This window comes from Marmota flaviventris, chromosome 19 (assembly GCF_047511675.1).
Source record: "Marmota flaviventris isolate mMarFla1 chromosome 19, mMarFla1.hap1, whole genome shotgun sequence".
NCBI classification, from domain to species: Eukaryota; Metazoa; Chordata; class Mammalia; order Rodentia; family Sciuridae; genus Marmota; species Marmota flaviventris.
Window position 1 is genome coordinate 11,688,131 of NC_092516.1, and position 68,843 is coordinate 11,756,973.

Genomic DNA, 68,843 nt, shown 5'->3' on the forward strand with positions numbered 1-68,843 from the left:
CCACCCAGATTTGCATTTGGGTAAAAAAATCAAAACCCTCTGCACCCTCTCGCTGCTTGGCTGTTTCTGGGGGTCTTATCCTCATCTTTTTCTCTGGCCTCACCTTCTCCTGGGCCTCCACAGTATGGGTTCCCACAGCCTCATTTCCGCCTGTCTCTTTGATTCTCCCCAATCCAGTCTGGGGTCCAGGAAGTTGGGGTCCTCTTGCTCATGTCCTCTGGAAGACCAGGTCATAATGAACCCAGGGTTTGTTTTGAAGCTGAAGGGGCAGGTCTGCTGTTTGCTTTCACATCTTGTCTGTTTATTTGAGCTGCTTTGTTTGTAGAGTTTGAAGGAAATTAGGGGGAAGCTAAAGCCCGCTTTCCCTGCAGGCTGCTAACCCCCACCCAGCTGGCTTAGCCGCAGTCCTATTTCTTTGTATGTTTGAAGATGAATTTAAGGCATGGTCAGGGAGTCAGAAGAACACGGGGGAAATCGGGGGATGAACCAAGAAAATGACGTGGGGAATCCTAATACCTACTCTTCAGCTCTCAGAACCGCCTGTGGCTGCATGCAGAGCAGTCTAGATAAGTCCTTTCCCCCTGGCTTCCCATTCTGTGTAGGAAGAGAAGTTCCCAGGGGCCCACACTTCCTAAATGGTGGTTTTCAAACCCCTGGTGATTTGCTAAGATAAACCAGGGCTTCATGGTAGGGAGGGTAAATACATCAGCCTTATAGTGGTTCTGAATAACAAACCCCACTGAAAAAATTAATTATTTAAACAGTTCCTATGACTGAGTAGTTGAGAATCTCACTGTGTTTTTAGTGGGAATGCAGAGGGGAGAGACGGAATCAGATGCACCCACCATGGCAGCCTGCTGTAAGGCCTCATCCTCTGTAGCCACTGGGAAGGTTTTGATGACCATATAGTCTAATCTCTTAGTTATATATTGTTTAAGTTTTAGCCACAATGGTGATAATGGCAGTGGGAAATCTCTTATTTCATCATTTAGAAACAAAATGTTAAAAACTACCAAAATAAAACACTTTTTTTCTTAAAGGAGCAAAATGGAAAAACTTCAAATATTAGGTTAGAAAGCAGTGTTTGTCCATTTTGGTGGATAACTTTGTAGTTAAATTCTGCCTACACATGTTATGTATTCAGTCTTTTGAAAAAATACAACATGCTGATATTTGAACTACTTTTAGACAAAACATTTCATCTTGGAGAATGAATCCGAAGTAAACCACATGTGGACCTCAATCTTTTAAGAGAGAGAGAGAGGGGAAAAAAAAAAGCCTCTTGAGATCTGTTTCTATGCAGATAATAGAACAGGGAATAAAATAAATTTCAAATAATACCTTCTTTAATATTATGCTGAACCTAATATGTTTTGGTTTAAAACTTACTAATCATTTATCATAGAAAATGCACCAACTTGCAGATTTCTAACGGGCTTATTGAGAGTGCGTAACACTTGTGAAATATTGAGTTAATTAGATTTGGGAAAGCTGTTGGATACCTCGATCCACAGTTTCTTTTCTTTTTCCAGCTGTGATATTGAACCGGAGGTAGAATTCAGCTCCTGAACCCAGAGGAGCACCTGCCAGAGGGCGCGCGGGGTCCTCCAGGCCTCCAGGGGGCAGAGGAGGACGCGTTTCCTTGCTGAGCATGCGCCGTGGGTCTGTTCTGTGGGCGTGGTCTCGCAGTGCGCCTGCGCGACGGTGGGGCGGGGTCTGGGCTGTCAGCCGGCGAAGAGGAAGGAGCCGGCAGCGTGCGGAGTGAGGGGCGGGACCCGGGCGGCCTGCGGAGGGTCGGCGAGGGCGGCCGGGCCATGTGGGCGGGCCGGGGCGCGGGGCCGCCGGGGCCCGTGGGGGTCGCCGCCGCCGTGCTGCTGCTGCTGCTGTGCGGCGTGGGGCCGGCGTGCGGCTCCGAGGACATCGTGGTGGGCTGCGGGGGCTTCGTCAAGTCGGACGTGGAGATCAACTACTCGCTCATCGAGGTGAGCGCCCGCCCCGCGCGCCGCCGGCCTCGCGCTGTGACCCCGGGCCGGTCGCTCAGCCTCTCTGGGCCGCCACGGCCTGGCGCCCGGCCCCGCGCGGCGTCCGCAAGCCGACGTATGGCTGCGGGTTCGGGCGCGGGGCCGCGGCGCCCCGGATCCAGACCGCAGCCCCTGGAGCCCTGACCCCGTTTCTCCAAAAGCTGGACCGCAGATCTCCCCAGACCTGCAGACCACGATTCTTACCCACCAGCGCCACAACCCGGAATCCCCCGCCCCGCAAGGTCCAGTCCAGTGCTCCCCAGGTGCTTTTAAAAGAGCACCCCGGAGACCCACCCCCGGTAGAGCCGTGCTGGAAACTCCGCGGGGGGCGGCTGCGTCTTTACCCCCGCCCCCAGCTCCTTTTCCTCTGAAAGGGGAGCGTTGCCAGCTGTCCTGATGGGTGTCCCGGGTGGTCACCGGAATCACACTAGAGATCCGTGTAGAAGTTTTCTTTAGGGAAAAAAAAAAAATTAAATTGTAAGGGTCTGTGAAGTGATTGTCATCCCAGTGGGATTGTGGCCCAGATAGCTTCTGAAAAGAGGACGCTGGAGGGACACGTGGAGGTAGGCTTCCAGGACACCTGTCAAGGTGGGTGAGGAAGAGCCACCGGGAGGGCTGGGCCTCATTTCCAACCGCGGACTGTAAATGGGACAGGGGGATGGAGGGGAGTGGAAGAGGCACACACCAGATGCCTGGGATGAGGTTTGAGAGAAAACAAAGGAAGGGGCGAGGAGATGCCAAAGAGACTGGGAAGGGACAGAGGCTGCCCCAGAGAAGGCAGAGTGGAACAGCAGGATTGTACAGAACAGGTCGCCAAGGATTGTGGGAGGGGCGGGAAATGGATTCGCAACACTTTCACCTGGCTTTGCTCCAAGTCCGGTTTCTTACCTGTAGGATGGTGTTGGGAGAGAAGCAGATGCTCCTACAGAGGAGGCTGGGTTGTCAGCCTCAGGGCCCCTCTGTCCGCTGTTCCTCTACCCTTTTAGTCCTAAGGGCTGGCAGGAGCTGCTGGGAACATGTGGGGTCCCCATGCCACCTTCTGGGTTTGCAGGCACATGGCATTTGAGAAGCTGTCTTCAAAGCACCCAGAGCAAAACAGGACACTGTTGCAGGCAGTTTGTAGTTTCCCGGGGCTCTGGGAGGAAGGGAAAGGCTGTTAGGGCACCCCCACCCCCAGTACTAATAGTGGGCTCTGGACAGAGAAGTGTATCTCTTGAGCCCTAGGGCTGCCCGTCCCCCGCTTGTTCTTTTGTATTGGACGCTCCTTCTTTCCTAATTACTGGTGATGAAATCAGACATTTCGTATGAGTAACCTCACTGTAGATTAGGTTGCCATTCAACGTCCTCATCTGTGCTTTATGAAAGAAAAGTCGGTATTTCATGGTTGTTTCTTGATGGTGCTCTCTGTGTCCCAACCTGGCTACCTTCCCCCTCTCTAGCCTTCTTCCCTCTGGGTGCTTTTGCATCCTGTTCAGTCAACAACAACTTATTGCGCTGCTGCATGTCCTGCAGCGTGGCCCAGGTGGGGAAGTGAACACACCAGAGGAAAGTCCCTACTCAGGGCATTGACGTTTCTGTTCTTTACCTGTGGCCTGAGCTGTTAAAAAGAAGAATCATACTGGTTGCTGACACTTTAACAATTAAGAAATTTCACCTTAGAAACTGAATTCCTGATTTCTCTGGAAATCGCCTTGTCTTTGGGCCGCAGAGGTTGGCTCAGGTTGTGTAGTGCTCCGTGCCCCATTAGAGTAATGCCCCTTGACCTTGCCTCTGTGCCCCTCTAGGCTGCTGGATTTCCAATCCATGCTTTTAATTGTATGCATCTGAATTTCTTTATGGTTGGAATGAATTCATTTTTTATTTATTGAGGACCTAGTACCTAGGACACTGTCCCAGGCTCTGTGGTGTGTAAGCCATGGTTACTGCCCGTGGAGAACTCAGTCTACTTGTTCTTTCACACTGGGCCTTTCCCACTTGCAACACTGTGCAAGTTGCAAGTTTGTTGCCGTATACATCTTCTTAGTTGGTTGACTCTGTCATCTCTGTATCTTGGTCATGGATCATTCACATTTTAGAGGTGAGGCTCCTAGATGCCATCAGTCCCAGATGCTTCCTTTTACATATGTAAAGACTGAGGGTCAGAGTGGTTCAGCCATTCAGGTAAGTTTAGGCAACTTTCCTAGAACTCAGTCTATGCCCTGCTGATTACACACGTTGTGTTGTTTTTCAGGTATTAAATAGTAATTCATTTGAGCCTGTGCTTCGTGTCAGATGCTTAATATACAGTGATGTAAATTCATTGTCTCTACCCATGAAGAAACAGCCTCTAGAGGTTAAAGGACTAGCCCAAGGTCACCCAGTATGTGGAAGATGTAGATACTGCTTGTGCCTCTTATTGGGTGAATAGTTTGTGCCTGCTAGTATTGAAGACACAAAGTTTTAGAGTCCTTGAGGAGAGGACATAACAGTAAATGTCTTTGATCTGTTTTTGTTCTGAAAATGAAAGAGAATTAAGCTTATAGGTGAATGTCCCTTTAGTTTATAGAGTCATTTGGACCTAATGATGCTGGTCCCCAGACCTCATCCCAGACCTAGTGGAGGAAATGAGGTGGGGCTCAGGGATCTGTGTTTTAACAAGCAGATTGGTTTCACTAACAGAGAATTTGATTTAGACCCAGAAACGTACATGAATAAAATAGAGACAGCCATTTAAGTCAATGGAAAGGCATTGAAAAGCAAGACTTTGGGGTGGTTTTAGATAGTCTCTAACCTGAGAACCATCAGATCCCACGACTGGGGTGGCTTCATCTTATTTTCTTGTTCCAGAGGCCTGATGTTCATTGCTGGCGTGTAGTGGGTCTGCAGCGAGCACATGCTTATTGCCTGATACGTTCAGGCATGATGTGGGCGATTCTCAGAGGCGATATCATGACTTGCATTTCCTTTCCCCTCTTTCCAGATAAAGTTGTACACCAAGCACGGGACTTTGAAATACCAGACAGACTGTGCCCCTAACAACGGCTACTTCATGATTCCCTTGTATGATAAGGTAAGGAGGGTGCCGGCCTTGGCTGCTTGTCTTTTATGATGGGAAGTAATTAGTGTGGCCTTTGGGCTGCGCCAAAAGGAAAGTGGCCTTTCCCACATGAGTAGATGCTCCCTGACTTTGTAAATGATTAGAGGAACATGGCAGTGCTAGTCCAATTCCAAGGGAGGTAACTTATTTATTCTTTTATGTTTATATTTATTAGTGCAGTGTAGTTGTACATAATAGTGGAGTTCATCCTGACGTATTCATAAGTGCATATAACATAGTTGGTCCAGTACTCCCCCTTTCCCTCCCCTCTTCCCTTCCTGTGGTCCTCTTACTCTGCTGGTCTTCCTTCTATTTACTTTTTATTTATTTAAATTGGTGCATCATTGTTCTCTATGAAGTTGGGACGCCCTGTGATGCATCTGTACCTGCGCTCAGCATAGCTGCTCAGCTCATTCCCATGAGGGAGATGACTTCTCAGCTGGTCTGATGGCACCCGAGGTCTCCAGGCTCCATGTTCATGTGACTGGAGACCTGGTTACAGCCCTGGAGGGGGCTCTGGTTACTCAGAGAGCAGAGGCTGGGGATGAAACTAACCCTAGCGCAGTGCTGCCCGGGACGCCCAGAGTGCCAGTGTGGAAAACTGACTTAATAAAACCCTTAAAGTACTGTTTAAAAAAGATTCCAGAAGTTCCATGCATTTTCATGGGCTTTGTGAAAAAAAAAAAAAAAATAAGATCTTTTGGGCTGTATGAAGTAAATTTGTACCCTTTGCCCCCTAATTCTGTCACCTCCCCCGTATAGCAGTGACCTTTGACAAAGGTTCTTGTGTGCTTCCTAACAGAGTGCGCTCTCTGCTTACAGTTGGAAGATACACATGCCACCTAGATGTGCCTTTGCACACTTCTTACACAGCCCCAGCCTCCTCCACGTACTTGGAGATATAAATTCACAGGATGTTGTAAAAATAGTCAGCATTCATAGTTTTTTTTGTTTATTTATTTGCTTAAGTACCAAGAATTGAAGTCCTGGGTGCTCTACCACAGAACTACATCCCCAAGTCTTCTTATTTCTTATTTTGAGACAGTTTCACTAAGTTGCTGAGGCTGGCCTTGAACTTGTAATCCTCCTTCCTCACCTTCCTGAGTTGTGGGATCACACGTGTGTGCCACTACACCCAGCTGTATATATATACTTTTAATTTTGCCTTTTTTAATACAGATGGAATTGCACAGTTGGAGTTATTTGGCCATTTGATTTTTTTTCCCCTCAATGTAATGGAAAGCTTTGCCGTGGGGAGGTGGTTTTCCCCGCCTGCTTGAGCAGCAGCATGCATGTGGGCCTGCTGCTGTCTTTTTAAAGGTTGTATCAAATGCCAGTCAGCCCCACACTGTAATCTATTTAACCACGCTCAGTGGATGGGCATGCAGTCTTGTCCCAATTTCAAAATTATTATTAGCAACACAGTAATCAGTAGTCTTGAATTTACATCTATGCACAACATATGAGTTGATTTCTAGAGGTGAATTAGCAGGGTCTTGAAATCTGTTTTTTTTTTTTTTTTTCCTTAACTATTAATGTCAATCTTCAGGGTTGATAGGTAAAATCTAGTGTTAAATAGTGATTTTAGTTCCCAAGGATGCGAGCAAACCTTGTAGCCCTAGGCATGCGAGGAGTTAGTGGAAGACTTGGTTAATATTTGGTATAAAAAGACATGGGAGGTGCAATGTATTGTTTTTAGAATTCACAAATGGGCTCAATGGGACAGCTTCTGATTGCTTCAGTTTGCAGCCTCTGAAAGGAACCTAAGACTCATTCAGAAGAACACTGCTTATGCTCTGGATTTTCACTTCAGATGCACTAGTTTTAGATTACATTACACCAGTGTCATCAATTCTCGTTTCTTTAAATTTCATTTTTTTCTGTAGGGGGATTTCATTCTGAAGATCGAGCCTCCCCTAGGGTGGAGTTTTGGTAAGTTAGCCGAATAACCAGATGTACCTCGTCAGGGCCCCATTATGTGCAGACATTGGTTGGGATTGGCACAGTCAGTGCCTGTTGAAGAGTTAAGCATCCGCTTCTCTCGTGGAAGAGGGCTTTCGTGTTGTCCCCTTTCCCTTTTCCTGTCACTTTAGTTTGGGTCTATCTTCCATCTGCCCTATGGCTGCCGTCACCTTTCTCAAGTCGGGCATCTTCTCGTGGACTGTTCCTCTTTTTGGAAACGGGGCCTTCACGGTTTCACCCCACGTGGTATTGGAACAATATAGAAACCAAGAGTGGGGCTCGGTTCTTGTCCCAGTGCGGTTTCTTTTTCAGCACCTTAGTTTTTTTTTTTAGTTAATTGAACTGTTTAACCATTTAAATTTGACACTAAAGTCCAGATCTGTCTCTCGCTGCTGTGGGGATGGAACCCGGCCTGGCTTGTGCTGAGCTCCACCACTGAGCGCCAAACAGATCTGCTTCTTTAACGGGCAAGATCGGCCGCCTTGGGCCTCACCAGCCAGGTGACAGCCTTGGCGAGTCACTTCCCTTCCAGCCTCCGCCTCTCCTGTGGAGTCACAGTGGTTGCAGTCCGGCCTTGGGGGGGGCCTGGGCTAAGGGTTTAGAGAGGCCGGCAGGCAGCCAACAAGCGCTCGGCGCCAAGGAGCAGCCTGTCCCCACACACACGCGGGCTCCAGACCCTCCTGCTGTGTCTGTCTGTGTGGAGGAGTCTTTATTTTACCTGAAAACCTCATGGTTTTCTATTTTTTTCTCTACTTATTATTCTACACTCTTTAGAATCTTTCAAAAACTCTTCTTTAGACCCTGTTATAACAAACTCTTCAGTTTCTTCCCCAAAATTGAATGAATCACCAGTATTGAAAACTCGGGAGGTCACCGTAACATCCGTGTTCTCTGTGTTCCTGGGGTGTCTGGGGGGCTGGGGGCCTGGTGACCTGGGCCACACGGCGGCAGCTGGCTGCTCGCTGTCACTGCTGTGGCCCTCACAGGGCAGATGGCTCATTTCCTTTCCACATGGCTTCTGGGCCCTGAGCTCATGGCCTGGGCTAGCTTGGCTGGACTCAAGGGCTCATTGGGACAGGTCTGCAGCCTGCTTTGGGAGATGGGAGCTCTGCCACTCACAAACTCTGTGACCTTGGAGATCCTTTAGTGCTTCTGTGCCTCAGTTTACCCCTCAGGAATGACCCCACTCCTGAGGTAGTTGTGGGGGTAGTGCCCTTGGCTCGGTGCCTGACCACGGCTAACAATGTGAATAAAACTGGGGGTCACAGTTTTCAGTGGGGCCCCAGGATGCCCCTGGGCTGGAAGATTCTTTCTGGGCTCTTTATTCTCTGAACCCTGGTTCCTCTGGGGCAGGAAGGCAGGTGCTGGGGACGGGGGTGGGAAGTTGGCTTTTCCTTGCTAAATTTCTTGCCCCCTTGGGTCTTGAATCATGGAGTGTAGTAAGTGTTCGTAATGTGTGGAGCAGCTGGCCGTGCGGGTGCCTTTCTTAGTCCCACAGTGTCCCAGCACTCACCTTGCCCGTGTGTCTTTGCCCTCCCTCTTCTTCCCTCCCTGATCCCCTCCTCAGAGCCGACCAACGTGGAGCTGTACGTGGATGGCGTCAGCGACATCTGTACCAAGGGCGGAGACATCAACTTCGTGTTCACGGGCTTCTCCGTGAATGGAAAGGTTGAGTGGGCTGTTTCCACCCAGGGCTGGGGGGTCTGGGAGCTCTGCCTCTCATGTATGGAGCAGGGTAGGTCGAGGAGGCAGGTTAGGCTGCTGGCCATGCTGCCCCCACCTAGGACATGTGCCCACGGTCCTTCATAGGGCGTGGAGTTGAAGGGCGCCTTCCTCTGCCTGCCTGCCCAGGTGCTCAGGCCTCCTGGGGCAGGGGTGTACCTGCTTCCGCCCCTTTGGAGCAGTCTCTGGTGGAAGCTGAGCTCTGGAGGTGTTTGCACAGTGGTGTGAATCTGACTGCGTTCCCCTCCTTGGTGAGGTCGCCCCTGCTGCCCAGCTGGTGCATGGTGGAGATGTGCAGGCTCCCGGCTGACTTCATGGCAGGCTCGTTTCTCCCTCAGCCCACTTTATGTATGGGCTTCTTAGTGAAGTGGGACCATGGGTATTTTTTGCCATCCAGTGGTTTATAAAATCGTGGTGCATCTTTAGCGGTGGTTCAGTGAAACAGGGTCATTTTACTGTCACTATTGGCTCCCCCACCTCATCCTCAGAGAGAGGGTATTCATAGTTAATGTCATCTTTTCAAAGGGGTCCTTGACCCAGAGAAGGTTCTAGTTCCACTTGGGGGGCAGGAGTGGGTGGCAGTGACTTGTGGAGAGATCTTTGTTGCCCAGCAGTTCTAACCTTCTTCTGCACACAGGTCCTCAGCAAAGGGCAGCCCCTGGGTCCTGCAGGAGTTCAGGTGTCTCTGAGAAACACTGGAACAGAAGCAAAGATCCAGTCCACGGTCACGCAGCCTGGAGGAAAGTGAGTGGCCGTCTTACCTGTCCATGTAGCTGGAGCCGGGCTGTGATGGGGGCTGGGGGGACCATTGCATTCAGGAGACTTGGGTACAGATCTTGATTCAGCCTGCTAACTTCCTGCAAGTTCATGCCCTTTGGAGCCCAAGTTCCTTGTCTGTGAGATGGAAGTCATTTGTCCTGTTGCACCTGATTAAATATCACTTAGCACCCACAGAGCACCTGCTTTAAGCCGGGCACTTAGTAGGCCTTCAGGTAACAGCTGGGGCTTGTCCTAGAGTCTGGTGGCCCAGGTTTGCATCCTGGCTCCTCCATTGCTAGCTGTTTGATCTGGGACAAGTCACTTAACCCCTCTGTGCCTTGGTTTCCTTAATTGTAAATGAAGGTAATTGTGGAACCTGCCTCCCACGGTTCCTGGGAAGAGTGAATTAATATTGTTTCAGACTGGCCAGCCTGGATTATGTGCTTAGTAAATGTTTGCTCAATATAGGTTAGTGTGATTATGATTTAAAAACATTATTTTATCACATCAAAACCATTTTGTAGTGGGAACTGTTGATTACCTAATTAACCTTGCCGAGTGAAATTTGAAGCATTTACTTAATGGATCTATGTAGTTGCAAATGTTAATAGATGTGCCAAGATTAATAGTTCAGACTGATAATTTTAGAAGCATTCAAATCATTACTAGCTACTTCAATACACAAGACGGACTGAATGGCAAAATCAAAGATTATAATGGGTTTGCCAGTAAGTTATCCAATTTAAAAATTTTGTTGGAATTATTTTTCATTTTGAAATAAGCTTCCCTCTTCTTGATTGGTGCCTCTTTAGTCCTGGTTTGAGGTGGAATGTGGAGCTATGCCTTGTGTCCTAGGCTGCTACAGGTTGAGTGTTCCTTCTCCAAGGTGCTGGGACCAGAACTGTTGCAGGTTGCAGAACTTTTCAGATTTGGGAATATTTCATACACATTATGCAATATCTTGGGGAGGGGGCCCAGGTCTCAGCCTGAAATTCATTTATGTTTCCTACACCCCTTATGAAGGTGATCTTACACACATTTCTAAACAACACGGAACGTGAAACAAAGTGTCGAATGTGGGACTTTTGACTTGGCATCAGGTTGGCACTCAAAGCCTTCCGGATGTTGGAGCGTTTGGGTTGGTTTCCCGGTTAGGGATGACCTCACACAACAAGTGAGTCTCGAGAGTCCCTTTCATCTGCACCAGCTGAAGAGTGATGGTGGCAGGCGGCCCTGGGACGCTGTTCCCTGGAATCAGCCCTCTGATCGCCTTGGGACCTGAAGGGTGAAGTGCGACAGAGTCCCAGCTCAGCTGGCTGTGACCTCAGTTGCAGGAGCCAGCGGAGTCACCCTCCCTGGCTAGGGTTCCATCATGGTTGCTTTGCACAAGAGCCCACGATGCTTGTGTTCGTTTCACGCAGCAGATCTGAGCTCAGCTGTGCAGGATGCCAAGCCTGTCACGGTTGGCCACAGTGTTAGTGGGGTCCCGTCGGTGTCCCTCCCCAGCCTGGCGTCCTCGCTCCCACTCCTCTTCCCGCTTCCTTGCCTTCGCTTCCCTCCCCTTCTCTCTGCCCAGCTGAGTGTCCTGCAGCTGGTCCCTGCTGTCCGACAGTGACAGTTTGGTGGCAGGAGTCCTGGAATTTAGAGAAACAGAAGCCCTCGTCCTTCCTGTGGGCACATGGGACAGCCTTGCTTTGCTCTGTGGGCCTCGCCAGCGCCCTTTGTGGATTTGCAGAGTGACCGATTGACTCCACTCGCTTGACTAGCCAGAGGGAGTTTGGGATAAGGCGAGCACTAGTCAGATAATGAGAAGTCCTCGGCTTGTTTGGAGAAAGCTAAGTGTGTCTTGTGTTCCCTAGGTTTGCATTTTTTAAAGTTCTTCCTGGAGATTATGAAATCCTTGCAACTCATCCCACCTGGCCATTGAAAGAGGTGAGCGTTTCAGCCTGTGATAGCTGTGCCAATGATGAGCTAGTCTGCAGATGCCTTCAGTTTAGGATGAGAAATGAATTTATGGGTTTTCCAGATGTTGATGTAGAAGTAGCCGTGCTGAGGGAGGAGGTGCTGACGAGGGAGGAGGTGTTGACGAGGTGAAACTCCGCTGCCACAGCGGGTGCCACTGGTTTCGGTTGTAGGTGACAGGGTTCCTCTCTTATTAACTGATGCTATTTTAAGCTAAAGCAACACCAGAAATGCCTGATGATATAGATTTTTTTGTTCTTTTTCAACCTGAGACAGATATTTATGAATATACTGAACAGTCTAGAAACTGTTGTGCACATGCCCAGAGAGAATGTATAAAATATTTGTTTTCTCCTGGTGTGGTAGCACACTCAAATAATCCTAGCAGTTTGGGAGGCTGGGGCAGGAGGATCACAAGTTCAAGGCCAGCCTCAGCAACTTAGTGAGACCCCATCTCAAAAAATAAAAAGGGCTGGGGATGTGGCTCACTGGTAGAGCACCCCTGGGTTCAATTCCCAGTGCCAAACAACAACAACAACAACAACAAAGAATGCTTATTGCAGTTTGTTTATAATAGCAAAATGGGGTAAGCAACGCCAATGCCATTAAGAGTGGATCGTGGGTCCCCCACAGGGGGACATGCTGGGCATCAGTAATGAGTGCCCCAGAGCTGTGTGCAGAGAGCGAAGGATGTGAGGTCACAGGCTCTCGTGATGATGCCAGTGCAGAGCCAGGTGTGTGTAGATCTAGGGTGCAGTTGTGCTGGGCACCAGCAGCGCAGCATCCGGTGACCTGGTGGTGTAGAGGAGGGAGGGAGGGGGAGGGGATGTGGGGTCTTGAGCTGTGTTCTTATTTCTTTACCTGGCACGAAGACATGCAGGTGTCCTCCAGAGTTTTTTTTTTTTTTTTTCTTTTTGTCTTCTCTTTGGCTGAAATAGTTTTCACCAAAGACCTATGTCCTGTTATGACTTTTGGGTTTCAGGATTTTTTTTTTTTCCTTCTTGAAGCAACATTTAAAAATGTTTTATTTAAGCCAGGGGCAGTACTTAAAATGCCTGTAACCAGTGACTTAGGAGGCTGGGGCAGGAGAATGGCAAGTTCAAGGCTGATCTTGGCAATTTATCAAGAGCTGTGTCTCAAAATTAAAACTAAACATAAAAATTATGAGCTGGGATATAGCTAAGTGCTTAAGTCCCCCGAGTTCTGTCCCCAGTACCACCATACACACACACACACACACACACACACACACACACACACATAACAAAGGCTTATTAAAACTCAAGCCCTACACACTTAGGATGTAGAATACATTTTCAGGTTTACGTGGCTTATTAGGTGTAGGTGTAAAGGAACTTGAGTCTGTGAGTATAAAATTTGATGGTAAAGCAAAGCCTGTGATTAGAAGTCAGGATCCTGTTGGCCTATCGTGGGTGGGAGTCAGGGCTGGGAAGTGGGCGAGGGGCTTCTGGGTGCTGGTCATCGGTGGTGCGTTCAGTTTATGCCAGTCACCACCCACATGCCCAGCATATCTGTTGTAAATTGTACGTTAATAAGAAAAGTTGAAGAAGTATGCATTTCACTAGACATGGAAAAGTACAACATGCTCATTTAAAAGTTGGAACCTTGATGACTGTTAGGACTGGGAGCAGCGGGGGGTTTTGGAGGGTGTGGAGAGTGTGGAGAAGGGAGGGACCTCCACAGATAGACTGCGTGGCCTTGCCATGTTTCCTTTCATTTCCTTTGGCCTCACTTTGGGCGCTGACCAGGGCTTGCAGTCACGCAGTGCAGTCAGCCTCCAAGTCTGTGGCTTCTGCACCTGGGTTCAACCAGTTCACTCAGGTCCACTGGTTGTGGGCTGAAGATATATAGGAAAAAAATTGCCCGCATAGGCCTTCTTTCCTGTCATTGTTCCTTAAGCAGAAGAACATCTATTCACAAGGCGTTGTGTTAGGGGTTATGAATGCTCGAGGGATGATTCAAGGTTCTGGGAGGGTGTGTAGGTTCTGGGCAGGTACTCTGCCCTCTTGCATGAAGGACTTAGCACCTGCGGGTTAGGGTGTCTGGGGGGTCCTGGAGCCAGCCCCAGGGATGCTGGGGACAACTGTCGATGCAGCTTTATGTGTTGCTTTTTCCAGTGGATATTTTCGTGTCCTCACAGTGTTAGGCACTTTGCAAGTGCTCACGTTTGGGGAGTTCACACCTCTTCCCTTGGTAGGCGAGCACCACGGTGCGCGTGACCAACTCCAACGCCAATGCTGCAGGCCCGCTCATTGTTGCCGGCTATAACGTATCTGGCTCTGTTCGGAGTGACGGGGAACCCATGAAAGGGGTGAAGTTTCTTCTCTTTTCTTCCTTCGTCACCAAAGAGGTAAGCACAAGAAAGCAAAGAACAAGAGCTGGTGTGTGTGTGGCGGGCGGGGACATGGCAGCTGGGGTCTGTTGGTGGAGATGCTGCTTCAGGTTATTTGAGAACAATTTCACAAGAAATTGGTTGTGTGCACCGGGAGGTGTGGAGTTCAGTGGAAAATGCACAGGCTTTGACATGAGACGGACCTGGGTTTGCTGACGCCTCTTAGCAGCCAGGGGACCTTGGGCTGTTGCCTGGCCTTGCTGAGACTTTCCTTATCTGGAGGGCAGAGACCCATTGTTGGGAAGGACAGCTGCGTCCCTTTCCCAAGAACATCATGGCAACTTTCATCTTGTGACTTTGAGTGTGGAGATTTTGTTTCTTGTATCTATATAAATGTGCCCTAGATTTCAGGGAAAAAAATACATCTATGTAGAGATGAAACTTATGCAGTTGTCCTCTCCCTGGTGTGGGTCCTGGGTGTGACTGGAGCATGTAAACAGTAAAAGAAGTCTCTGTCCCCTGGCACAGGACGTCCTGGGCTGCAACGTCTCCCCAGTGCCCGGGTTCCAGCCCCAGGACGAGAGCCTGGTGTACTTGTGCCACACGGTCTCCAAGGAAGACGGCTCCTTCTCCTTCTACTCCTTGCCGAGTGGGGGCTACACTGTGGTGAGTGGGGCAGCTTACTGCTCTGTTTTTGTTGGGGAGGCCAACAGTCCCATGAGAACTGGTGCTGTCGGTGTCCAGGGAGCAAGTGGTGGCCTGGTGCCCCATGGGCGCTCTTCAGCAGCTGCAGATCATGCATTCCTAGCCTGAAACTCCAAAGTCTCAAGTGCTCCAAAATCCACAACTTTTTTTTGGGTGAGGGGGTGAGTACCAGGGATTGAACTCAGGAATACTCGGCCACTGAGCCACAATCCCCAGTCCTATTTTGTATTTTATTTAGAGACGGGGTCTCACTGAGTTGCTTAGGACCTCACTCAGTTGCTGAGGCTGGCTTTGAACTCTCCATCCTCCTGTCTCAGCCTCCCAAGCTGCTGGGATTACAGGCGTGCACCACCACGCCTGGCCCCAAAATCCACAACTTTTTTTTTTTTTTTTAATTTTTTTAAAAATATTTTTTAGTTGTAATGGACACAATACCTTTATCTTATTTATCTGTTTATATGCGGTGCTAAGGATTGAACCCAGGGCCTCACACGTGCTAGGCGAGCACTCTACCGCTGAGCCACAACCTCAGCCCCCAAAATCCACAACTTTTTGAGCACTGACTTGATGCTACAAGTGGAAAATTCTACACCTCAAAGCTTTGTTGCATGCACAAAATTATTTAAAAATATTTTATGTAAGTTGCCTCATATGTTCTTTATGTGGTGTAGGTGAAACATAAAGGTAAAGGCATTTCCTGCTTAGACTTGGGTCCCATCCCCATTGTTACATACATAACAATGTATGTGCAAATATTACAGCATCCGAAAAATTCTGCAGTATGAAACAGGCATTTTGGATGAGGGAGACTCAAGCTGTGCTCATGGTGGGACATGGGCCCCTCAGTGGCAGCTGCAGTAGAGAAACAGGGCTGCCTCTTAAAAGCAGCAACAGTACAGTTAAGGATCTTGGCTTGTCTTGCCCCTGGTCATTTGTGGGCCGCTGGATCGGTGGTTGGTATTGACGGTGGATTGTGTGACTGGCTCGTGGTGATCAGCAGACTCTTCCTGCAGGTCCCCTTCTATAGAGGGGAGAGGATCACCTTTGACGTCGCACCTTCCAGGCTGGACTTCACAGTGGAACACGACAGCCTGAAGATTGAGGTGAGACCTCCCCGTGCTCCGGGAGACAGGGGCTGGAGTTCCCATCCCTGGGCACAGGTGTTGCAAATATGTTTAAAAAAATCAATAGTTTATCGAGAAGGATCACTTTTCCCTCCCCGTCTTGCATGAGATCTTGGTCCTCGAGGACTGAACTCCTTGCTAGAGCTGCTTCACTCAGGGAAATTTCTTGAATGCCAGTGGCATGTTTTAGGTCCTCTTCCTGGGCTGGGACTATGGCAGTGACCAAAACAGGCCAAAATTCCTGACCCATGGAACTCCCATTTGGATGATGGAAAGAGTCAGTTCAGGCATAGATGAGAAAGTTAGAAAATGGACCAGAGGGTGACACGTGAATATAAAGCAAGAATATGGTGGGACAGTGCAGGGTGGACATGAGGGTGTACCTTATGTAGGGTTTTCTCAGAAGTTCTTACGGTGAAGGTGACACTTGGGCATCAACTTGAAGGGGACAAATGTGAGAACTGCACTTTTATTTGAGGGGAGACTGTTGAAGGCTGAGGGAACAAGTGCAAAGGTCCTGAGGCAGGAGCATGCCTGAGGACTTGGGGCACCTGAGGAGGCCGGTGTGGCTGCAGGGGTAGTGAAGGCCGAGGAAGAGAAGAGGGGTCAGATTGTGCAGGTCCTGGGGGCCCATGTGGCCTGTTACTCTGGAGCTTCAGTAGCACCCGAGGGGTCCGAGCAGAGGAGGTGCGATTTCCTGGCTGCTATGTTGGGAAAGGTCCGCCGGGCGCAGGTGGAAACTGGGCTCTTCCGGGGGCAGTGCAGTGGCTAGGTGCGATGGGCAGAGCTTAGGCCCTGGGGGTGGCCGTAGACCGTGCGCTAGGTGACCCAGTCAGCTCCCTGCAGCCCTAAAGTAGACGGTGATTGTGGTTTTCATCGTATTTATGTTGACTTTAATTACAGAAATGGAAAATAGTTACTGTGGAAAATTTGCTAGATAGAGCAAATCCCCAAAGACGGTAGTAGTCTTTCCTAATGGACCACCCAGGGCTAGAGTTATTGAAAAGATGATGTTTTAGCCGTTTTCTCCTCATGTTGCGTCTGGAAGTGCTGCGTGGCAACGGCTCGGCTTGCAGAGCTCCCTCTGGGGTCACACGCACCTGGGAGCTGCCTCTGCTGTTTAAGATTCAGTGACGCTTCTCTTCTGCTGGCTGCTGGGGGGAGTGGGGGAGCCTCCGCTCGCTTCAGAGGGCTTGCGGGGAGGGATGGGCAGGTGGGGGGACATTCCCAGATGGCGCTCAAATGCAGTCTAGGCAGTGGGTGCCATTTCAAGGAGGCCTGCAGGTTCTGCGTGCTCAGCCCATTCATGTCTTGCTCCTTGCTGTCTTCCTGACGTTGCTTTAGTGCCCGGCACACAGTAGGTGCCAATAAGTAGAACGTCTGTTGGGTGTGGGTAGAAGTCAGTGGGTGGGCAGGCGGATGGGGGGACTGCGTGGTTTTGGAAGGGTCGAGAAGGGCTGTGCGCATGGAAAGGAAGGTGCCTGTCAAACGCTGTGCCCGTGTGCGTGTGTGGGTGTGCTCGTTCACTCAGGGGTCATTTATTGGTGCCTACTGTGAACCAGGTGACCAAGACAGGTAAGGTCCCTGTCCTCAGGGAGCTCATATTCTCGTGGGCAGGAGGCAAGCTCTGAGAAGTCGAGCCAGGGTGTCTCAGGTATTGCTAAGCCTGACGACAGTGAGTCAGTGAGTAGTGGTGAAGCTGAGGAGCCAAGATCAGGGTGGCTGGGCTTCGTGGCTCCAGAGTGTGCCCAGGGGTGTTCACAGCGGGCGGAGTACAGACGCGGTCGCACAGGGCACGGGGTCCCGAGTGGTGAGTGTGCCCGGGGCTGGCAGGTGGCTGGCTAGGGCTCAGGCCTGCACACCAGCTGTGGGGAGTCAGGAGGGGCTCTGGGACCTTGCAGAGGGGAGCCACAGCACAGGTTAGTGCTGGAGGGCCGGCGGGGCTCCAGGGTGATGCTGGGATCTGCTCTTGGGAGCCTGGAGGAAGGGAAGGGGGATTGGGCAGGGGGAGGCAGGGTGGGGAAGCTGCCCCTGGCCGAGGCAGTGAGTGGCCTCTAAATTGGAAAGTGGGTCTGTGGGTCTTTTCATTCAACTGTTGGACACCCATCAGCGTGGACATCAGTGTGCCAGGGAGCCTGGCCGGACTGCGCTGGGAGAGGCCGCGGGGGCGGTGGGCGGGGGCCGGGCAGGGCGGGTTTGTGGCCCAGGTCCTGAGCACCGTCCTCCGTTCTTCTTTTCCAGCCCATGTTCCACGTCATGGGATTCTCTGTCACCGGGAGGGTCCTAAATGGACCCGAAGGGGAAGGTGTCCCAGACGCAGTGGTCACTCTGAACAACCAGATCAAAGGTGAGCAGCCGTGTGGCCCTGGGCTCGCGTGACGGGAGAGAGGGAAGGAGCCAGCCCTGAGGCCTGCGTGACGGCGAGGCGGCTCCGCGTCAGCTCCCGGGGTGCGTGTGCTGACGGTGTTCCTGCTTCACAGTCAGGACGAAGGCCGACGGCTCCTTCCGCCTGGAGAACATCACGACGGGCACCTACACCATCCACGCCCACAAGGAGCACCTCTACTTCCAGACTCTCACCATCAAGATCGCCCCCAACACGCCGCAGCTGGCCGACATCGTCGCCACCAGGTGAGCTGCTCTCAGTGGCTGGCAGGGACCCCTTGGGCCCACTGTGTGTTCGTGCCAGGTCCTCAGGGTTACAGGGGTCTGTCAGAGTAGGACGCGTCCTCCACGTCTGCCTCCACACCTGTCCTGTGGGGGCCTTCTCGCCTAAGCCTTGAGGACTTTGGAGGGCGGCATAGTTGGTGGCTGAGGGGTTTGTTGGGAGGTGTCCTGGGTCGCTGCATGGTTCTTCCCTCTGCGTAGGGAGTGATCCTGTGTCCGGGGGGGATCTGCTGTGCTTGGATTCGTGTCTTTGATCATCTGAAGCAAGATGGTGTGGCAGCAGACCCCGGCCTTGCAGTCAGACCTGGGGTGCTTGTGACCCTGCCTGGAGCCTGCAGGATGGGGAAGCGCCAGCCTTCTTTTGACATCGAGGGGCTCTGGGTCTGTGGCTTAGAAGGAGAGGTGCAGGGGTTGATGGGGCGGGGACGGCCTGAGCAGAGGCCTGCAGTCTCAAAGGGGCAGGTCCGGGCTGGAGCACAAAGTACGGAGCAGGTGAAGGGAGGGGAGCAGGCTGGAGGGCAGATCTCAGGTCCGTCTACCCCAGCGGACGACAGGGGCTGACTCCTGGCTGAGGGCAGGAACGGTGTTGAGTCGAGGTAGCATTGTTTGATTTTTGCTTTCGGTAGGCGTATCATTCTGTTTCCACTGCCAATGCCATAATGTCACAGACTGGGTGACCTGCACCACAGAGTAGTGCGAGGTGGGGGGCCCTGGCCTGTGATGGCCCTGCTGGCCGAGTCCAGAGCCAGTGCAGGAGACAGGGTGTGGGAGGCCAGAACAGCTGACCAGGGAAGTCAGGGTGGGGAGCATAGGCAGGGTCCCAGCTTGAAAGGCGGGGGCTGTGGGTGCCGTGCTGTGCACAGGGAGAAGCCAGCGAGCCTCGAGGGTCCGGGTTGGCCACCTGGGTCTGGAGGACTGCTAGGTGGCGCTCCCTAGCTGCTGCTGGGTTGATGGAAATCCCTGAGGGCGGGGAGCAGGCAGCAGCCGGAGCCTAAGCTTGATGGGAGCAGGCAGAGCCAGGACACAGTGGACCAGGGTGGCAGGCGCCAGGTGGGCAGGGAGCGGGAGTCAGGTAGGAGGAAGTGCCTGTCAGCAAGGCCAGGGAGCGGAGCCCTAGAAATCATGGTCACTGGCTTGGTCACTGAGGAGGCCGCCGTGGCCGTTTTCTACACAGGTAGAAGTCAAGGTCAGGGAGTCGATTTAGGGGTGACTGGGAGGTGAAGAAGCAGATCTCCGTCTGATAATACTCCCTGGGTTTAGGCCCCCCCAACCCCCCATGGACATTTCTAGCAGCCCCTATGCTAGGTGGTACGTGACGAGGAACAAAGTGGTGTGAAGAGAGGGCGTTCGCCTCCCTGGGGTGGCAGGCTGAAGGCAGACCTGTGGTGATGGTCACTTGTGACAGGTGTCATATAGCAGGAGACCAGGTGCTCTGAGGAGCCCAGGAAGATGGGAGCCCTGGAAGGTTCTGGGTTCCTGAGAACTTAGAGGAGACTAAGGTCAGTCCTGGGGCTTCCCAGGCCGGGAGAGCAGGGAATAGCCAGCTGTGGGGTGGCTGGAGGCTGGGGGCGAGGCAGTGGGCTCTGTGGGGACAGCTGGCCTTCCCGTGCAAGGGGCCTTGGAGGGTCGTCGGCAAGGCAGTGATGTGGACGGCGGCCCTGGTTGTTAGTTTTTCTTCTTGGCTGCGTGGAGAAGGGGCTGCAGAGAAGCCAGGGTGTGAGTGGCGGGCCCAGGCAGGGGCTATGGCAGTCGTCCCAGGAAGCTGTGGTGATGGTGGGACCTGATGCCAGCAGGGGAGGGGCGAGGAGCCCAGACTTTTCACTGGAGCAACGGGGTGTACCAGGAGATGGGGAAACACATGTATGTATCTTTTTCTTTAAAGTAGAGTATTTGGACAAAAGAAAGAAAAATCCCCTTTTTGACATCTGGGAAATGCATCGTCTTGTGGGGGTTGGAGGGAGGCACGTTGGCCTTTGTAAGCGATTGGCACATCTTTGCTGGTGTTTGTTTCTTTTCTTTTCTTTCTTTCTTTCTTTCTTTAAAAAATTCATTCTCAGTTTATTGAAAAAACAAACTCTCTTGACTTCTGTCCAAGTGATCATAAGCATAGAGCTATCTCGTTATGTACCAAGATTACAGCTTTTGCTTGTAAAGTTATTAAACCCTGTTAGTTTATGGGATAGATCAACCTTTAAGGCCTTGCACCAGCTTTTCAGTGTATTTTTCCAAATGCATTTGAGGTGTAGGGAACCGGGGCGTTTCTCTTTAATGGAGGGTATGAGCTAAATACAGATCCTATAGTTGCAATATTTACAATGCACGGAGGCAGAGAGCGTCACCTGGGACCAGACAAGGTGACGTTTCCTTTGGCAGGTAGATAAGACAGTGTCCAAGACCTGTAGGAATAGTCCCCTCCACGTTCCCTTCCCGTCCCCTCATTCTGAGGTGCTCTTGAGGGTAAGGTGAGGACCAGTGTGCATTCCTTGGACTCCATCAGGGATTGGCAGATTTTTTCTGCAAACATCCAGAGAGTAAGCATTTTAGGTTTCCTGGACCATGTGGTCTCTGAGGAAGACCATGCGACAGTCTGGAAGTGAATGGGAATGGCTGTGTTCCACCAACGCCTCACCCGTGGGCACTGACGCTGGCATTTCAAGTGACTTTTTTCTGTCATGAACTATTATCCTCCTTTTGATTTTAATTTTTTTTGTTTTGTCTTACAACCTCTGAAGAGTGTGGACGCTGGCTTGTGGTCTGTACAGAGACGGCGCTGACCTGCCTTCTCGAGGCCACGGCTCCACCCCTGCGGTGGGCGGCCAGCTGAGCGGCAGCCGTGCCTCTGCTCACCGGGGTCTCGCTGCCCTGCCCTCTGCCCTGCCTCCCACGGTCTTGCTTCTGAAGCAGCGTGGCTATTCACGTAGTTAGTGTGTCCTGTGGTTGTTGGAGCCAGTCTTCTTTATTATCTTTCTGTCAAAAGGAACAACTGATTTTTCTCTAAAATGGTGGTTCAGGATTCGAACACACAGCCCCGCAAGTGGAAGAGGCCTGGTGGGCTCTAGCTGCGCCGGGCCCTTCCTCGCCCATCACCTCGGACCGAGGGCATCCTCCGGGGATGAAGGTCTTATCAGGACGGATGTGTCTTCCGCCTGTCTGTTGAAGGGTGCTCTGGAGCTCTGCGGCTATAGTCCCAAATCCCAGGCATCACCCTCTGTCAACAGGGCGTTTCAGTTGCCGTCGGGCCTGCAGCTCCTGAGGAGTTCTGTGTCCGTCTGTGCAGTCTCTCTGCTTGCTTTCCTCCATGCCTTGTGTCTAGTCACAAGCAAGGCCTGCGCCTCACCCTGCCTGTTGCGTGGCCTGGCTCAGGCCCCGTGTTCCAGCAGCTCGCAGCTCTTGCTTCTATAAGTGCTGGCCCACGGCCTCAGTCCCAGCCCGTTCCACTGTCCGTGATCCATTTACCTGAAGCATTTTTATTATCTGCAGATTTTCTGAAATTTGCCTCTGCAGTGGGGGGTCTGCCAAATGTCACCCAGAACACACAGGGCCCCTGCGTGGTCTGCTCTTCCTTCTGCGGGTTGCTTGTTAAAGTGGAAACCACCTGGGCTGCGTTCTGTCTGTTTGCTCAGAGTAAACTGGTCTCGGCACAGGGGCTGGAAGAGGGCTCGTTTGGGGTTGTTGAGAGTCTCTTCTGCTGTGATTGAGTCCTCAAGCTGGATGAATGGTCTTCTTGCAGGTTCAGTGTCTGTGGGCAGATATCAATCATCCGCTTCCCTGACGCCAGCAAGCAGATGGGTAAATACAAAGTGGTCCTGTCGTCTCAAGACAAGGACAAGTCTTTGGTCACCGTGGAGACGGATGCTCATGGATCATTTTGCTTCAAAGCAAAACCAGGGACCTACAAAGTCCAGGTATGAAGAGTTTTGTTTTATTTGAAAACAAGAAAAACATGATTTTCAAGAGTTATGAGCTAAAACGGGGTTTGAGAAGGAGCATTTCAGGTCCCAACTTCTTATCTCTAAGTCTTTGTCGGCCTGCATGTCATGGTCGGGGGGCAGCAGCACAGCAGGCCTCTGTCTTCCTCAGTTATCACATTGTTGGGGGCTGGGTCAGGCGCCACCCCTCTGGAACACTGCGAGTTCAGGAGGACCTCAGAGCTCCCACACGCCCGGCTTCTGGGACCTCAGGCTAAAACGCAGCTTCTCATTTCCTGCCGTGCCCTGAATTGAGGACAGCTGGACGGGAGCCATGTGATTGGTCCCCAGGCAGGCGAGAAGTTGGGGAGCCCTGGCCTGTGGTCTCACCTCCATGGGGAAGGTCTGAGCATGGCTGGGCCCAGCGAGTGAGTGACAGGACAGCCAGAGGGAGAGACACCTTGTCCCTTGGCCACAGACTTTTGCAGGCAGGCATTGGGCAGGCTGAGTGACCTTGCAGGCCATGGGGCAGGAATCCCCCCAAGACTGTTCACCAGGGCAGAGCAGGGTCCCTCTGGGAAGGGGCCGGAGCAGGCTGGCGTCCAGCAGTTCGTCGGTGGAGGTCAGCCTTGGGCGCCCTCTGGGGAGTCACCTTTGTGCCTACCCCGGGGCTGCTGCAGGCTGGCTTTTACCTTTGAGTGGAAATGTGTGCCCTTCACACAGATGGGTGTGTCGGCTTATAAAATTGGGCCCGGAAGTGACCGCTGTCCTTCAAAATCCGCTTAGCCTGGGGCCCAGATGGGTGTTCCAGGGCCCCGGAGGCCCAGGGGCCAAGAACCCACGGCAGCCCAGGTGCCAGTCCTGTCTTTCCGCAGGTCGTGGTTCCCGAGGCGGAGACCAGGGCAGGGCTGATGTTGAAACCCCACACGTTTCCTCTCACGGTGACCGATAGCCCTGTGATGGATGTGGCTTTTGTGCAGTTTCTGGCCTCCGTGTCTGGGAAGGTCTCTTGTCTGGGTAAGAGGTCAGGTGGCAGCAGGAGCAGGGGGTTTTGAAGAAGCCGGCAGGTGGGTGGGGCTGGGCCCGCCCTCCCTCGGGTGGTGTGGGAGGGGGCCCTGCCTGCTGAGCAGGTGTGGGACTGCGTCCTGCATGTAGTTCTTTCTGAATCATTGCCGTGGGGAGTCACCAGGAGCATTCTAGAATACTCTGCTTTGGCTCTGGAAGGAAACCCTAGGTTTCTTTTTCTCTCTTGACTAAGGGAGGGGGCCAGGTTTCAACGCTGGCTCGTGTCCTCGCAGCTCTGAGATTGTCGGCTTCGGTGTTTTGTCTGTAAAATGGTCATACTGCTCCCTGGAGGTCTTCAAGGGGCTTGGATGTGATCCTGTCACATGGCAGTGTGACATAATGGTGACGAGCTGAGCCTCTGGCACCAGACTCCAGGGTTGGGCCCTGTTGTGTACCTAGGGCACGCTGCTTAGCCTCCCTGTGCCTCCGCATCCCTCCCCCGTGGTGTGGAGCTAGCCGCACACACCTCCCAGAGCCCTGAGGGTCCGTGTGTCAGCCTGTGCTGGCCTTGGGCACAGTGCCCGAACGCGGGAGGCCAGTCCATCTTTCCTGTTGGTGATGTTGTGTGAAGGCTCAGTGCCTGCTGGTATGGAAGGCACATCCTGTAGCTGTTCATCCATCACCTCTGATTCTGGCTCCTGTTGGTGCTGCATGATGTCACCTGCATGCCATCTTGTCTCCATAGGTGCTCTATATAATGTCACATTCCTTCTTTCTTTCTCCCCTGGCTCAGACTGGAGCATGCAGAAATCCATGGGTCCTCTCGGCCCTCATGCCCTTGTCGTGTGCTGCTGACCCACGGCCCGGGGGACTTCTTGCAATCAGTCGATGCGCAGAGCCCTGACCCCTGCTGGTGTGCTCGGAGGAGCCTGCCAAGCAGGAGAGCGTGCTTCCTGTCCCTGGCGGCAGTCACGTGAGGCCTCCTGTCTTTCCTCTGCAGATACCTGTGGCGACCTGCTGGTGACCCTGCAGTCCCTGAGCCGCCAGGGTGAGAAGCGGAGCCTGCAGCTCTCCGGCAAGGTCAACTCCATGACTTTCACGTTTGACAACGTGCTTCCTGGAAAATATAAAAGTAACGCTTCCTGCCTTCGTAACTTTCCGAGTCGCGGTTCTCAAGCTGTGTCTCGGCTGTGTTCTCTTGTTGTGAGCTCTTCCTTGCCCGGGACCTCGGCTGCAGGTTGTGGCATTAGGCATTGATGCTGGAGTCACGCTCTGTGACTAACTTGTACCTCACCAAAACAGCCCACCCACTGTGTGTTTTGGGAGGGTGACCAACTCGTGCCACTCGAGTTCTAGATGCCAGCAGTGAGTGGACGTAGTTAGGCTTGTTGTCTACCCTTATACCTTGGCAAATTGTCCCCCACCCACGTCTCAGGTATTCTAAGCCCCACTGAGACTCAGTTTCCTCACTGTAGGATGGGCACATTGCAGCCTTCTTGGGGAACATAAGAGCAGTTGAAGTAAAGCTGGCAAAGCCCCTTGCAGGGTGCCTGGTCTTCACTAGGTGCTGCCAGTGGTAGTCCCCTCCTCCTGCCCCCTCAGGAAGCCACCTCTTGCCTGTACTTCTGCTTTTTCAAAGATCAGCTTGGAGCTTCGGCTGTGAATAGCTTATAGAATAGATTTCTTTTTCTGGGAATTCTCTTTTCTGTCCCATTGGGGTTGGCAAACTGTGGTTCGAGTCTGTCTGCTGGCATTCATAAAAAAGTTTCCCTAGGACACAGCCACACCCATTTGTTCCCAAGCTCATGAGCTGCGGTGGTGGCCGGGTAGTTCAGACCTGCAGAGCTGACACTGAGACGGGTCCCACGTCGTGCACCTGGAAGCCCAGCCACGTGGGAGGCTGAGACAGGAGGATCCCTGGATCCTAGAAATTTGAGGCCAGCTTGGGCAACAGAGTGAGACCCCTTCTCAAAAAAGTTGAAAAGATTTACAGACAAAGTCTGCTGGTTCCTGAATGTCCTCCTTAAAGCCAGTCTCTGTGGCCCATTTGGAGTTCTTTTTTTTTTTTTTAAGAGAGAAGAGAATTTTTAATATTTATTTTTTAGTTTTCGGCGGACACAACATCTTCATTTGTATGTGGTGCTGAGGATCGAACCTGGGCCGCACACATGCCAGGCGAGTGCGCTACCGCTTGAGCCACATCCCCAGCCCCATATTTGGAGTTCTTTATTGTCATGTTACTGGCCACTGGTTTCAGTTTTTTCTCTGGTACTGGGATTGACCCCAGGGTGCTGAACCGCTAAGTGGCATCCCCAGCTCTTTTGTTGTGTTTTATTTAGAGACAGGTCTCACTGAGTTGCTTAGGGCCTCACTAAATTGCTGAGGCTGGCTTTGAACTTGTGATCTTCCCACCTCAGCCTCACACCGAGCTGCTGGGGTTACAGGTGTGCGCCACGGTGCCTCGCTGGGTTTCAGTTTTACCTGAGCAGGAGCCTGTTCCGTGTGCTGCTAGCCGTGGGAGTGTTCCTGTGCACACATGTGAAGCCTGCGCAGGCCCGTGTCCCCCGGGGCGTACCTGATGGGCTCTGGCCCACGCTGTCCCCGTGCTTGCCTTGCAGTCAGCATCGTGCACGAGGACTGGTGCTGGAGGAACAAGAGCCTGGAGGTGGAGGTCCTGGAGGAGGACGTGTCGGCCGTGGAGTTCAGGCAGACGGGCTACATGCTGCGCTGCGCCCTGTCCCACGCCATCACTCTGGTATGTGGGGTGGGGGAGGGGCTCCGGGTGGGAGATGCTGGGCTGCATGACGTGAGAACCACAGTCCAGTGAGCTGCCCGTGCCCCTTGGTGCGCCCACCTGTCAGGGAAAGCACGGTCGGGCAGCACTGACGTCCCTTAGTGGAGAGAGCCCTTATTGGGGATCGCCTTGCCGTCCCCCACACAATCTGACGGACACTTAGGGAGCCTGTTGCTGGGGTGCACGGTATGCTGAAATGCCCCTGCTCAGGTCCAGGGGAACCTCTTGGTATTTAAGGTTTCCTTGGTGTGCTTAGGCGGGCAGTGGGCTTTCTCCAGTGTTGACTCCAGGGCAGGGGCAGGGGCCAGAGCTGCTCTTCCCCAAGGTCTGCGCCGGCCTGAGGGCAGGCTGCCAAGCGGCTCAGAGGACAAGGAGCGTCTGTGTGGTTCACTCAGAGTTCTACGTGTTGATATCAAACAGCGACAGATGTCATTGTCAGGTCTCAGTAGAGAGACTGGGCCAAATGGCCGTCAGTGACTTTTTGTGATAGACCCTGGTGTTTCCAGTGCGCGTCTTGCTCCAGCTGCTGCAGACCCCAGCAGATGCTGTGCTGCAGGAGAAGGGCTGATTCACACCCACCGAGGATGGGTGACAGGCAGGCCTTGCCTTTCCCCTGCAGGGGACCCGGGTCCTGTAGGTCAGGCTCCGTGGTGCCTAGTGGCGGCCCGTGGGCCCTAGCTCAGCCCCCACTCCCTGCTTTGTGTGTTCTCGGCCCGGCTGCCCTGGCTTCGCAGCCCTGCCCTCTCTCTCCCTCCTTGGGCCGCTGTCCCTGCAGGTCCCTGTCTGGAGGGAGCTTCTTCCCAGAGTGCAGGCATGTGTTTCCTTCCCATCACTGAGGCTGTGTGCAGCCCAGTGTCACCTACCAGGAGAGGGTGGTCCAGGAGCCCTCCCCGCGGTCAGTGTGTATCCTGCTCCCTGTTGATTTTCTTAGCTTTATTGCTTCTCACAGAAGTCACTAATTTATTGTTGACCTGCTGGTTTTCTGGTTCCCTAAATTAGAAGGTAAGCCCCCTGAGAACGGGAGCCACACCAGTGCCTCCCAGGGCCCAGCCTGGTGCCTGTCACATAGCAGGTGCTCAATAAATATTAGTTGATTGAATGAAAAGAGCACATTTTTGTTGGAAGATCTTGAAGGTTTTTAATTTTCCTGTGGCACCCAACTGCTCAAATGATTAATGGGCAAAACAGATGACTGGTTCGGAAACAGAAATAGTATTAATCATGGTGGTGTCTCCATCTCCCCGGTAAGTCATTGCACTGGCTCTGGCCCCACAGGAGTTCTATCAGGATGGAAATGGACCTGAGAACGTGGGGATTTACAACCTCTCCAAAGGAGTCAACCGCTTCTGCTTGTCCAAGCCTGGTAAGTTTGGCAGGATTGATGTGCTGTGGGTTAGAAAAACGGGGAGGCACTGAGAGTGGCTTTGAAGGCCTTCTCCCCTTAGCCTGGATCCCTGTGCAGCAGGCTGTCGGGTTCAGTCCAGTTCAGTGCTGTCTTGTTTTTCTGTCTCTTCCCTGTAGAGGGCGCCGTGTTGGAAAACGTGCCTGGTCTCAGGTTAGAGTTGGGTAGAGACCACCTTTAGAAATAAACAGGGTACCCTTCGCCGGCCAATGACCTTTCCTCATGGTGACCTTTTTAAAGTTGAATCATCTCCCCCTTGCTTAAAATCTTTGGTGGCTTCCTGCTCTCTTAACTCTCTTGATACAGTTTGCATGCCACACAGTCAATTCATTTTGGGGCTGAGGGTGTAGCTCAGTGGCAGAATGTGGGCCTAACATGCACGAGGCCCTGGGGGAAAGCCAAGGAAAGAAAAAGTAGTTCTCCCGTCCCAGCTGTGTAATATGCCAGGTGTGGGGGTACATGCCTGCAATCCCAGCTACTGGGGAGGCTGAGGCAGGAGGACCTCAAGTTTGAGCCAGCCTGGACAACTTAGTGAGACTGTCTAAAAATTAAAAAATGAAAAGGGTGGCGCTATAGCTCAGGGGCAGAGCACCCCTGGGTTCAACCTCCAGCACCTTAAAGAAAAAAAGACATACCATGCAGGGATTGTTAGTGAATTTACCAAGTCGTACAGTCAGAACCGCAGCCCAGTTTGGGGCGTTTTCCTTGTCCCCAGTAAGGTGGTTGGTTGTCCCCATCCCCAGCCTAGGCAGCCCCTCATTTCCTCTCCCAGGGATCTGCCTTTTCTGGATCTTTCACACGAAGGGTGTCGCAGGCTGCAGGTGTTCTGGTTCTTTTGATTTAACACAGCCTGGTCTCCGCGGCTGGTTCCTTCTCACTGCCTGACGGCGCTCCATTGTGTGCACGTTCACCGCCTTCTGTGTGGCACGCGAGGGCTCCATTTCTTGGCAGTTGTGAGCCACACTGGCGTGAACATTCTTGTACTGGTTTCTGTGCCCATGTCCACATCTCGATCTTCTTGTCGAGACACCTAGGAGCAGAGTTGCTGGATCGCACTGTGCATTCTGTTTAATTTTGGGAGCAGCCACGTGTTGGTGACTGTGGCGGCGGCCCGTGTGCTGGTCGCCCCACGGTGCCCACGTGTTCCTGTGTCTCCATGTTCCTGCCGACGTGTATTACTGTCTTTCGGTTCACAGCTGTCCTAGTGGACAGGAAGCATTTCTTATTGTGGGTTTCAGTTCACTCTCCTAGTGAATAATTCAGCGGCTCTTCTTGGCTCTCAAGTAGAACACGGAACCCTTAACTTGACCTTGAGCTGCTGGGTCACCTCCCCTGAGTGCCACTTTCCACTCCAGCCACTCTTTCTGTGTGTGTCATTTGGGCTGCCTTTGGCTGCAAGTGACAATTCATACTGCAGTGTGTCAACAAGTGGGGTTCATTTGCCTCAGTGAGAAGCCTGGCAGTACGGGTTGCTGGCAGGGGTCAGCTCTGGTGGAAGTTGGCGCTGGTGTCTTGGTGTCTGTGGGCCACGCCCTGGGACCTGTGGCCACAGCTGCCTCAACCCCCTGTTAGAAGCAGGAAGACGGGCTGTGTGGGGCCGGCCTTCCCCATGGGAAGCTCTCCTCCAGGAAGCTTGCTTACGTCTCATGCCAGAACTGTCTGCTGGCTGCAAGGGAGGCTGGGAACTCTGCCTCCCTCCAGGTGACCGGGGTCTGTTACTGAGGGAGAAGGATGACCGAGGACAGGTGGCTTCCTGACCGTCAGAGGCAGCGCATAGCACAGCAGCCTGAGCTCCCGCCCACCTGCTCTGCACCCCCTGTCGGCCTGGGTTCAGCTGCTTCCCCAGGGGAGGGTGGGCCTCCAGGTCCTGCAGCCTCCCTCTCGCCCTCCTGACCGCACACTTGCTTCTGTTCCTTCAGGCGTGGACCACCATTGGTATATTAGTGGCGATCCTGTGCCCTGCTCTGCCGACGGTCTGCCCATGGGGGGACCAGGCCTCTCTGTTCTCCACTGTGTACGGCCCCAGCAGGGAGCTTGGGGGGGCAGGCGCTCAGTCACTGCTTGTTGAATGAAAGAACCAAACGGTGGACAGAGCGGGTCTTCTTTTCTTCCTGGTGACCTCACTGGGCTTTCTGAGTGCCATGAGGACAGCAGGGGTGGCTTAAACTGATTTCATGTTTTTGTAGGAAGTGTGTTCAAAATATTGGTTAATGATTATTTGGAGGAGCAAATAGTTACACTTTGCTTCTTCCTGGAACAACTGTCCCTCTGGCAAAGGATGAATATGCCCCAATCCGAGGGTTCCTCTGCTTGGGCTCGTAGAGTAGGGATGTTCCCGACTGCTGGTGGGTTTCTGGGCCTTCCCTACACCCTGCTCCTTTTTAGGGATATTTGTAGGAGCGTGCTTATCTGTGGGGTCTTTAATAGGATCTGAAGTGGGAGAGTGTTCTCGGCCTCGTTTGCAGCGGAAGTGTGCTTCTGTCCTTCCTGGGCGCGTGTGCCTCAGCGTGACCCGTGCAGGTCACAGAGGGAGTTGTTAAGTCATGGACACTGGGAAACCAGAGCCTCTGAGTGGCTGTGCGGTGGGCTGGGTGCTTGGCAGCCAGCCGTGATTGGCAGCAGGAAGGTGCCTGCTTGGGTTCTGGATTCGAGGCCGGCCTGCGGGTCTCGGGCGTTGGAGCTGCTTGCCGTAATAGACACTGTTCTCTGAGAACGACTTCTGATTTCCTGTCCGCAGGTGTGTACAAGGTGACGCCTCGCTCCTGCCACCGGTTCGAGCAAGCCTTCTACACCTACGACACGTAAGCACAGCCCACGGGCCTGGTGGGCCTTCTGGGGGGAGAGCGACCCTGAGTGTGGCCTCCTGTAGTTCTGAGAACAAAAGGAAATTTTCTATTTTTTCCTGGAAGAGGCAAAGTTAGGCATTAAGTATCGTCTACATGAGACACTGGACGCTGCTGTGTGTGGACGGGGAGTCTCCTTCCCAGGAACTCCCTGGACTCCCTTGGGAGGCCATGTTTGTGAAGGCAAGTTGCGTCCAGGCTCCGGCCCTTGCCCGTGGGCGTCCTCCGCCCCGGTCTGCCATGTTTTTGCCGCTGGGCGTGGAGCCCCCTGGGAGCCGGAAGGGTGAGGTTTTGGAGCGCAGGGTTCGTCCACTCTTGACGGGCCTGGGTGGCTTCCCAGAGCTGTTGGGTCCCAGGGAAGAGCCCCTTGGCGCTGTGTGTTTTGTCCTTTGAGCACCAGGTAGCGCTGCTAGTGGACGCTTCCGCTTCTCTGATTTATAGGTCTTCACCCAGCATCTTGACGTTGACGGCCATTCGCCACCATGTCCTTGGAACTATCACCACTGACAAAATGATGGATGTCACCGTGACTATCAAGTAAGACTTGTGTTCCTTGCTGGCCGGAGCGGGAGGTGCTGGGGCCTGGGTTCTCTAATAGACGCGAAGCTGCTCTTGACTTCCTATCTTTGGGTGGACATACAAGTGGCCGACCCTCTCCTGTAGGACAGTCATAAATACCCAGCAGCCGGTCCCTTTCTTTTATGATTCAGGAATTAGCTGTGGGTGAGGAGGAGCCTCTGACAGCAGATTCCCCGTCTTACGTTTCTCGTTGAACTTCTTTCTAAGGGAAAAAAATCTCCAGGTCACGTTCATTGTGTTTCAAGTGTTTTCGCAAATTCAAAAAAAATGCCAGGTTTTCTTCAGATCTTTTCTTGGAGGCTTAGGAAATAGAGATGGCCCCTGATACGAGGCGGGTCATGAGAGGAGGTGCTGGAAAGGCCGTCCCTCACCGAGGGTCGTGTCCGTGTGACTGTCACCTAAGTTGAATTTCTGCAGTATGACGAGGTTTGGGATACTAATCTTCTCAAGGAACGAGAGCCTGGGCAGCTGACTGTCTTTGTCACATAGGATGGGCTGTGACGCCGTCCTTCTGGCCCACCTGTGCCAGCCATCACTGCTAACAGTGGGCGTCTTCACGGCCTCAGCCCCAGACTTCCTGCCCCCAGGGAGGCCGACTGGGACCTGCAGACTCCAGTGCCATGAGCGCTTTGGGGTGGCCCTGGGGCTGGGGGCACAGGAGGATGGCAGGTGGGGGCCAGGCCATGTTGGGTCTTGGTCCTCGTCCCATGGACATCACTGCCCTGTTACAGTGGAGGGTGGCCTTGTTTGAAAGAGGAGCCCTGGCTTCTGAGTGAGGAGACCAAGTGGCCCGAGGGCGGGGCCAGCGGAACAGGGTCCACGTGCGGGCCCGAGGGCAGGGGACGGCCAGGGTGAGGTTGAGCTGACGTGACCTGGCCACGGACTGCAGGGTCAGGGAGGGACGAGAGCTGGGGAGCCCGTGGTTTCTAGTGAGGGGACTGAAGGACGAGCCAGGCAGTAGGGAGGGTTGGTGTGTCCCTCATGGCCCAGCGGCCAGCGCTGCCCTGGTGCTGGACTCGCCTGGATTTCCTGCCTGGAGGGTGGTAACAGGTGAGCAGCCCCCTGCCCTGCCCAGCGGGGACTCCCTTCCCCGCCTGCCCTTCCCAGGCCACTCTGGTTCCCTCAGGAGGGCTTGGTGTTGTGGGCGTGTCCTCAGCTGGACCTGCCTCCGGACCCTTCTGATTACGGGGTTCAGAGCTAGATCGCGGGGGTTCCCCCCGAGGCCGCCGAGCAGCCTCCCCACGCGCAGGGCCGGCTTCCTGGCCGTTCCTCTTTCCCTCGCACCCCACCCGCACACCTTCCACAGACCCTGGTTTTTCGTGAGATCAGGACATTCCCGCGGTCTGGTCCCGCTTGCTGTCACAGTGCAGTGGTTGTGTCACGTGCCTGGTCACCACGGCAGGTCTCTGCCTGGCCTCCCCGTTCCAGCTGCTGCGTGGGGCAGCATGTTGTCCCTGCGGTAGCCAGAGTGACTTCTCAGTGCAGGTCACGCCTCCTCGTCTCCGAACCCCAGTGGCTTCCCGTCCCACCCAGAGGAAACCCATGGTGGCTCCTGTGGGGCAGCGTGACCCCTGCGGCCCTCTGGCCTCTCCCAGTGGCCTGGGGCTTCCGTGGGTCCCCTGCCCCAGCTTCACTGGCCTCCTTGCTGTCTGTGGGACTTCCGAGGGGACTGTCCTCCTGGGCCTTGGCATCTGCTGTGCTCTCACCTGAGAGCCGTGGGACTCGCACTCTCCTGTCCCTTGGTCCTTGGCTCAACGCCCCTGATCAGAAAGACCGGGCCTGGCCCTCCCGGCACCCTGCCCTCCCTTGCTGCTGGCTCTGTCCCTCCTGTGCACACCTGGTGGTCCCTGTCATCGTCTGCCCTCCTGTTGGGACATGGATTCTGCAGGGCCGGGGGACCTGCCTGCTCGCCAGCGCACGCGTTCTTGGTCACAGTGTTCTGATGTAGGGGACAGAGGTGTGGAGAGAGCCCCTGTCCCACGTGGAGACTGACGGCCCTTCACCTGGCAGTGCCGGGTCAGGGGTATTAGTCTAGCCCAGCACCTGCTCCCCATCTGGAAGTTCAGTTCGGTTTCTTTGAATTTTCTGTGTTTTAAATCCCGAGGTGTCACTGTGATTGGGCCGAGGTGCTCAGTTTTCACTGGGTCCCGGCGGCAGAAGGGCAGGTTCCCACCAGCTGCCCGTCTTGCAGGTCCTCCATCGACAGCGAGCCGGCCCTGGTCTTGGGCCCTCTCAAGTCTGCGCAGGAGCTGCGGAGGGAGCAGCAGCTGGCGGAGATCGAGACCCGCCGGCAGGAGCGGGAGAAGAACGGCAAGGCCGAGGGCGGCGAGGGCAGGGCCCGGCCTCCGGGGCAGGAGCTGGTGGACGAGTTGCAGGGCCCCTTCCACTACGACTTCTCCTACTGGGCCAGGTGAGCGCTCGCGCGCTTCTCCGAAGCGTCCTGGGTCCTGGAGGGACAGAGCCCGACTCCAGTGTCGCCCCGTAGGTCTGGAGAGAAGATCACTGTCACGCCCTCGTCCAAGGAGCTGCTCTTCTATCCCCCTGCCATGGAAGCCCTCGTCAGCGGAGGTACTTTTGCCACTCGCCAGCCAGCACCGCGCCCTGGCCTTCGCTGAGAAGTGGCTTGTGGTGGTGTGGTACCGCTGTGTCCCTAGCCCCGGGGGCCCCCTGGGCACTGGGTGTTCCTGTCGGGTGGGTGGCTGACGGACGGCCTGGGGGTGGGTTTGTTCTGCGGTCGTGGCCTCCCTTGATGTTACTGGTTGACGGGGGTCGGGGGGTGAAAAGCAAAACCACCTGTTGCAGAGGTACAGGGATCGTCTTCCTGCTTTAGGGAACAAGTGACAGCAGTGATTGTGACTGCCGAGTTTCTCTGGCCTTTGGGCTGGCTATGTGGTGGCCATCTGTGGGGGTTGGGAGCACAGGTCCCTAGGGGAGCCGCCCTTCCCCTTCTGCAGGAGGCTTCTCCCTGTCCCGTGGCCCTGCGGGAAGCTGGCAGGGAGTAGTGACACATCACCCGCAAGGGCTGCTCCACAGGCCCTGGCAGCTGCGCGTGGTCTCTCTGGGCCGCCGCTGGGCGTGGACCTCCTTCGTAGCGAGCGCCTGTCTGAGACCCCTCTTTTGTGGGGGCCCTGACTGAGCAGCTCCCTCCCTCTGCCACTCATTCCCCTCCTGGGCTGCCTCCTCCATCTAGAGAGCTGCCCGGGGAAGCTGATCGAGATCCACGGGAAGGCGGGCCTCTTCCTGGAGGGCCAGATCCACCCTGAGCTGGAGGGAGTCGAGATTGTCATCAGTGAGAAGGGGGCGAGTTCGCCCCTCATCACCGTCTTCACTGATGACAAAGGAGCCTACAGGTGGGCCACAGCGAGACGCCCCCGGGAGCCTGAGCGCCTGGGGGGAGGGCCCAGAGCTGCCGCAGCATCTCGCTTTCTTCTGTCCAGCGTTGGCCCCCTGCACAGTGACCTGGAGTACACCGTGACCTCTCAGAAGGAAGGCTACGTGTTGACCGCGGTGGAAGGAACCATAGGAGACTTCAAGGCCTACGCCTTGGCCGGAGTGAGCTTCGAGGTATGGCTGCCCGGGTGTGCCACACAATCAACAGTGTGCACAGGAAGTGCCGCCTCGGGCAGTGTCACATGGGGCTGTACCATGCTGGGCAGTGGGCAGGAGGCAGCCAGGCTGGGTGTCAGCACATGTGAGGTGGTGAGACCCGTGGGAGACGGAGGGGCTCTCAGGGCTCTGAGGTGACGTGGCCACCCTTCCTGCTAGTCACCCTGGGGGAGAGCAGATCCTGCCCCTTTGAGTGGCGGGGGAACACATGGTGGCCACCAACCCCTCCTGGGAGGAAAGTCGTCTTTTCGGCTGAGGGGCCTTGACCTTGTGTGCTTCCTCATCCCCAGATCAGGGCCGAGGATGACCAGCCCCTCCCGGGGGTCCTCCTGTCGCTCAGCGGGGGCGTGTTTCGTTCCAACCTCTTGACGCAGGACAACGGCGTCCTCACCTTCTCCAACCTGGTAGGTGTCCTGCAGCCCGTCCCTGCTGTCTCCCCAGGAGAGCCGGCCCATGCCTGGCTCAGGTGGTGCTCAACGGTGTGGGGACGGGGCCACGTGGAGTGGCCTGTCTTAGGGGACCACATCTCACTAGGGAGCTGCTCTTCCTGGAGCTTGGTGCTGCTGGTCTCCGGTCCTTCCTCCTCCTTGTTTTCTGGTCACCCACTTGTCACCAGGCTGTGTGGATAACTGCCCTGGCCTTGGCGGCCTCTCTCAGGCGCCCTTTGCTGTACCCCAGGGTCCTGCTGCTCCATACCGAGTCTTGTTTGGTGGTAGCTTGTCATTCTGTAGGAAGCCCCTTCCTGGGGGAGGGTAGCCCAGGTTTCCTTTGAGATGGATCCGAGGTCCCGGTGGTGGGGACTCAAGAGGTATCTGTTAACTGGCATCTTCTGCCGGTCACGGGAACGAAATGACTCGTGGGGAGTGCAGGCAAGTAGTGTGGCATCTGGAAGGTCCCGGGCCTGCAGCCGTGCCCCCAGCCTTGAGTCCTGCCTCTGCTGCCCACTCGCTGCGGTGCATGGAGCCAGTTGCTGGGCCTCTTGGGATCTACCTTCCTCACAGAGTGCTGGGGCTCCTGAACAGATCCCCGCTGTCAGGGTTGTGCTTGCCCCTGGGCCTTGGCACCGTTCATGAGGAGAGGTCTCCATCTCTGCCTCCTGCCTGGGAGGCCAGGGCTGCTTGGTATCATGCAGGTCCCTGTGGCCGTGACTGTGTGCCCTTCCGTGTGGCAGCTGGCAGTGTGTGTTGTCCCTGCAGAGCCCCGGCCAGTACTACTTCAAGCCCATGATGAAGGAGTTCCGCTTTGAGCCATCCTCGCAGATGATCGAGGTCCAGGAAGGGCAGAACCTGAAGATCACCATCACCGGGTACCGCACGGCCTACAGGTAGTGCCTCCCGCCAGCCCCCAGGCCTGTTGCTCACTCAGGGCTGTGCCCCTGGAGCCTCGCACCCCACAGCTGGTTTGATCCAGAAGGTTTGGTGACACACTCAGTGTCACCAGAATGAGGAGGAACAGGTGAGCGAGTGCACACCTGCTCAGGGCTCAGCGGTGGTCTGTGACCCCCTCGCCTGCTCTGAGAGGCCCGAGAAAGCATATCGGTCGGTTGCTGGAAAATTTAATCTTTTAAGTTTGGACTTGATTAAACGTTCAGAAAGGGAAAGGCTTAAGTTACTTGCGTGCACTTCAGATGCCGGAGAGCATGCAGTGTGGAGGTCCCCCTTACTAGCCTGTGTCCAGCCACCACGACCCCTTCTGGCGCCCACCATTTCCTATTTTTCTGAAGACCAGCTCCAGGTAGATGGACACGCACTACGTGCAGCCGGACAGGGAGGCGCGTGCAGAGCCATGTGCCGTGTGCTCACACTGTACATGTGCGTGTTCACACACATGCTCGGGCCCTGGGGGGTGAAGATGGTCAGGATGATCCGGCTCAGAAAAATGAACCGTGTTCCCTGAACGCGTGGAGTGGCGTTCTCGAGTTATTTTCCCACCGTCAAGTGCTTCAGTGTTTAAGTAAAGATCAGCAAGGGTCCACAAAAGCTCAGCCTTTTGTGTTCCAATATTCCGGAGCGTCCCTTGGGGTGGACGAGGAGAGAAGTTGATGGCAGCGTGTCCTGGGGCGGGGGCGGCCCAGGTATAGCTGAGCTGGGGGTCGTGGGCAGTTCCCCTCGCAGCCTTGTGCCGTGATTGTGGGTGAGCGCAGAACGCTGCCCGTGACCCTGCGGGTGTTCAGACATGTTGTGTTTTTCCTTGTCACACAGTTGCTATGGCACAGTGACATCTCTGAATGGAGAACCAGAGCAGGGGGTGGCCGTGGAAGCCGTGGGGCAGAAGGACTGCAGCATGTACGGGGAGGACACCGTGACCGACGAGGAGGGGAAGTTCAGGCTGCGTGGCCTGCTGGTGAGCTCTGGGCGCGCCGTGCCTGGGTCCTGGGTCCTCCAGAGCGCAGGAGGACCGCGGGGAGGCTCTGGGTCCTCCCGGTCCTTGTCTCGACTGGCCACTTGCTTTTCATCTGGCCAGCACTGGGTTGGGCTCCGTGGCAGAGTGAGGTTGAGAACCCGGGTTTGGTGGGAACTTGGCCTGGCATCGAGTGGCCATGGCTGCGTCGGGCTCTCAGACCAGGGGCTTATGGGGCCGGGAGAAAAGTGTGAGTGGCCCAGGATGGCCGGGTGCCCAGCAGGGCGCCGTGAGGACTGGGGAGGGCCTAGCCCGTGTGAAGGGGACAGCCCTGACACAGCTCAGCTCCCGCAGCCACGGCTGCAGTTTTTGAAAGAGAAGTCAGGCCTCAGGTTCTCTGTGAGCCTGGTTTTTGATGTTAGCGGTGAATGAAGGAAAACCCACCACTTCCCTTGTGCGCCAGTGAGCCGCTCCTCGGTCCTTCCCCTCTGAGCGGCAGCCTTGGGCTGGGCGTGCGGCTCGTCCTCCCTGTGCACTTGCTCACCTGTTCCTCCTCACCTGGCAGACAGCCTGTAGGAAGTCCCCCAGGGGCTTCCTGATGGGGCGCGTGTTGGGGGAGGGCGTGAACAGAGCAGAGCCCTTCCTCACTTGGGAGTGGCGCCCTGGCCAAGCCGAGCCTCCTGCTCACCTCACCCCTGGTGGCAGGAGAGCTGTGCGGCCTCCTTGTCCTCCCAGCGGGGCCTCCTTGTCCTCCAGCGCGGCCTCCTCCTCTCAGCTGACTCGGCGCTGGGCCGCGGCTCCTCTCCACTGCGGTGGGTTCCACTGTAACGTCCCCACCTCCTCCCTGAGGGGGTCAGTCATTAGGGTCTTCCTGTATTTCTGGGGTGCTCCCTGGTGGCAGCACACACCTTCCAAGTGCCAGGCCACACGTCCCGAAGGGATGTCCTTTGACCTGTGTCCTTGTGGGTGTCCAGAGGGTGGCGAGCTGGGGGCGCCGAGGGCTTGACCCGGGTAGGAGGAGCACCTGGCCCTTGGTTGATGTGCTCAGGGACTCGTCAGGACCTGGGGGAGAAGCTGACGCTAGATGTTGTTGCCAAAGGCCACGTGAGTCCCCAGGATGACTGGCCATGTGGCCAGAAGTGGACCAGTCTGGGCCATGTGGCCGCCTGTTGGGACTGGGCAGGCCAGGCGCCACAATGAGGAGTGGCCTTCCGACAGCCTCCGCAGCAGTGTCTCCTTTTCTCCCACAGTGCCACCAGCCCCCACTGAGCACGGTCTGTTGGTGACCGTGTGCTGCGTTGTCCCCTTGGTGGTTTGTCAGTGCTGGTGGGATTGTCTTTGCAGGGTGCACGTGCTCCTTCTAGGATTCAGGCGACATGAGGAACAGAGCAAGACCCCATGAGGGGGACTGCCCAGAGCCACCCCAGAGGGGGTGGCCCTGGCTGGCACGCTGAGAGCGCCAGCCTGCACCTCTCTGCTGCGTGCAGAGGGTGGGGGCCTGAGTGTAGGTGGCTGGCACCCTGTTGTCCCCTCTCCGTGCTAGTTGAGCACTGACGGCTCCTTCTCAGGGTTTCTCCCCGAGGTGCATCCAGGTGCCTGTGACCATGACCCTGGCTTTAGATGAGGCGCTGGGTCTGACCACTGGTGGTCAGAAATGAGCGTTTTTAGTTTTTTAGCATAACGCTTTTTTGGCAAATTGTGGCCTATAAATCTGAGCCACATGACAGGCAGCATAAACAAGGAGATCTGAGAGGGGCAAGCCTCAGCCCTCGTTCTATCACCCCATCTGCCCTGAGCCTCGGGGGCCTGGAGGTGCGGGGATGCTGGGCAGCGCGAGGCCAGCGTGGCTCCAGGAGCGTCGGGCGTGGACGCTCGAGGTGTGAGAGAGCAGCCGGGTCCCACCTCCTGGGCTAGAGAAGGGCGAACCGGGCTGGGACCAGGGAACCAGGGGTGGCGGTGTGATGGGGGTGGGGGCGGTGTTCAAGGAAGTCTGGGAAGGTGGCCAGGCAGAGGTTGGGACATGAGGGATCAGGGTGCTCTGGAGGGACATGGAGCTCGGGTGGGGTGCTGGCAGGCCCTCCTAGAGCAGTGACCGTGGTGTCCTTGCAGCCGGGGTGTGTGTTCCACGTGCAGCTCAAGGCCGAAGGCAACGACCACATCGAGCGGGCGCTGCCCCACCATCGGGTCATCCAGGTGAGGACGCACACTGCCCCACGACCCACTGGTCACCCTCCTGACCCAGAGTTCCTCGTGCCTTCCGTCTGTGGTGGGGTGTTAAGACCCGACCCAGGTCCTCTCAGTGTGTCCTGCTCCCGAGCAGCAGGGACGTGGGGTCTCCACTGGGCAGTGCTGCTGTCCCATGTCCAGGGGCGACGCCAGCCCTCGCCCTCCCTCCCCGCTGCCCCAGCAGGGGCTGATCGTGCCGGCACGGGGAGGGTCTCGGGGCAGAGGCAGCATCTCGACTTGGGGGGGATGGGGGCTTAACTGGCAGCCTGTCCCCAGGCCTCTCAGATTTTGGAGGCCTCTCCCTGCCACTCTGCGGGCCGAGTCATTGATACTCAAGATCACGACTCTAAGTCTGTCCCCAAGGCAGCCACTCAGGTCACCAGGCGTGGCCCTGGCCTCCTTGGAGGCAGTGGTTTCGTGGAGCAGCCCTCCTGGCCGGGTTGGAGGGCTGGGCTGGGACAAGGAACTGCTCCCTGGTGGCTTCGTTTAGGTGGTGGTTAGGCATGAGGATCGCGAGGGAGGGCAGTGGGCCACCTAGGAGCCCCCTGCCCCTCAGCACTGGGGGCCTGGCCTCACACGGGACGGGCCAGCGCTCCACCCCGAGCGTCATCCCCAGCCCTCTTAGAAAGTTCGTTTTGAGACGGAGTCTCACTGTGGGCCCTGGCTGGCCTTGGGCCTGTGACCCTCCTGCCCCGGCCTCAGAGCAGCTGGACTCCAGCAGTGCGCCATGGCACCTGTCATTCAGGGCTTTTTGGGGAAGGGGCTGTTTTGTGCCTGGCGTTCTTTTTTTTTTTTTTTAAACATTACATAGTTCTTTTTTTTTTAATATTTATTTCTTAGTTTTCGGTGGACACAACATCTTTGTTTGTATGTGGTGCTGAGGATCGAACCCGGGCCGCACGCATGCCAGGCGAGCGCGCTACCGCTTGAGCCACATCCCCAGCCCAGTGCCTGGCGTTCTTGACAGTCAGGTGGCTGCCTCTCACCCCAAGGTGCCTGGCACCGCTTCCTGCTCTGGGGGCTTGAGCAGGGCCACAGCGTGGTGTGGACTGTGGCTGACCAGGTGGGAGCCTCTCCCGGCTCCTCCTGCCCCCCTCACCTGGTCTTTTCAGAGAGCCTGGAACTCGGCCTTCTTGTAAGAGGTTTCTTTCTTCTAAAGATGACGGCAGGGGATTAGAAGCCAGAGGGTGAACACTGCCCATCAGACACTCTGCTTCTGTGGGCCAGGGGTCGCCCTTGGCCGGTGTGTGGCCTTGCATGTGTTCTACTGCATTGGACCACGCGCCTCCTCTGGGAAGTGCTGCTGGCCGGGGGAGCTCCTGGCCACTGTGTGGGGCACAGCAGCCACTCAGCTCGGCCTTCTCCCCCCAGGTTGGGAATAACGACATCGATGATGTGAACATCATAGTTTTCCGGCAGATTAACCAGTTTGATTTGAGTGGAAATGTGATCACTTCCTCGGAGTACCTTCCTACATTATGGGTAAGGCCAGCGTCTCCAGGGCACCAGACGGGCGGGAGCAGGCTGTGGAGGGCAGAGGGAGGCGCCCTGCTGAGGGTCCAGGTGAGCACCCAGGACCCTCCCTCACAGGTATGCTTGGGAGTGACCCAGTTTCAGGCAGCTGCAGCCCCTGCTCTCTGGGAGGTGGGTGACAGCGAGGCTGATGAGTGCTGGGAACAGTCAGTCCACGGTGGGGCCCACGTCAGGGCACAGTGCTGTGGTTCTAAGCTCTGTGCACTGGGCAGTGGCTGCAGGCCAGGCATCCGGGGCTGTTCTGTCACTGGTGGTTGTGAGTGGTCTTGAATGTGACCCACAGACCTAGCTGTGACTTCTATCCCTGGAAGCCCCCATGACTTGTGGGTGCAGAGAAGTGTCATTATGGCCCTCGGGTGGTTTCTGGTGTCCTTGGGGCAGGCGTGGGGGCCGGGCACTCAGCCTTTGAAGGCAGCCTGGACTGGACCTTTCTCCTCCTCGTGTCCACTGTGTGAGGTGGTGGGGAGGGCGACAGATCTGGGGAGACGGCCTGGAGAACCGTTCAGTGGAGACCGTCTTGTGGACTCAGGTCACTTGACATGATGTGGCAGGCAGGATCTGGGCTCGTCCACATTGAGTGACCTCAGGTGATGGGCTTTGAGCCTTCACGAGGCAGTGCCTTGTCTCAGGATCGCCGAGTCGTTTGGAGGGTGCCTGTGGGTGCCGTGCATTGAGGTGGTCCCCGGATGTGAGCAGCAGTTCCTTTGAACACCATCATGACGACCGTGGTTGCTGTTCTGAGCAATTCTTGGGTGGTCCGGGCCTGTTCCAGAGTCAGCTTTCTGTGGTGGCACTGGCACGTGCCTGGAGCCTCCGACTGGGACAGGCGCTTTGCCTGTCGGGGGAGGAGGGCCTGTTTCCCCCCACAGAGGCCTGTCCGAGGACGACTGTGTGACACGTTTATTGTGTTCAATCTCTGAAGCTCAGCCGCCTGCTCTGTCCCCAGGTGAAGCTTTACAAGAGTGAAAACCTCGACAACCCAATCCAGACCGTGTCCCTGGGCCAGTCCCTCTTCTTCCACTTCCCGCCCCTGCTCAGAGACGGCGAGGTAAGGTCCACACTCTGCCCGCTCTGCCCCTGGGTCGGGAGACCTCTTGCTCCCCATGCGGCTGCGCAGCGCCCCGTCAGGAGGCCGGGCTCTGCGGGGACCACTGCTCCTTAATGAGCTGCTTTTCTCTTTACAAAAATGATGGATATTCATAGCAGGAGATTTCAAAAAATAGAAAAAAAGAATCAGACAAAGTCCCATCATCCAGAAATAACCACTGTTGACGTGTTGATTGGTGTCCTCTGGGTTTCTTTTCAGTGCACGTGTGCATGTGTGTAGCAGTAAAAACGCACTGACTGTGATAGCTCGGACCTGGAGCGTTCGTACGTTGCTCCGTAATGAAGAATAGAGTGTACATCTGTCCCCCATCATCGAGTTCTCCACTGCCTGGTTTTCCCTGACCACGCAGTGGTCCATCACGTGGGGACTACCCTCAGTTAGCTTAACCAGGCCCTGAAGTGGGGCACCCTTTACTCCTTGTGCTCCCATTTTTCCTTGGCCGCCAGGTTTACTGAGAGCCACTGATGGAGGAGCTTCTCCGGCGATTTTCAAAAGTCTGTTTTGTTTGCAGTGCGGGGAGTGGAACTGGGGCTCGTGCAGGCTGGGCAGGCGCTCTACCACCACCACGGCCCCAGTCCTCATAGTTCTTTGTATTGGACGGTTTGATTACCAAGCACCTCCTGTAGTCTCACGTAGACCTCCTGCGGTCCCACCTCTGTGGTATCCCTTGGTTTAGTGCACCTGGATGACCATCTCCCACCCCAGCACTGAGCAGCTTCCGGCTGTCATTTTGGATGTCCCTTACTGATTCTAAACCTGTTTCTCATCAACTCTAATTGTCAGGCTGATGTCGTAGCTGGGTAGTGGTGGTAGGCCAAGGGTGTCCTTTGTGCACCTGTGGTGGGAGGGCGCCTCTCCTGACTCCGCCTCTTTCTCTGTTTGAAATAACAGAGCAGGTTGCCGTGTCCCCAGGTGGTGTTGCCTTTGACACAGTGGCCTTACACAGCAGGGTGGAAGCACCTGGGCCCTGGGGTCCGAGCCTGCGGGGCTGCTGACCCCATGTGTGCTCCCCCATGCAGGGGATGGGGTGCGGGTCCTGGCCTTCCGTGGCTGAGTGCGGATCAGGCCTGTCGGGCACAGGGCCTGGCTCCTGGTCGGGCTTGGCACACAGGGCTGTGGTGTCACTGCACGGTCCCAAAGCCGTATTTCTAGAACGTGAGCTAATAAGCCATCTCGTGCCTCCCTGGGAGTCGGCCTCAGTGTGGGCTGGCCCTCTCCCTCCCTTTGGTCACTTTCCTTCCCTCCTCAGAACTGGCTCCTGAGGTCACATTCTCAAAGGACCCTTAATTGTCGAGGCTGAATAGGCTCCTAAAAAGTGCTGCAGGGCCTGGCAGCCTTATCAGAAGACCCCGGGGATGCAGGACTGTCCCCAGTGGGGTAGCCCGCCGAGGCCCTGGCTGTGTGCCAGCAGCCTGGGTTTGGAAGCGCAGACTTGGGTTTCTTTGAAGGCCTGAGCTCGTGTCACCACGGCCACATGACGGGCGTTAGTCTCCATTGGCTTTGCCAGACAGGTTGCTTACCCGAGCGATTCTTGTGTGGTCACAGAATTACGTGGTGCTGCTGGACTCCACGCTGCCCAGGTCCCAGCACGACTACGTCCTGCCTCAGGTCTCCTTCTCCGCGGTGGGCTACCACAAGCACATCACCCTGATCTTCAGCCCCACCGTGAGTAGCAGGGGACTTGGAAAGCAGCCTGTGGGTGGCAGGAGGGGGACAGACATCCAGCCTGCGCTCCTGGCTCTGAGTCGCTGTCCCGCTCTGGGTTCTGCATTCGAGTTTCCCCAGATGCCCTTCTGCTGTTCTGAGCCACTGGGGACTGGTGGTGGCGGAGTGTGCCTCTGTGTGTGTGTGTGTGTGTGTGTGTGTGTGTGTGTGTGTGTCGGGGTCACCTCATGGGCTCAGGAGGGCTGGGGGGAGAGGCGGCCTTGTGCTCCTCCTCTATCAGGAGGCCCCTGACACCAGGCCAACTCCAAACTCTAGAACTAGCAGCCATTTGCAGGAAATAGAGGACACAGGGGCACAGAAGTGCCACCAGGGATGCGGGACAACAGGGTGGAATGTGGCGTACTTGACAGATGAAGTGCAAGGGGACACCGGCCCAGCAGGGGGCGCAGTGCCTGTAGCTGAGAAGGCGCCTGCTCAGCTGAGTGGCCTTTGCAGCTCGGGCCTCCTCAGACCCCAGGCCCTGCAGACTGAGCAGCCATGCCGTGGGGGGCCGGGACGGGGGGCACAAGCCGTGGTGTGTCGTGAGGAGGCCGCGAGCCCTCCTCCTTGTGCTCTGGCTCGCGGGCCTGTCCTCGTCGCTGTGTGCAGGTTCTCCTGTGACTCACTTGTGTCCTGTGGAGAGGGAGTTCCCTGGGTGTCCCGGGAACGCAGGCCTGGGGGTCAGAGGTCTCTGCCTCTGACAGTGTCCTGCCCAGCAGCGCGGGGGTCAGGTCGCCCCTGGGGCGGTACTAGCTTGTGACTTCTCCAGATGGTCCACTGGGCAGTGCCTCCAGCCAGCCGGGGAGGCACGCCGCTGTCTTCAGGGCCAAGCGGGCCTAGCGGGCGTGGCTCCTGTCCCTCTGTGTGCTGCTGGCCAGAGTTTCGTTCCAGGGCTGCACCTCGCTGCAGAGGAGGCTGGGAAATGGGGCCTGTTCTGAAGTCTGGGGCGAAGGAGGGGGAGGGCAGAGCGGCCCTGGTAGAGGTCGCAGTCTCCACTTTGCCTCCCCCTTGGGAGTGGTCTCTGGGACCAGCTGGCCCGTCACGTGTGCCCCGGCTCTGGAACAGAGCTCCCCGTATGTCCTGTGAGACAGGGTCCCCACGCATAGCTGGGACTCCATCAGCGAGGCCCATTTGCTCTCAGCCACCGAGACTCCTGCTCCCTGTGCCTCCTCCCCTCGGTGTGGCCAGTGAGCACCGGGGGAAGGTGCTGCGCTGCCCGGCCTCCGGGGCCCCGTAACGAGAATCTGGGGAGCAGGGGGGTGAGTTTGAGAACTGACTCTGTCGCTCAGTTTCCTCCTGGGTGGCGAGTGTGGAGACTCTGGGGTCCTTGGTGGCCAGTCTGGAGGGCGGGGGCGTCGTGGCTGTGGCTGGTGGGTGACTGTGACGGTGCCCTGTGTTTGCAGAGGAAGCTGCCTGAGCAGGACATCGCACAGGGGTCCTACATCGCCCTGCCGCTGGCACTGCTGGTCCTGTTGGCCGGGTACAACCACGACAAGGTAGGACGGGTGGGACCTGGGGACAGGAAGGTGGCAGGGAGCGGGCCTCGCCACTAAGGAGCGGCCGTGGAGGAGTGGCCGCTGTGACAGGAGTTCAGGGTTGGACCGTGAAGGCCTGAAGCCAGCCCCAGGGTCCCTGTTCAAGGGCATGAACCTGAGTGACCCTCCTAGTCCTTGCCCCTGGAGAAGCAGCTCCCCTGGCGGCCCTGGGGCCTGGGGCCTGCCATGCACTGACATCCAGCTGTCAGCACGCGGGGGTGCTGACCGCGCCGAGTGGAGAAGGGTGAGGACGAGGCCCTGTGACCGGCAGGAGCCCCCTCATCTCCCTGTCCCTCTCTCCCCAGCTCATCCCCTTGCTGTGGCAGCTGACCAGCCGGCTGCAGGGAGTCCGGGCGCTGGGCCAGGCAGCCTCGGACAACAGCGGCCCCGAGGACGTGAAGCGACAGGCCAAGAAGCAGAAGACGAGGCGGACGTGAGGAGGAGGAGGAGGCCACCGGCCGCCACTGCCCACAGAGCCCAGCATGCGCCTGCCACCTCCACCGCACCATAGCCCGGGCCCGTCACTGTGGTCCCCTCCTCCCCTCGTGTGGCCTCTTGGCGCAGCGCAGTGAAGAGACCCTCCTGTCACTCTGCTGAGCCCAATGCGTTTTCTGAGCTGAAGATAATTTATTGTTTTTATTTTGTCAGAGGAGTATTTAAGCAGGGCTGGGGGCTGGCAGCGGCTTCTTAGTCTTGCACGTCATTCGCAGGAAGCGTCCCAGCAAGCGTGGCATCTGGGCGCAGGGCGAAGGTGCCTTCTGGACTGTCCTATGCCTGGACGCCCCTTTGCACTGAGACCCTGCTGAAGCCACGGCCACCTGCGCCACCACCAGGAGCGTCCATTAGGAGGTGAAAATCAATAAACCTGCCCGTTCATCTGTGTTGTCACTCGTCCCAGCCGCGTTTCTTGGTGACGCTGGCCAAATGCTGGGGTCACAGACTGGAGCATGTGGGGAGCAGGTCGGAGTCCCGGTGAAGTGGGAGAGGAGAGGCGTGGTGCGTCACAGTGACGTCGCATGGCAGCCGTCAGGGGAACAGCGGGGTGTGGCCCGGGAAGGCCCGCCCCACCTGCTCAGGTGGCACTCCGGGAGCCCACTGTCCTCAGGGATGCACATTCCTTTTCTAGAGAAGCCAGAGAGAAAGCTTTGTGCAAAGTCTTCCAAGTTTAGTGACAGATTTGGTTTAAAGAAGTACGCTTTGGGCCTCCTACAGACGCGCACGTGAGCAGGGGGCTCAAGGGCGCCAGTGTGTGTGTGCGCGACAGACCCGCTGTCTGGCTCTTAGCACTGCCAGAGCGCGTGGTCACTTACTTTATAGGGAGGAGGTGACAGTGCGGAAGTCACCCCGTCCATCGGGTGCCGACTGGGTGCTGCCCGGGGAGTGCAGGGGGCAGGGCTGTGCCTGGTGTGCTGGAGCCCTGGATTCAGCCAGGGCAGAGGTGCGCCAGGGGCAGGGGCTGTGGAGAGCCCAGGGCTCAGAGCAGAGGTGAAGCACCCGCGGGTCCGGTGACACTGCCGGTGGGCACTGGAGCCAGGTCTGCCAGGGCCGAGGCACAGATGAAAAGCAGGATAGTATCCTGGGTGCCACCGCAGGTGCAGAGGCTCAGCTCAGAGCGTCCCCGGCTCTGGGGGGGCACCCATGGGCTCTGCTTCTGCCTCGGGCTGGGCACCTGGGTTTTTGTGGTGGTTCTGCCACCAAGGAGGTGAGCTGGGGCATCTGGGACCAAGGTGACCAGAACCGGTTCTTGGAGTGTTTTTCACTCTCTCTCCAGTGTTGATGCGCTCTCTATCTGGGCATGAGGGGAGGCTGTGGAAGACAAGGAACCCCCTGTGGTGCCCATAGCTTCCAGGCCACCACACGGTGGCAGCCTTTTCCACTGCTGGCTGGATCACCTCAGTGCCCAAGTCTACCTGTGGCATTTCTCAGGCCATTGGAAAGCCTGGCTTCTGCCTGTCACCCGCTGCCTGTCACCCGCTGCTTTCCTGGGACAGCTCTGATCTGGTGGACAGTCAGCACCGTCTATTGGAGGGCCTGAGCAGGGTGGCAATGGCGGGAGACAGACGTGGCCAGGGTGAGTGGTGACGGGTGACCTCTCAGGCCAGGCCATGGAGGAATTGTTCTCCAGGGAAAGCCACGGCTCTCCTAGGACACCGGGACCCTGGCCAGAAGCCAGCACACCTTCTCGGCCTTGGGAGTCAGACACCGTGGGAGCAGATCCTGTAGCTCAGTCGGGTCTCCAGATGTCAACGGCTGTGGCCTCCATCTGACGGCCACCACGTGGAAGACCCCGAGTGTCACTGCTCAGCCAGGCTCCTCCCAAGTTTTCTACCACAGAATCCACAAACGTGGCATGTGACTGTATCGTGGCATGTGACTCATGCCTCCTGGGTTCAGGGGTAGCAATGCCACAGTAAGTGACCAGTGCTCAGCAGACACCTGTGGCCTGAGTGGACAGCGGGGAAAAAGTTCCTAAGAAACAGACATGTCTCTAGTGCATAGAAGTCGTGGCTCTTTCGGTTTCAAGTAACAGACCCCCAACTCCACTGGCTTGAGCAAATTGGGGCCCTCCCTAACAGCCTGGCTGGGAACCCCAGGAGCGTTTGGCTTCATGTGCACTTGGATCCTGGGCCGTGAAGCTTGGTCCTGGTGGCTCAGCTGGGGGCGTCCTGCAGCCCGATGGGAGATGCTTTGCGGCCCGACCATCCGTCATGGAAGAGTTTCCGCTTCCCTGAGTGGCTTTGACCAAAGGGGTCATTGCTTCAGTTGCTCTGGGCCCAGGCAGTTCATCTGGCCCCAGGTGGGATCCGGGAGCTGGCCACCCTTCAGTTGGCTCTAGGTGCAGGGACCAGCAGTCTCCACTGCTTCTGACCTTGTTACTGTCTTTCCACCAAGGAAGGTTCTAGACTGGTTCTCTGAGAGACGGCCTCGCTAGAGACTGCCCGGCTCATCCTTCAGCCCAGGCCCAGGCTTGTTTGTTCATCCGCTTCTCTCAGGGGCAGGGCAGGGGAGACATGGGGCGTAGACGCAGAGGTGACGAGCTCTGGCCCTGCGGAGGGTGCCCCTCCAGGGGAAGCCCAGTGTCTGCCCCGGGGAGTGTGCAGGGCTGGGGCAGGCTGCAGGATCGCTGGGGCTGGCACCCAGGAACTTCGTCACACCCCTGTGGGGTGTCCGTACCTCATGGCACATGTGCCTCAGGTGGGTGACAGCAGTGTAGAGCCACCTCTGCAGCTGTGCCCTCCACCTGGGCGGGTTCAGGGGCCGCTGTCACATAGCCTTTGGGATGAGTGAATATTTCACTAGTTTGCTGGTCAGGATTTGAAGATTTTGTATCGTTGGACCAACGCATTGGAACAAATGGTCCCCAAACCTGTGCTGAATCCCTGCTCCCTGTTGGGGTCTTGCAGAGAGGCACCTGGCAGGGGGAAGAGGGGTGACGGCTGCTGCATTATCCAGCCCCTGCTCCGGACCTGAGGGGAAGGGGCTGCTCACCACTGCCCCGCCCTCAGACCTGGGGTCCTTCTCTTGCTTCCTTTTCATGGCGTTGGTGGGCAGGAGTATGGAGGACAGTTTGCTTCCTACTTAAAATGCTCCCTGGGCCTTGCCTGCCCACAGGTGCAGCTCCCCTAGGTGATTCTTAGTGCTCCCTAGGTGATGCTGGGTGCTCCCCTAGTGATGCTGGGTGCTCACCATGCTTTGTGGGATGAGAGGTTAGATGGCAGAGATCTGTTCACACAGAAGCCGTTGACGTCAAAGGCCTGGGCTGGGCTGGTGCCAGGCTCAGCAAGCCATGGCCTGGGGCCACACCCCTGTCTGTGTAAGTGCAGCGTCAGGAGCAGCCACGCCGTCCGTGCCCACCCCCTCCACCACTGTGTGGGCCCCACCGTGTCAGGGGCGAGCTGGGGCAAACCTGGGCCTGTACAGAATCTGTGAGCTCCAGGCCAGCGGGAGCCCTGCAGAGTTGAGCGGGAGTTGGCACACGCTCCCTGGGCCTCCACACACTGTCTGGTGAACAGGGTCCACTCTCAAGGCCTCGTGCTCCTGGACGGAGGGACAGGGATCTCAAATTAGAACTTCTTGGATAATGAATGACCAGTGCTAGGGAAAAAGAGAGCAGGCACTGTGGCTGGTGTCAGGGAAGGTCTCTCAGGAGGCGGAGAGGAAAAGGGGGCAGTTATGCAGAGATCTGCAGGAGGAGCTGCCCAGGCTGAGGGGACACCCGCCTCCCCTCCCCCTCCCCCCTCCTCCCCTCCCCTCCCCCCTCCTCCTCTCCCCCTCCCCCTCTCCCCCTCCCCCTTCCTCCTCTCCCCCTCCCCCTCCTCCTCTCCCCCCCTCCTCCTCTCCCCCTCCCCCCTCCTCCTCTCCCCCTCCCCCCTCCTCCTCTCCCGCTCCTCCACGAGAAACCCAGGAAAGAAGTTGGGACTCATCCTAATTGCAATGGAAGCGGCTGGCAGTTTAGGTGGAGCGGCAGCCATCTGGTTTATGTTTCTACATGGTTACTTTAAACACTGGGGGGTTGGGGCCATTGGGGAAGCAAGGGCAGATGCAGGAGGCCAGTAAGGGGGAGCATGCGATCCTCCTGCCTCCTCCCCCGTCTCTAGGGTTACAGGGTGCACCACCATGGCCGGCACTGAGCTCCTATGAGAGGAGCCGGCTCCCCGGGGACATCTCTGTTCTGGGACTGACATAGGAAACAGATGAGATGAGCCTGGAGCTCTGGAGCATCTTGTCCTTCCAGAAGGTGGAGGGTCACCCAGAGCAAAACACGGCCCTGGTGGGGACTCTCCCAGAGCGGCTCAGTGGTCAGGCCTGGAATGATGGTTCCCTGTGGACCTAAGAATCGGGTAGTGGAGAGGAGCCTCCTCTGTGTAGACGAATTCCCACGACCTGTGCCACGCCATCCCCGAGCCGGGGAGGTCATCCCCCATCTGAGGTGTGGGCTGTGGTCCAGAGAGCGCAGGTGAAGGAAGGGGGAGGAGCGACTCTGCAGGGGGAAGCTGACCACCGCCCACGCATGCAGATGGCCAAGGGGAGTGTTGGCAGTGACTGGCATCTCCAGAGAAGTGGGCGGGCAGGAAGGGGAAACAACAGGGCCTCTCCTCTGCAGCACCCTCCTGTGGACACACACCCCGGTCTAATTATAGAAAGAACACCTGAGACATCCCCGGTGAGGACAGTCCACACCCTGGCCAGCACCCTCAAATTCTCAGTGTGGCATCCTGGCTGGTCTGGAGCAGAAAGAGGGTATTCAGTAAAAACAAAGAAAATCTGCATCGAGTGTGGACTTCCGCTAATGATAACATGAATATACGGAGCCGGCGGGAACTCTGTGTTATCTGCCATTTTTAAGAAACTATTCTAAAATAAGAGGTTTAGATGTTTATTTTAAGTAAATGGTCAAATACCAGCTGCACTACCTGCTCAACTTGGCGCGTCTCACCTGGTCCAGTCTCAGGCCTGCACCTGTACTGCATCTGACCTTGGCCTTGGCTGCTCGACCTTCTCCTGGCCAGTGGCCAAAGTTAGCAGGTGAAGAGTCCAAGTCAGAGTCATGCCCTGTGGCCGTGGAACAGCTCAGCACTGGCTCTGCTCATGGGCCCACCTGAAAATGCCCAGAGGTGGGATAAGCAGGGGTCAGCAAACCCTAGCCATAGGTCAGATCCAGCTGGTGGCCTGCTTTTGTCAATAAAGTTTTATTGAAACACAGCTGCACCCATTCATTTCTGTGCATCCATGGCCACTTTGGATGGCCAACATTGGCAGAGTTGAGTCTTGCAACAGAGATCGTGAGGCCCCCGGGATATTTGTTGTCTGGCTCTTTCCTGAAGAAGTTGGCTGACCCCGGGGAGGGGCAGAGTCGTGCCTCCCTTAGCAGCAGGGGAGAGGAATAGCCCTCGGGGCCCGAGCTGGTCCTTTAACAGCAGAGCGTGTGGCTGGGCAAAGCCCAAGGCTGGCTTCTTTGGGACAGAAATGGATCATTAATATCGAATGCCTGCACCGTCCTTGCTCCAGAAGGTTCCACTTCATTTCTACGTCTCTCTTGTCACAGGCTCCTGCGGGCGGGGGTCAGGCCTCTGCCTTCATCTGGTTCCCGAGGCCTTGGCACACATTGGTGCTGCGCAGTGTCAAGAGGGGCTTCTGACACCACAGGGGATCACAACTGGTCTTCTGTCCTTCCATTCCCCTCTGAACACGATGAGATCATGACCTAGCGACACTGAGGGACCCTTGAGTTTCTTGGATCTCTATGACCCAGTGGGGCCGACTGAAAAATGTGTGCCAGCTTTGGCACCAGACTAATCTGCATGCAAGTGCTGGCCCTGTGACGGATGGGGCCGTGCCACCTGGGGAGGGCTGTCTGGTGTCCCTGAGCCTTTAGCTGTCCAGCAGTAAGATGGGATAATGCCAGCGTTATGGGGTGATCGTGAGGACGGTGTTGGTGGCCCAGCCCTTGCAGAGACAAGGCTGACAGGTGCTGCCCACTGGTGAGATGTGCCTGCCGGTTAGAGCCAGTCTTTCGAGTTGGTCACAGCGCCTGGTCTGACTGGTCAGTGCCAAGTGTTCCATATTTTGAAAATTCCCCTGGGGAGAGGCAGCAGGTCTCCCTGGCGGATCTCATGGTGCCCGCCTGGTCCTGTCTGCTTGGCCGGCTCTCTGATCCCAGCTGCTGGCTGCTAGGCTCACAGCTGTCCCCTTCTCTGGAACGTCACCTGGAAGGGAGCACCTGCCTCAGAGGGCCAGCTTGTCTCAGCAGTAGTCGGTGACCGCCGAGGTGGCCCTGCACAGCTGGCCTGCAACGTGGAGCGGACAGTTTGGTGGTGCAGCTCACACCCTCCTGGGGTCAGGCCCAGGCCGACTTCAGGGGCTCCCCTCTCAGTGCTGCTCCCGTCTGCATCCTCCGGCCCCCACTTCCCTTCCTCGAACGTCCACACCCACTCAAGTGGTCACCTCCACCTGCCTTAGGAGCGCTGTGGAGGGAGCTGAGGGGCCGTCTGCATGGAGCCGGTCTGTGGGGTCTGCAGACGGGCAGGGACCCTGCTGGGGACGTGACTCAAGGAGTTGATCAAAGGTGTCTCTCTCCCTGATGGGTGCAAGCAGTGATGGACAAGGTGCCCTGCGGGTGTGCTGTGTGCCACCTGGACCCCCTTGTCTGCTGTGTGACCAGCAGGAGTTGAGTTTGGGAGGAACACGCACGTGGGACGGACATGAAGGCAGCTGTCTGTGCGTCACGTGTGTGCGCAGGGTGAGGCTGTGGGCGCGTTTCTGGTCCAGCGCCCTGCATGAACTGGGCCTGCTGTCCTGCTCCCTGGGCCCCTCACACAGTGGACAGGTGGCTGATGAGACCATCCAGATGCCATCTTCATCAGGACTGCAGCCCTTTCCCACCATATTGGGCCTCTTGCCTCTGGGGCACCATTGGCCTCTGCTGGCCTTAAGGGCTTGCCAGGGTGCCATCTGGGAAGTGCTCTCAGTCTGGGACATGGGACAGCCACTGGCCACTGCCTGCCTGGCCTGTGTCTTCTGCATCCAGCCTGGCTTGGCCCACTTGGTGCCAAGTCGGGGTTGGGTCTTGGAAAAGACTGGCTGGGGACAACCTGGCTCCTGGACCCTGTTCTGTCATTACGACGAGGAGGACGCTGAGTCACTTACTGCCCCTCCAGGCCTGCCCAGGCTGGACAGCTTCTGCCTGGGTGAGGATCGGGGAAGGACGTCTCCCCGGGGGCAGTGTCCCCATTGGCACTCTTGCTTGCAAGGACTAGAAACCCAGCTCAGACAAGCTTAGGGAAATGTCTCAGGACGCAGGACCGAGCCCGGAAGCAGCTGGGCTTCAGGGGGACTTGGATCATTGGCTGAGCCCCTTGTCATCCGAGGTACCGTGCTAAGGACTTTGTAGAATCTTCTCATTTGATTCTCAAAACAAATGGATGAGGATACAGAGGGTCAGAGTAGTTAAACACCTTCCTGGGAATAGTAAATGCCATTGCTGGAACTTGAACTCAAGTCTTTCCGACTCTCAAGTCTATGGTCTCAACCCCTGCGTCACATGTCCTCCCAACTGCCCTCATCATCTATGTGTATTAGTCAGGGATGGCTATGCTGCTGTAACAAGTAGTCCCAAATTTAGTGGCACACCCACACACGAGCATAGATCAGGGGTTTATTTCTTTCTCATGCTACAGTTCAGGGTGGTCCCAGGGGAGCCCCAGGGGAGGGGCAGGTCTGTGCTCTGCGGTCATTTTGGTGTTGAAGCTCACAGGGTCTCTGGTCTTCCATGTGGCTTCTAAAGTCCCCTCAGACCTTGGTGCAGCACGTGTGGTGGGATTTCATGGGCCAGAACAGCCCAGTGGCACATCATGATGCTTCCACTCTCGTCCGGGAGACTTGAACCCATCCTTGGCGCTGCCCCGGTGCAAGGGCTGCTGGGAAATCTGGTCCTGCTGTCTTGGGGACTGAATCTGATGGCTGCCGGCCGATTCCCCTGCACACAGGATGTTCATTGGTTCTGACTCCTGCCCTCGTTAGTAAGACGCTTCCTACTTGGAGCCCTAGTATATATTCTAGTTTTATTTGACACCTTTCATTTATCATAATCCTTTTTCTGTGTCTCGACTGAGTTTTCGTAATGATCGTGGTTAGAGACTGTGGATGCCCGTGGACTTTTAACTTGCTCCAGGTTCTTTTTTATTTTTCCTGTTTCAGGTAATAAGACAGTAAACACCTATATGCCAAACTACCTTTGCTACCACCGACTTGTTTCTTTAAATTCTCAGGAGCTGGGACGCCAAGTCTAATGACAGCACATTTTGTCGGTTTTTAGATGCTTTTTACTTTATTGTTTTCCAAAGGGTTTTCAGCCATTGACACCCACACTCTTGATGTTACCAGCACTGGGCGAGGTAATTTTTTAAAAATAATTGAGTTGGAAAAAAAATGGTTCCTAGTTGGGAGGGGTGGTGCGTGCTTGTGATCCCAGAGACTCAGGAGGCTGAGGCAGGAGATTTACAAGGTTGAGGCCAGCCTCGGCAACTTAGTGAGATCCCGTCTCAGATTAAAAATTTTTAAAAAGGACTAGGGACTGTAACTCAGTGGTAAAGAGCCCTGGTTTAATCCTCAGTTCCCGCCCCCCCAACAAAAAAGAAAAGCTGCTCGGGTCCCAGGTCCCAGCTGCTGAAGTCCTGCTTCTGCTTTTTGCTGTGTGGGGAGGAAGGCGGAAAAAAATGGACTCACCCAACAACAGTTTGGGGAGTGGCTGGCTGTTCCGCGCGGGGCAGTGGTTTGGATTCTGGGCATTGGATGAAGACCAAGTCCTCGCTCTCGTGGGACCTTATTTTCTAGTGGGAAGACAGACAGGCAAATAGAGCTGGGGACGCCTCGTGACCAGGCTATTCTAGGTCAGGAAGGAGCTGGGAACGCCCTTCTAGCCTGGGACCCTCTGTGACAGGGAGCCAGCCTCCACGGAGCTCCCAGACCCAGGAGCAGCACTGCAGAGGCCTGAGGAAGGATCGTGGGAGGGGATGGTGGGGGGATGGTAGGGGGATGGTAGGGGGGATGGTGGGGGGGATGGTGGGGGGATGGTGGGGGGATGGTGAGGGGGGATGGTGGGGGGATGGTGAGGGGGGATGGTGGGAGGGGGATGGTGAGGGGGGATGGTGGGGGGATGGTGAGGGGGGATGGTGGGAGGGGATGGTGGGGGGATGGTAGGGGGGATGGTGGGGGGGATGGTGGGGGGATGGTGGGAGGGGGATGGTGAGGGGGGATGGTGGGGGGATGGTGGGAGGGGGATGGTGAGGGGGGATGGGGGATGGTGAGGGGGGATGGTGGGGGGATGGTGAGGGGGGATCATGGGGGGATGGGGGATGGTGGGGGGGATGGTGGGATGGGGGCTCATTGCTGGGGGGCAGGGGGGACTTCCAGCAGCTGCAAACAGCAGACTGGCAGGAGCACAGAGACCAGGCCAGTGACAAAACCGGGAGCTAGGCCCTTGGGACTTTGCTAGCCACCTCCCATAGCCCCGGGAGGCCCCCAGATGGGGCCATGGGGGGAGCATTTCCTGCACAGGCTGGAGGGTGGACACCTCGGGCCACTGCAGTGCCTCAGCTCTGCCCTTGTGGTGGCAAAGCAGCCACAGGCCATATGGACACAAGTGGACGCACTGTGTGCCAATAAAACTTTATTGCAACTCCAGGTGCTGGCTGATTGGCCTGAGGGCCACGTGGGCCTCTACTGTGGGACAGTGGGAGCCCAGACAGGGAGACCGGCTGCGGGGTCCTGAGCAATCCAGAGGGGATCTGGTGGGGGCTTGGCTGGAGTGGCGGAGAGGAGGTGCAGCTGGCCCCTGGGGGTGGATCGAGAGGGCAGCTGGGCCGGGAACACCCCTCTCCACAGGGAGTCCCGGGGTGCACTGAAGGCTTTCTTCTGGGGGCTGCTCTGTGGGGATCCTGCGTGTCAGGTGCGTGCGCTCTGCTCGGTCTCTGTGGGGACCAAGTACTGAGTCCAAGTCCAGCTGCGGAGGAGTGGCAAGGTCAGGACGGGACCTCCGTAAATCCAGGTCAGGTGTCCTGCTGCCACCACGCTGCTGCCTCCCCCTGACTCACCCAGGGAGGGCTCCCAGCTGCCCAGTGCCACTGGATGCTCCCACGTCCCTCGAGAATCCTTGCTGGGGCAGAGCCTTGCCGGAACCTCTTAGGAGGGAGACTCCTCAACTGCCACCTCTCCCCTCTCTCTTTAGGTGGTCCCCCATGTTAAACATGTGCATTAGCAGTGACAAGTGTCTGGGGTCAGACCTCTGAGCCCACCACCTGCTGGGAGTATAGCCCTGGGCACAGCACGTTGTCTCTGAGCCTCACAGAAGGTCCTGTCCCCTGGGTGGGGACGTTCTGTGCACCAGCACCGGCCCCTGGGGCGGGGTGGCTCCAAACCACACCTTCTTACTGATGCGCTCCCCGGGGGTCCAGCCCCTGGCTGACCGCACACCTGCTGTCTTAGATTTTTATTGGACCTTCCTCTGACTTGAATATCTTAGATCTGACCAATCAGGTGTTGTTTTTATTGCCAACTCCCAATTCAGCTTTGTTTCCCAGGTTTGGGGCGGTGGGAGAATCTGCCTCTCAGGTCCCAGTGGCCTGGTCTTTTGCTGACCTCTGCAGGCCCAGCCCTCAGCCCTGGGGGGCACCTGTGAGTTGACAGAATGAACCTGAGCCCCTCCCCACGGGCAGCCCATGGGCTCCTGACTGGTACATTCTGTTTTTCCCAGTTCCAGGGCCAATGCCTGGCACACAGTAGGTGCTCAATAACTGGAGGATGAACCCTCTGCGCGCCTCTGCAGAGCCTTTCTGCCAAAGGAGGACCCAGCCTCTACCTCCACAGACCCGAGGAGGACCTAGCAGAGACCCTGCTCAAAAACAAAACAAAACAAACAAAAAAACACCCCTGGGCTCAATCCCAAGCATCACACACACAAAAAGTCCACCTCATGGGGCAGTTTAAGTGCAATACATGCAAGGTCCTTGGAATAGCACTTGAGAACTGTAAAGTCCTTTATAAAACTTTCCAACAATAGGTTATCCTGTCTTATAATAATAATAATAATAATAATAATAATAATAATAATAATAATAATAAAAAAAAAAATACAGACTGTCTCTTGGGGTGCACCAGGGATTGAGCCCAGGGGGTGCTTGACCCCAGACCCACGTCTCCAGACCTTTCTATTTTTTATTTAGGGATAGGGTCTCACTAAGTTGTTTAGGGTCTTGCTGAGCTGCTAGGCTGGCCTTGGATTTGAGATCCTGCTGCCTCAGCCTCCCAAGCTCTGAGATTGCGGGCGTGCACCACCGTGCTGGCAAACACAGATTCTTTAGTACTCATTGAATGACAGGGGCACGCCCCTCGCAATGGAAAGCAGAGACTCTTGAGAGCCCTCCAACAGTGGGAGGGGCTGATGGTGGACCCCACTCCATCATTCATTGGGTGGAGGGACTGTCTGTCAAATCCACTCCACCAATGACTGAGAGCTACAACTTCCTTTTTTTATTTTAATTTTTTAGTTGTAGCTGGACACAGACCTTTATTTTATTTCTTCATTCTTATGTGTGTGGAGGTTTGGACCCACTGAGGTCCGAACACATGGTAGGCAAGCGCTCTCCCTGAGCTACAAGCGCAGCCTCCTTTCTTCTTTTGTTTTCTTTCTGTGCTCTGCCCCTGACCCACCTCCCCAGCTCTTTTCGTGTTTTTTTTTTATTTTGAGACTGGATCCCGCTAGGCTGCCCAGGCTGGCCTGGTGCTCCTGCCCCAGCCTCCCCTATGGCTGCATTTCCAGTGTGCTCTGCGGCCCCATGACAGCTTCCCTATGGACAGGAAGGGGAGGCCGGCAGGAAGGGGAGGCTCGGCAGGAAGTGGAGGCTCGGCAGGAAGTGGAGGCTCACGGCAGGAAGGGGAAGAGCTTCCACTTCTGCAGGAGGGCGCAGATCTGGGGCTGGGGCTCTCTTCAGACCAGGGATCAGAGACAGGGAACCGCCTCAGCGCTGGGCGCGGGGCTAGTGGTAGGGTGTTCCCTGAGCAGGTGAGGGTCCTGGTCTGACCCTGAGCACCCCAAACAGCACCACCCAGAGCTTCCCCTCAGGCTGAGTCAGACAAATACAGCAAGATTGGTGTTTGGTGGGGGGACACGGGCAGACGTCCTGGTAGTGGGCACGGGGCGTCCAGCTGTGCTCTCTTTAGATTTTTATTCTGGCTGGAGGCTTCTCCTCAGCTCTCTGGTGAACATGGCTTCCCCAAAGCCACCATCTGGCTCTACCAGGGAGATCAGCTGAAGGCAGACATGGGGAACTAGACCCCCGAGGATTGTCTGAGCGCCTGAATCCAGCCGTGCTTGAAGCCTGATCTACTCCTGAACTCTTGAGATATGTGAACCAATGGATGCACTGTGTGTGTGTGTGTGTGTGTGTGTAACTGATTCCCGTCAGTTTTCTGTCACTATGCAACAGAAAGAGACCCAGCCAATGCCAACTGCCAAATAATCAAGCCAGAGTGGGCGCCGGCTGTGTTTAAACGTCTAAGACAATTAGTTAGACGCTTAAAAGGAAAAGGAAATCGCGGGGCTGATGCTGCAGTGAGCACACGTGGCCCTGGAGAAGGACCCTGGGCCAGGAGGAGCAGGAATCCTCCAGCTGAGGTCCCAACCTCAATCCAGGGGCGAGGCTGGGCCCAGGAGGGGAGGAGCCGCAGAGCTGAGTGGCAGCTGCAGCGGCAGAGACATTAATCAAGGCTCCGGGACTGAGTGGCCTGCGTTTCCTTGGAGGGAGAAACGCAGGCGGCTCAGGTTTGATAGATGAGAACGGCTTGAATCCGAGGGACCCTGATTGTCAGGAGTGCTTTGCTTCAGTTGCTGAAAAGATGGAGAAAAAGAGACGCTAAGGAAACCAACGGGTTCTGTTTTCCAGTTGGCTCCCGTGCCAGCAGCAGCTAACCTGCTTGTTTCTTCATACGTGGTATTCGCTCCTTCCAACCAGGGATGCCATATACAGCTGCCTGTGTTCAGTACTGTGCAATTCCAGGGCAAGCCATCGGCAGCATAATGTAGTTTCACAGCGCTCCTGAGAACTGTGCACTGCATGACCTTTGCAGCACTAGGGGTCAGTCCTGTGCCCAACAAACTGCAAGTTAAGTGGCGTTATATTTCCATTTTTTTTTTAAATAGATGAAGGAACAGGCACAGAGAGGGTAGGTGACTCTCCCAGGATCACACAGTTGTGGATGGAGGAACTCCAACTTGCACCCAGATGAATCAGGTTAACTCATTCTCCATTTTACTACTCAGCTGCCTGTGAAGGTTGTGGCCCTGTGACATTGATCTTATTGCTCCCAGTTCTTAGCACAGAACCAGTATCTGATGAGCATTTGGCTGAACTGGAAACGTTCAGGCGCCATGAGGACCTCATCCAGGGGCTGGACACAGGAGAAGGACTTGGACAGGAATGCGGACCTGCTAGTTCCTGGTTGGGATAAATCCGGGCACATGCCTAGAAGTGGGTGGAAAGGGAGGGTTTCTGCACACCTCGACCCCCTGGAGAAGGTCCCCAGCTGCCCCGTGACCTGACACAGTGCAGGGCTGCGCCTGTCCAGCCGGAGCCTGGCAGACCTTTGCTGAGAGACTTTCCTGAGGTCCTTAGCTGGGGTCCAGGAATGGCCACTTCCCCCGGGGACAGAAGAATCCGTGTGTCCACAGGGGATTGTTCCGGGGACCCTCCCAGGACACATGGGCGCACAGATGCCCGAGGCCCCTGCGTACAGGTGTGACGTTTGCACGGAACCTTCGCACCTCCTCCTTACGCCACCTCTGACGACGGAGGCACCCCGCAGACAGTGGAACTGTGCTGTCTCGAGGACCGTGACGTGGGGAGATGTTCAGTGTGGACACAGCTAAAAAGGATCTCAGCCTGTGGTGGGTGGGACCGGCCGATACAGAGGAGCAGCCGTGGGAGACTCCGGAGGGATTTGCTAATTTTTCCTGGAATCAGCCTTCAGAGGGGACCATGTTTGACCTCCACGTGGCTTTGAGCAAATTGGGATTAAAAGCAAAGTCTCAAAGTTGGAAGAGTTTACACAAAGATCCCTGATTTTGATCTCTTAAGAAGCAGAAGGTGGGCAGCGCCTGTCCACCCTAGGCCAGCGTGGAGGCACCCATCTGCCACCGTCCCCACCACGCCCTATTGTGAGCCACAGACCACTCCTCTCACTTCCTTATTGGCTGGTTCTCACGCCCCTCTGGGATTCCGATTCCGGAGCTGATGCGGAAAGATCAGCCATTCTTTGGGTTTTTATTTGGGCTTTTCACTGAATGTGGAAGTCACAGTGATCCAGTGACCTCTCACCCCTTTGTGGACACAAGAAAACTGAGTCCGAGTAGATCAGATCACCAGTCCTGGGGGCACGTGGCGGGGCAGTCTGGTTCTGAGGTCAAGGCTTTTTCTCCTGGGGACCAAGAGCACATGTTCCACTGCCCTTTTTGAGTTGGCCACCAGGGAGCTCAGAGAGCCACCATCCTCCAATTCAGGTAACTGACTTTCCGGCTCCCGTATCTTGATTCTGCTCTTTCCCTCTGTCTTTCCCTCCTATTTTAAAATTATTTTTCTCTAGTCCCAATTTTCACTTTCAAAATTTGTCACGTCTTTCTTGGCATCTCTGGCAAGTTCCAAGTGAGTAGCGAATGAATTAATAAACCACAGTGGGGTTCAGGAATTCGAGACAGGCCCCGGTCACCCTGCGCTCTCTGCTGGGTGTCTTGTCACTGTCTAGACGGTGGCTCTGTCCTTGTCAGTTACTGGGAGGCGTCTCAGCTTTGCGCCAACTGTAGGATTTGCTTTTCTGGCCTCGAAGGCTTCCGGGCTGCTGGCTGGCAGCCCGAGGTGACCGTGAGGGTCCGGCCTGGTGCGGGGTGGGGTGGGCAGACGGATGCCAGGCCCCGGGACTCTGCTCTGTACGTTTTGTGGACGGGGCTGCTCCTGCTGAGCTTGTCTGACTTTGAACCGACTTTGAATGTGCGCCCCCCGCCCCCAGAGTCCCCTGGATGCACAGAGCAGGGAGCCCGGCCATCTCCGTGGGGTGCGGCTGCTCAGCTGGGGACGGGGCTGGCAGGCTGTCGCTCCTGTTCTCTACCCCCAGAGCCGGAGCTGCTTCCCTTGATTTCAGGATGACTTACAAGTGGTCACCTGACCGACCCCAGCGGGCGCCCCCGACCGTGGCCCCCCTTCATGCTTCCTTTGTCCCCCGGGAGGCCTGGCCCCTCCTGGTTTTGGCTCCTGCACACCCCCAGGTCCCAGCTGCAGTGTCCTGGAGTCCTTCCGGGTGCCTTGGCCTTGGGACACCATCCTTTCAGACAAACCTTGCTTCTTTCCCAACGTGGACGCTTGTCCTATCTTTTACCCTTGATTTTTAAAATGAATGTGTTTTCATTAGACCACGAGCCCACTTCTTCTGTCACCCTGTAAATCCCACCTGGGGCTCCTGTGAGTCGCCAGGTGCCCAGCGCATAGCAGGTGCTCAATAAAAACTCACTGAACGAGTGGACGGTCCACCCTGGTGGGGGGAGTGTCATCGCTGGTGTGACACTCATTTATTAGATACTATTTATTAGATGGGGACTGGGTGCCAGGCCTGGTGTCGATGCCTTCATTAGCCAGGGTCCTTCAGAGAGAGATGGCACCAGACCCGCTATGTAGGGGGCGTCTGTTAGGGAACCGACTCACACGGTTCTTGAGGCCCAGAAATCCCAGGAGGCTGGGGGCATTCGGAGGCCCTGGGAGGCCAGCAGGGTGCTGAGTCCAGGCTCAGAGGCCAGAGAACCAGGGCAGCGGCTGGTGGAAGTCCTGGGGTCCCAAGGTCGGAGGGTCTAGAGGCCACGGGCGGGGGAGGGATGTGTGCTGGCTCCAGGGGACAGGGGACACACTTGTCCTTCCTGTTCGTCTTTCCCTCTGATTCATGGTGCCGTCCACACGACACAGCCCAGGACATGCCCCACCGGGTTCCAGGGACCCCCGAGTCCAGCCTGGCCATGTTGCAGGAGCTGCCCAGGGGACGGCTGTGCGGTTCCCGTTCCTCGGACGAGGAGGAGCCCAGGCTCGGCCCGTGCTCAGGGCGGCCCAAGCGGTGCCGGAGCTGGGAGCCAGGCTCAGGTTTTCTGACGCCAAAGCTGGCTCCCTCCCGCCGGCCACCGTGCGCCCCTCCAGAGGAGGCTCCTTGGTCCCCTGTGACTTGTCTGAAGCAGGAGTCCTGCAGAGAAGGGCAGAGGGTCAGGCCTCAGGGGCAGAGCCTCCCTTGGCCTCTCTGGAGGGGAGGCTGGGGGACAGGAGGGGACCTGTCCCTTGCTGGGCGGGGGGATGAGCCAGGCTGGAGAAAGCAAAGTGGAAATTGATGGCTTTGCCACCAGCGGCGTCGCCCTCCCGGCTGCCTGGCTGGGGACGGCTGGGGAAGCGTGGGTCTCCCTTGGGGGTGGCAGTCTCTGGGTGCGTGGGGCCTTCCCGCGAGGCCGGCCGGCTCCCTGGGGGCAGTTTGTGCTTTCTTTCCCTTCTGGCCACCGTCAGGTGGGCTGCGTCCTGCCTGGATCCAGAAGTCCCTGCGCAGCGGGGGTCAGGCTGTGGCCTGGCTGTTTCCGGGGCACTCCTCCGCCTGAGGCCATCTCAGTTCTGTATCGTGACTGTGGGCCTGCAGTCTTCTGTGTCACCTCCCTTTGTCACTCAGCTGCAAACACGTGTTCTTTCTAAGTCCTCAAGTGCCCGTGGTTTCCGGCCCTGGGCGTTTGCAGGATGCCTGGGACTCTGTTTCCCCATGATTGTCCTGGGTGGCTCCTTCTCATCTTGTCCCCACTGTCATGCAACTCTAGGTCACCTCGGCCCGTGCTGACTGGTTCTAACTGGATTCTTTTATTTATTTATTTTTGGAGGTACCGGGGATTGAACCCCCTGAGCCACATCCCCAGCCCTTTATATTTTTTATTCTGAGACAGGATCTCACCAGGCTGCTTACAGCCTCGCCAAGTTGCTGAGGCTGGCCTTGAACTTGCCATCCTCCTACCTCGGCCTCCCGAGCGGCTGGGATCGCACGTATGTGCCACCACGATTCAAGTATCACCTTCCGAGGCTGCCCACCCTACCCCTGTGTTACCCAGTGTGTGGTGTAGCCAAGCCTCAGGGGTACCTGATGAATATGGGGTGCCCAGAGAAGCTCGATTGGTGGATAAACATCGTGTCATTTTCTGGTGCCGAGTGGGGCATACTTGTACTTAAAAATCACTGTCTGTTTATCTGGATTTAAAATCTGAGTGTCCTGTGTTCTTATGCCCAAGCCTGGCAGCCCTTATGGTCAAGAACTCCATGTGGGAGGCCCTTGGTACACAGTAGGTACTAAGCCAACACCCCCTTCACCCCCTTCCTCCTCCTCTTCCCCTGCAGTTGCTTCTGGGAGTGACAGTCTCATTTTCCCCTCCGTGCAGCATTTTGGAGAGAGGGGCCGTCACCTGGGCCCTTAGAATCACATAAAATATTCCCTGGCGCACTCGGGAGTCCGGCTGCCGAGGCGTTTGGCAGGGAACGCGGTGAGTTATCACAGAGCGCTCTCTGCAGCGCTGGGTCATGCAAATATTTATTGCGAGTGTTAAATAATAAATGGAACAGCCTGCCCAATGGTAAATCTGTCATGTTCGGTTTCAGCCCGGCGTTGTGACGGCTCTGGAACGGCTGCCCGTTTCCGTGCCTCGCCTGCCCTCCAGAGGGGCTCGCGGGCCTCCAGCCGGGGTGGGGAGGGGGCGCTCAGCCACACCTGGAAGCCAGAGGGCGGTGGGGGAGGCTCAGCTCGGGAGGCTCAGCCAGGCGTGGAGACTGGCAGGTGAGGCCGGGCTGCTGCCCAGGAATCCAGGCCGGGGAAGCCGGCCCCTCGCTGTCCAGCTGGTGCCCAGCTCTCCCGATGTCCATCGTCCACATCTGGGGTTGTCCTTAAACACATCCTGGTCGCTTTGGAAAGCGGTGTCCTGCCTGCTTCTCCAGCCGTGTCGTGGGCAGTGAGGGAGGCCTGAGCCGGGGTGACAGACCGTCTTGGGAGCTCGCAGCCCCCGAGTGGGGAGGTTCCCGTCTGTCACTTCACCACGTGGAGCTGGGACGCGCCCGTCTCCAGCCCATGCCCCTGCGCAGGAATCCCGCCCACACCGTGGGTTGCGTGACCTGGGCGCACCTCCGGCTCTCCATCTCTGACACGGGGGACACCTGGAGCCCAGCTCACAGGGTGCATGTGACGTCCTGGGGTGACAATGTAGCACAGTGCCTGGACTCGGTGAATGACGGGCCAGTGCTAGCTCTAGAGGCCCACAGAGGACCAGAGAGGAGAGGAGCCCAACTGAGCGCCTCCCCGGGTGGATGGGGCTCTGGCCACGCGGCCACCGAGGGCAAAATCAGGCCTCCCACCTGGTGCCAAGTGGCTCCAAGATCCGCGCCACTGCGAGTGTGGAGCACATGCCTGCCCTGGCCTCTGGCCCAGGGAGGGTGGTGTCCCCAGGGGCCAGGGGTGCAGAGGGGGTTCGGAGGGGTGCCAGGCAGGAAGTGGCTCTGGCAATAATGGTGGACCCTGAAGGGGGCCCTGTGGTCAGTTCATCCGATGGCTCAGCATGGGGCAGGGGATCAGGCTGCCCTCCCACCCAGCAGGCGGCTCTGTGTGTGTCTCAAGGTATCTCAGGATGGCCACAGAAAAGGGAAAGAGCCGGGCCCCCCTGTCCCTCCCCAGGACCACCTTCTCAGAAGCCCCGGCCGACTTTCCCTGGATCTCATTGGTTGGACCCCGATCACAGGTCCCCTGTCTAAGCCCATCACCCCCAAGGGAGACGGAGTCACCGATGGGCTTAGAGCAGCGGTTCCCGTGTCCGCCCACCCAGGCCACCGTCCATGTCAGTCAGCCCCCCGTGCCTCAGATGGACACCAAGCTGAGAGCCTCTGGCGGGTACACGAGGGAACTTGTTCGGAGACTGATTTGCATTTTATATGATTTTTCCGTGTGATGAGACCGCATTATGCTCTTGGCTTTTTTCTATCCACTTAAAGGTGTGAGAGCTGATCTTGATTCCTAGGCCACAGGGAAGCAGGTGGGGTCAGAGCTGAGACCCCAAGTCTTGTCACCCTTGTCACGGCTGATGAAGAGCACCCCTGAATCAGGGAGCTCGGCTTCCCTGGACACACACAGAGCCCCCATTCCGCAGGATCCTTGGGTTTGATTGACAAGAAGAGAGGCAGACCTGCTGGGTCCCCTGTGCTCCCCACGGAGCCCCAGAGCCCGCTGGCCCGAGGCCACATGTTAGAGTCTCGCCTTGGCTTTATTCCTCACATAGACTCCATCTTTCACTGAAGATGGTCTTCCTTGTCCTGAGAACCCTGGGCGCAATGTGTTCCCTCACCCAAATTCCAGCCCAAATTCCCAGGTGGCATCAGCGCACGACAAGGTGACTCTAGGTGGTGGCCGATGTGCTGTTTCAAGTTTCCGGCATGTTCTTGGTGACTCTCTGAGACAAAACTCCCCCTGCTGCGGTTTTGCAGATGGGGTGGCTGGTGACCGTCCTGAGCCCCGACAGACCTCGCTTCCCTGAATGTGTACATCCATGTGACAGGTGAAGACACCGAGGCACAGCGGGTCGCTGGCTCAGGGTCCACAGGAGAGGCCATCAAGCCCAGGCTGGGGCCCAGGCTGCCGAGTCCCCGGGCCCACGATTGGTGATCTCGAGAGACCCCGCGTGAAGGCGCCAACGGAGCAGGTTTGGAGGCCGCGGCTCTGCCCCTGCCCTGGCTCCCTGCCCACGGATTCTTTTAAGTGTTGGGAGCTTTTGTGTTATTTCTGTCGCTCTCCACCTGGTTACGTGGGAGCCACCTCTGAATTTCGTGTTGCGTTCCTCCCTCCGGCTCCCAGAGCTCAGGCCTGGAGCTTCTGTGGTGGGGCGCGTCCCCTCCCACCTGCACCTTGAAGCCCCACGCCCTGAGGTGACGGCATGAGGAGGGGGGCTTTGAGAGGTGGTTAGGTTTGGCTGAGGTCACGAGGGGCCCTCAGTGATGGAATCTGGGCGCGGGGGCGCACACCTGTGATCACAGCAGCTCCGGAGGCTGAGGCAGGAGTTCAAAGCCGGCCTCAGCAGCTTAGTGGGACCCCGTCTCTAAATGAAATACAGGAAGGGCCGGGGCTGGGGCTCACTGGTCAGTGCCCCTGAGTTCAGTCCCCGGTACCCCAAAAAATAAATAAATAAATAAAAGGAGAGAGAGAGAGAGAGAGAGAGAGAGACCTGAGATTCGAGAGAGAGAGAGAGAGACAGAGAGACCTGAGATGAGAGAGAGAGAGAGAGAGAGACCTGAGATGAGAGAGAGAGAGAGAGAGAGAGAGAGACCTGAGATGAGAGAGAGAGAGAGAGAGAGAGAGACCTGAGATTCGAGAGAGAGAGAGAGAGAGACCTGAGATTCGAGAGAGAGAGAGAGAGAGAGAGAGAGACCTGAAATTCGAGAGAGAGAGAGAGAGAGAGAGAGACCTGAGATTCGAGAGAGAGAGAGACCTGAGATTCGAGAGAGAGAGAGAGAGAGAGAGAGACCTGAGATTCGTCTCCCCCTGGCCATGGGAGGGCAGGGCAAGAAGGCGGCTGTCTGCGCCCCTGGGACAGAGCCCTCCACGAGCCCACGCACGCGGCTCCTGGACTTGGACTCCCAGCTCGAGAGCTGCCTGTTTCTTGAGCTTCCCAGTTGGTGACATTTTTTTATGGCAGCCTGAGACCAAGCGCAGGAGCCTGTTGGGAGCATCACCTGTCTCAGAATAGAGGGTGGCAGGTGACAGCTCTGGAGTGTCCCCATTTGGTGTCCTCTTCCCTTCACACCCAGTCCCTCCAGGTCAGGTGGTGGGGCACCCGGTGGGGGAGGGGGAGGGTTGGGAAGTCACGGAAGGGGCCCGGGGAAGTCCCATGGACGATGGCGTCTCTGTGAGTAACCTGCTGGACGGAAGGCCCGGAGGACATGGCGTGAGCGGACAGGAGGCGTTGTCCTCCTTCAACAGGGTGTCTGCAGTGGGGGCTTTCGGGTCACTTCTTTGCCTGGGGTCAGCATTGCTGAGACACTCGGCCTCCCTCTCCTGGCCCCTGGTGGTCACTGTGGCCCTCACCTCTTGTCCTCTGACGAGGTACAAGGACAGGGTCGGCCAGCGATGCTGTGTGTGATGGTCTCTCCGGATGTCGGCTGGGGCTGCAGTCAGTCTGAAGGCTTGACCCCGGGGGGCAGGTGTCACGCAGGTGGCTGGCCATTGAGTGTCTCTGCTGGCTGGACAGCTTCCTCTGCTCTGCACGTGGCCTCTTCAAGGGCTGCCCGAGTGTCCTCATGGCAGCTGTGTCCCCCAGATTGAGTGTCCAAGAGAGCACGGAAGGAGCCGGCCTCCGCGTCTGTGGGCTCCAGGCTGCGCTCCTTAGGAGCCCGTCAGGAAAGTGGGCCCTTAGGAGGGGCACTGGGCTCTGTCCCCTGCAGCGAGGCTTCCAGAGAGCTCCAAGATACATTTTAAAACCACCAAGCTCTTCGTCCACCTCTCTCCCATCAGAGGGGAGCTTCCCAGAGGGCGTCCCTCTCAGAGGCTCCTGATACCCCACTGGCTGGACTCGGATCACTGCCCACCCCCTAAAGGACCGAGCCCAACTTCCCTGAGGTAAGAATCCTAGGGCAGAACTGGGGTTCCATTGGAATTCAGTGTGGAGGGGGGCTTTGGGTGTCTCTTGACAGCGTCTGCTGCAGTCTGAGCTTCTGATCTTTGGGTCCAGGTGGTGGGGAGAGCCCAGCCCATCCAGCTCCAAGGCCGACCCTCCTTCCGCCATACTGACCGTCCCTCAGAAGGGTGCTGCTCCAGCCGGGGAGGTGGGAAGTGCACAGGGGACCTTTGGCAATTGGGGGGACAGATTTTGGTTGTCCGTCGGGGTGCTACTGGCCGTCTGTAGGCAGAGGCTAGGTCAGGGATGTTGCTGGACACCGCAGAGGGCACAGGACAGCCCCCGGAACAGAGAATGGCCTGGCCACGGCCACTTGCTGAGGCTGAGGAACCCCACATTACGGCAGGACCCCTGGGGGCAGGATCACGTTGCCTTGTTCCCCCGAGTGCTCCATGCCCAGCCTGGTCCAGCGCATTCTTGGTGCTCAGCAGGTACCGATGAGCTGTGAGCAAGCGTGTGACCCTGAATTCCAGAGTCCCTGGGCCACAGGCTTGGAGAAGCTCAGGGTAGTGCTCCTCCTGTCCAGGACTCGCCAGCCCCGACCTCCCTGGGGTGCAGGAGGCCTGTGGAGATGTGGCCCTGTGTGTCCCCCGCCTCCTCACCACTTGTCCAAAGTCCCCACTCATCCACTGACTGGTGGACAGAGGTCCACCAGGGTGGCCAGCTTTTCATCTTTGAGGCCATAGTAATAGAGGGATGAGATAGAGCAAGGCATCTCTGAATCTGCCCATTTCTAGATGGAGGGACACCCGGGGGGTGACCGTGTGGCTTCTTTCTCGATTCACTCCTCGATCTGCTCTCTGTAGGCAGTTGGTGCTCTGGGTCAAAGATGATGAAAGTTCTTTCTCATATCAAACTTCTTTCCCCAGAAGGTTGAGCCCCAGGACCAGCTGAGGAGGGGCCCAAGCTCTGGGGGCCTGAGCAGAGATGCGAGCCCCCATTTGGAGTGGGGACAATGGCTTTTGCCCCTCGTGTGGCTCTTATGAGGGCCTCGGGTGATGCTGGATGAGAACGTGCCTTTAACAGGACCAACAAGGACGTGCGGCCGCGGCCGCTGAGCACCTGCTGTGTGCCTGGCCCCGCGCCAACTGCAGGGTCCACAGAAGAGCTTTAGGTGGGTGGGGGCCGGAGGGGCTGGCTGGCTCCCTCTGGGAGGAGCCAGGAGTACCCCTGCCCAGCCCAGCTCGGCGGGGTCATCCCGGGCCCATTTGCCTCTGGGGTGCCGCTGATCCTGGTATGACAGCTATTTTGGGGGTGCCCTATTCTCTCTGTTGGGGTCCCTCCTGCTGCAGGCTCTCCCATCCGCACAGGGAGCGAGGCTTATTTCTGTCCATCCATCAAATCTGTCTGTTCACCCACCATCCATCTGTCCGTCCACCTGCTGTCCTTGAATTTGGGAGCTTTATGTTGAGAAGGGACGCCTTTTGGCACCCAGGGAGGCCGAGTCTGTAAAGGGGACTCCTCCTCCTATACCTGACTGAGCCTGGTCCCTGGCTGGGCCGGTCCTGTACTGGGGACTCCAATTGAAGCAGATTTTTCTCCATCTGTAAAGGACAGAGGTGCTGCAGCAGGAAGAAGAGTTTGCACGTCAGTACCGGGTTCTAGAACCTTCACACAGTGCTGGGTGCGGGGGGCTTTGGTGGGGAGCGTCCTCCTC

At 56.5% G+C, this 68,843-nt stretch overlaps 1 protein-coding gene across 1 annotated transcript; it reads left to right on the forward strand.

Annotated features, from left to right (window-relative positions):
- Nucleotides 1-1,732: 1,732 nt before the first annotated feature.
- On the forward strand, nucleotides 1,733-45,822 carry LOC114097125 (BOS complex subunit NOMO3). The gene is made up of 31 exons (XM_027940978.2): nucleotides 1,733-1,982; nucleotides 4,981-5,070; nucleotides 6,984-7,029; nucleotides 8,627-8,727; nucleotides 9,419-9,525; nucleotides 11,400-11,472; nucleotides 13,721-13,873; nucleotides 14,384-14,521; nucleotides 15,574-15,663; nucleotides 17,926-18,031; nucleotides 18,165-18,315; nucleotides 22,082-22,256; nucleotides 23,135-23,276; nucleotides 24,265-24,396; nucleotides 25,883-26,019; nucleotides 27,334-27,421; nucleotides 30,198-30,261; nucleotides 30,745-30,840; nucleotides 33,074-33,292; nucleotides 33,368-33,450; nucleotides 34,073-34,232; nucleotides 34,320-34,446; nucleotides 34,779-34,892; nucleotides 35,685-35,812; nucleotides 36,690-36,831; nucleotides 38,938-39,021; nucleotides 40,426-40,536; nucleotides 41,534-41,635; nucleotides 43,241-43,360; nucleotides 44,803-44,895; nucleotides 45,240-45,822. Exons 1-31 carry the CDS (start codon nucleotides 1,815-1,817, stop codon nucleotides 45,369-45,371), a joined length of 3,672 nt encoding a protein of 1,223 aa, XP_027796779.2. The 5' UTR covers nucleotides 1,733-1,814; the 3' UTR covers nucleotides 45,372-45,822.
- The last annotated feature ends 23,021 nt before the right edge of the window (nucleotides 45,823-68,843 follow it).

What these genes read in the sequence shown, in the direction of transcription:
- LOC114097125 (XM_027940978.2), top strand. Translation starts at nt 1,815, where the DNA reads ATGTGGGCGGGCCGGGGCGCGGGGCCGCCGGGGCCCGTGGGGGTCGCC. An exon ending in TGGCCGGAGTGAGCTTCGAG is followed by an intron (nt 34,447 to 34,778) that starts GTATGGCTGCCC and finishes CCTCATCCCCAG; the next exon opens with ATCAGGGCCGAGGATGACCA. An exon ending in CCCTGATCTTCAGCCCCACC is followed by an intron (nt 43,361 to 44,802) that starts GTGAGTAGCAGG and finishes CTGTGTTTGCAG; the next exon opens with AGGAAGCTGCCTGAGCAGGA.